Genomic DNA, 72,089 nt, shown 5'->3' with positions numbered 1-72,089 from the left:
AGTTTTTGGTATTTCAAGGGATTCTTCAAACTATCATGTGTTTGGGTTTATGGGCGGATTATCCCATTAAGGTTCAGTTGGGATAACGGGAACCCACCAGGGATAATGTCAAGGCTCAGGAACTCCCCAGTACACAAGCATGCATCTTACCTTCTTCCCTGTAGCAGCATAATCCTTTTGATCTAGTTTTTGACTACATACTGCCTATGGTATTGACATACCTTCCCTAAGCAAGTAGATGCTGGAGCTATGACTTTCTTTTGGCTGGTTGCTACCACCCCTGTGTCAGGGGGTACCACCCACTGCAGACTTGGCTGGAGGGACCATGATAGGAGGTTTCAGTTGCTTTTTTTTGGGGGCAGTTTAAACTAGGCAGGTGGAGTCTGTAGTGAAAGAGCATAGGGAAAGAGTTAATGTTCATTCACACATTTTGCACAAACTCACATAAATGACTACAGCGGGAAAGGAACAAGCTTTTTTTCTTTTAGATTTGAAAACCTAGAGTTTGAAAGTTTCAGACTACTCTGATGCACACTACATCTGTTCAACTGAGCATGGAGACTCAGAAGCAAGGCTATATGGGGAAGACAAATCCCCTTGGATATCTTCTTCAGCTGCATACACTCTGCGTGGCGTTTCAGCTCTCAGGACCATGTGGCACCAAGTTGCACACTGAAGACTGAGAAGTTTTACTTTACTGCTTCTAAAACTGCAAAACTGCATTCATCAGACATACAGTGAAGCAATGGTAATAAGCTGTTTTTGTTAAGGTCCTCACACCATACAGTCAGTAAATGAAACAATTTTTTCAGTCCCATCAGTAGCAGAGAGATGATGTGAAAAGTGACTTTATGTACTCTTTGAGTCATCTGAGCTGTAACTTATTCTCTTGTCATTCTACCTTGCAACTCATAAACAAACCAAAGTCTTTCTAGGCAATTAGCACTGCAGAATATGCTGTGTATTCTCCTTAATTTATTCTTTATCCTCTATGGATCAAGTGCTTAAAATGGGATGTTCAGCCTGGTAGAATCTCAGAGTGAACCTGAACCTTTCCGTTCTGAAATAGTGTTTTTACCCTCTTATTTCTTGTGGTTGTGGTGGATCTCATGAAACTTAATTTCATCTAAACAATGTTTTTTTTTAGTCCTATTAATATTAAATGGACATCCTGAGTTTCTTCCATTGTCGATACACTCTGGTTCTCTATATAACAATGCATAATCAATATGATTTTGGAAATTTAATTGATCTAGTTTTAGTATCTAGAAAGCAGTATTAGTAATGCATCTGATCACAAATTATTCAGCTGCTGAACACAATTAACTGTATAACAGCTAAAAGGACCTGCCACAGGAATTAAGCTTATGTTCTCATCTTACACATATCTGCCTTTTCCATCAGATAGTCCTTTCATTATTCTAATAACTGAGATACATGCTGTCGTCCTAAAGCAAATCAAACAAACGCTCATTCCCCCAAAATTAAGAGCAAAGTTGGCTTTGTACTTTGGCAGAAAATATCTAGCATGATCAAATAGATTCAGCAACAACATATGGATTTAGAGAAATCTAAACTGTGAAGTAATTTTGACAAGGTAAAGACAGTGGAATTAAATCCAGGATGGTTTTGACCCAATATATAATTTACATATTCTTTAGTGTTTTTCAGAGCTCCATTCCGTAGTAGCAAAGATCAGTGGAGCAGATACTCAATAGAGCCCAGGATATAGGGCCGTATGCTGCATTCAATGCTTGGCTCTCCTGCCACCCTGTGAGGTTACCACAGGCTACTCTCTTATCTTTCCATGACTCAGATTATCCCTTCATCACCTCCATTTTGAAAAGATCACCTCCTTTTATTTTAAGATTTATGGATATTCTACATACATGCACCTTGAATTTTGACCTTCATTTCTGCTTGATGGCTTTTAATTTATTGTGCCACTGAAGTACAACTAATTCATTGTTAAAATAGAGTGCCTTTTAATTCTTCCATAAAGAATAAGATCATGAATAATACCTGGGTTCCTCAGTGGAGTTTCAGTGGGTTTTCTATAAAATAAGATCCAAGAGTAATGTAAGGCTACTTTTTAAATTAATTGAGAATGGCTCTTCTTGTATATGAAAACAAGAGTTGCTACGACTTAAAAATACTACCAACAGAAAAATAATCTATTACTTATTCAGAGATTAGCAAAAACTGACACTAGTGTTCAAAAATTACAAGTGAATCTCAAGCCAAATGCAGAGATACGGTTTAAAAGTCACAGGTAGTTTGATTAGGATTGCTGGGGCTTTAAGAAGAACTCCACTCCCATTATCTAGTAAGGTCCTCTAAGCTACATAGTGCAGTTACTGGATGTGATGGGCTTATGGATGAGGAAGGTGTGCTTAATGAAAGAAGAAAAGGAGGATCTTGCTTTGGGGAAGAGGTAATAGATTTGCACATGGTTTAGATGGTGCCAAGCAGGTGATAAGAAGTCTAGATTAGTAGAGAAACCTGCCAGGGAAAAGGAAGAAAGTAAAGTTATAGGGGTTCTAGGCCATCTTTACCTTACAGAGTTGCTGTTCAAAGCAAATAATTATCAGCAAAGTAGTACACATAGAATTTTTATGAAAAACTGCAGATGAAGCCTCTTTTCCTTGTGCTTCAAAATTACTTACACAGAAAATGTAATTTCTATTGGGCCACTCAGAGAGAAACTAAACAAGCAGGGTTCCTTCAATTTTCATCCTCTTTTCAAATAGAAAAATATCATTCTGCTTTCAAATAGAAACATAGCTATAAACACATCTGAAAAATCAAGAAATTGCCTTAGAATGCTCCAAAAAAATATTCGGATTAAATCATGGGTTAAATGTAAAAAGTATCTACTTTAACTGTAAATAAAATTGATGTATCAAAATAGATAAAGCCTGATAATTAATACCAAGAAATATATTGGAATGAGTTTATCACAAGTCTCCATAATATCTAAATGGATATGCCATGTTTAATGCATCATTGACCAATGTGTAATTTGAATAATTTGTAATAATCATGCTTTTGCTCTAAAATGTTGAGCTTGGTCAGTGCTTAATTAATTCACCCTATAGCTTATATATAATGCAAAGACTCCATCATACTATAGTGAGACTAAAAATCAAATCCTTTGTTCCCAAGCTTGGGTATCTATGAGCAAGCATAGAGCTAAATGATCTTATAAGGTATGACCACTATAAAGTTTCTAAAGGTGGATTTAAATGTGTAATTAAAATTCAACTTTTCTCAGCTGAATACCTGAAAAAGAGGACACTGGACTTTACGCTTCTAAAGATTTATAGGAACATCTGTACTGAGGAAAGAAGAAAAGTTCAGAGAACACATTAATTGATACCAAATGGGACAGGGATAGTCATCTAGTGCAGACTGATGCTATCCAGAGACACATGCTTCCCTAAGCACACTGCCACATTGCTACAGTCTTGAACTGACTTAGTAGCTATGGCTCAGTGCTCTACTGATGCAACTATATTACCTCTGGCTCTGGTGAAAGATGGAAACGCTCCCACCTCCTTTCATTTTAATTTCTGTCAAATTGCCAGCCCCCTTTGGTCTATGAAATTGTTATCCTCATCTCTGTTGAAAGACAGTGAAACTAGGACTTGTGGGAATCAGCAGTAACATTTATGAAAAGTAGGATACAGAAATTCTTATAATTGAAATGTGATAAGAATCCCTGAAAATATAAGTAAATGGTGTAAAAGAAAGCAATATATGGACCTAGTGGTATTTACCATATTTATGCCAAAGCTTATATAAGTCATTCATCCAGGGAGTCAAGAATTCTTTCTCTTTTTAAAAAATATATTACCTTTCTGCTTAAATCATTAACATTGCATAGAACATGCTATTCTAATCAGCTTTAGTAGAATGCAAATAAAATATGAGGTTTCCTATTCTCTTTCTCATATTCCACCAAAACCAATTTACTAATTCACTCTGGTGGAATACCAGGTGTCTCATTGTATAAAAATGTTTTCTGTCATAAGGTGAAAGAAAAGTTCAATTTCCCATTACTATTTTTGCCATCATTTTTTATAGTATCATATTTTTCTTTATGCTTCTTTCTCATAGTGTGCTTATGCAATAGCCCATCTGCAGTGCATAACCAATGACATGCAAGGTGTTTCATTAGAGTGTGCCTTAGTTATGATATCCCTGCTTAGTAAACAGAAATGCCCTGTTTTCTCAGTTGATTTATTGATACTCATTACTTAGTATTTACAATTTATGGAAAATACAGTCTTCTGTATCCCTCTTACAGGAGATATCATTCCAGTGACATCAACACTGAAAGGTTACTAGGTACCATACTTTTAATATATGGTACCTAGTAATCAGTGATTGTATTCCCTTCAAACTCTTAGCCATTTCTTATCACAAGACCATGCAGTCTCTGGTTGTGATCCCTGATGTTCTTCTGTTACTCTCCCTTGTCCCTCTCCAAAAGAAGCTCAGCTTTCCCTCTATACACAGCATTATTACCAGGTTAGCCAGGTTTTAACAAATTTTTTAAAATTATTTTTTTACTTTGCAGTAAAACTGTGCAGAGGAAAAGCTCTCCCAAAGTCAAGCACAGAGAAAATAAACTGTTGCCTTCTGTCTCTTGTCCTTGCTATGTTCCAACCACACCACGTGAGGGAAGGAGATAGATTTTAAATGAGGAACTTCAATGTTTTTCTTTGAGCTAGAGATGACTATTGTGGTTTGAGCTCAGAGGGCAACTGAGCACCAAGTAGCCGCTCACTTCCCTCTTCCCCGTCAGTGATGGGAAGGAGAAAATAAGCAAAGGCTTGGGACGCAAGATAGGTCAGGGAGGGATAAATTACCCATTATGGTCATGGGCAAAAGACAGACTCGTTAGAGGAAGAAGAACATAAATTTAATTCAGACACTAACATCGACAACTCTTAACGGACAGAGTAGGACAGTGAGAAGCATTATCACATCTTGAAAACACCTTCCCCCCACCCCTCCCTTCTTCCTGGGCTCAGCTCTGTTCCTGATATCTCCATCTCCTCCCCAAGCGGCACATGGGGCAGGGAATGGGGGGGGGGGGGTGGAGTCAGTGTTGTTGCTTCTTCCATCTTTGGAGGAGGGGGGAACTTCTGGAACTTCTTCCTCCTGCTCCAGGATGGTCTCCCTCTCACAGGAAACAGTCCTCTACAAACTTTCTCTGATGTGAGTCTCTCCCACAGGCTGTGGTGTTTCCCTCGCTGCTCTAGTGTGACACCAACTTTCTCCAACTGGAGTCCCTCCCATGGGCTGCAGCCCTTCCCGAGCTGCTCCGGCGTGAGACACCTCTGCATGCTGCAATCCTCCCAGCACTGAACTACAACAGCAGGGGCTGCTTCTTCCCACAAGATCCCAGCCTCCTTTGAGTGTGGCCACCTTAATTTGTCATCTGAGGCCTCTCACAGGCCATAAATCTGTGTCTGCTCCACTGTAGACCTTCATGGGTGGCGGGGGGGGGGGGGGGGGGGGGGGGGGGCACCCTGCCGTCTCACCACAGGATACAGGGGGGTCTTTGCTCTGACACACCTCCCCCCTCCTTTCTTCCTCTGTTCCTCCACTGACCTTGGTGTTCACGGAGATGTCACTACTCCTCCTCACATGTCTGACTCCTCCTCTCCAAGTCCCTTCTTAAATATGTTATTTCAGAGGCGCAGCTGATTGGATCAGCCTTGGTGCAGAGGTGGAGCTGACTTGGAGCTGGAGGAGCTTTGAGAAGCTTCTCACAGGGGGTCACAGCTGTAGCCTCCTCCCCTGCTACCCAAAACCCCACAACTCACTGAAACCCATAACAACAACTAAAACTTTAGTTAATATTTTCATTCACTTCATAGTTTATCATCCTGAAAAGAATGGATTTGGCCTTCAAGTTGATGTTGTTACATTTGCAGGACAAAAATAAGGGATATGAAGCACATAAAGAGTCACAAGTATGCCGCTTAGCACTCCTGTACTCTCTTCCTCTTTTACAGGTATGATAGGTATCACAAAAGACCCAAATCTTATTACAAACTTAAATTTAATATACAAAGTGGGGACTTGTAAGATATCTGCCATTGTCAAAGGTTTTATGATTACAGTAATATTAATTCTATTCAGTGAAAGTATTTCACATTCTTAGGAAGTGAACCTTGATCTTTTATGCCACATGGGACAACAAATCCTCAGACCACTTTTTTTGACCCAGACACCTGTGAAAACTTCTCTTACAGTGAATTCATGGGTTGAAGAAAAGTAGAGAAACAGGGCCACTGTCTGTGTCTTTGTAGATACTGCCTGCATCTATACAACTGGAAAAGTGTTTGCATAGCTACAATTTGGAAGGAGACCTGGATATTTGAGTTTTCATTAGAAGTGAATGCTGTATGGCTAGGCATGGAGAGGACAATCACAGGTTCTCCAGGATGCGTGATTGAGGAACTAGGGTGTCTGGCTCCATCACATACCTTCCCTACAGAATACATGAGTCATCAATTTTCTGAATGTCTTCCAACACACAGTTCAAACCTTTCTTTCACTAACAGGGAAGAAAAAACCCAACAAACTAAACTATGCTGTCACTACTCTGTCTCCAATACTTTTTGTTTGTTATTAGGCACCTTGGTGGTTAAAGTTTTTCTTTCTATTCCTCTATAATTTCTTAGACAGAAATGCCAACAGAAATCTGTGTTTATTTTTAAAGAAGCTTTATTAATCTCTGCTCAGGGAGTCCTAAGAAACCATTTAGGATTCAGCTGGGAATGGTGCAACATGCTGGCAAATGGCATCATAATGGCCCTTTTGGCCTGCCCTTTACTGCCCACCACCTAGTCAACATAAGAGAAACAAGGGAGACAGAGGGTATGAACCTAAGTTTTGTCATCCAAGCCATATCTACAGTCCAAAGACAACTTATCTCTTCCATTGTTCAGCATGTGGCATTTTGCTAAGTATATTTCAACACGACAAGTGTCTCAAGAGACTGAAAACACACATCATCATCTTGCTCTGTGAATCCAACTAACTTACTGTTGCATCTGTAGGGGTGAATGAATGACATTTCCAGCATTTTTCCCCATGAAAAGAAGACCAAAAGACTTATTAGAAGTCTAAGGACTTTACAAGCAAGCTGCAAGCTGAGAAGTGTGTATAAAAATGAGTCACATTACTAGTCACTTTGGGCAGCCTCATTCCTGTGAACTATCAGGCACTAAATGGTATAAAAACATGATCAGGAAAGAGTTCTGTTCTTATATTATGAGTTACTACAATTCTTTCATTAGAAAGGCTCTTTAATATTATTCACATTTACACAGTTTATTATTACCATCATCATCATCACTCTTATTATTACTGTCTTGCAATATTGTCTATCTGGCCTGGCTTGCTTGTCCCTATATAATTAGCAAAGTGACCAGCTTCTACTTCATACAAACCAAACACTAAACAGTCTTGACAATCAATTTCTGAAGTGACTGAGCAGCAAAATTGCACAGCAAGTGTATATACTGAAATGGTGATGATTTGTAGGGCTTTGTAAATCACATAGATTAAAAAAAAAATAATTAAAAAATGAGAAAGAGACTAGCAATCCATCAGTTAGTTTTTCCATCAGTTTAAGATGAGAAACTCAGATTTGAACCACAGCATGTCTAAATTTACAAACTTCTTCCTATAACTAACTAAAATTTTGCTAGCAAATGATAAATGCATTCAGCACAATAGAATGCATTGTTTTCTGTTCTAATGACTTGATGGTGTCAGAGCTGCCTTTCAGGTGAGAGGTGAAAGAAGTAGGTTGATTATCTCAAGAAAATTTAGTTAATGGAAAGTGTTTCTCATTAACTGAGGTAATTCCTTATTTGAGAGAAGCAAACAACGTGTTTCAGAGGTTAACAGTTAAAAGAAACTGGCTGAACAATTAAAAACATTTTAAAGTCATTTGGGGCCAGTTAGAGTTCATTACATTTTTGTTTCAGATGTTGCTTACTTTGGCATACTAAGTTACCCAGGATACTCCAGTAGCTTGAGAGTATGCCTTAGCAACCTGACCATCTTATTTCCTGTCTGGTCTACAGGGACACTGATGGTACTGCAAACGGTAGTGCTCCAGAAATGGTACCTTCAGAGCAACAAATACCTACTCACTGTCTTCGAGTACTGCTCATCTTAAACAATTTAGGATGAAGCAACTACTGTTACATTGGAGAGGATGGAGGCTACTATGCCAAATCCAGCTAACACTTTCATTTATAATATATTCTTACAATCTGCTCTTGACAGTGACATTACCCTCTATGGTTTGCTGCAGTGCTTCAGTATGTGAAAAGAACACGTCCCCTGGGTGAAACGTGCTGCTGTTCTTGTGGAAATCCATTTCAGAGTCAAAATCACCTGTTTCCAGACAGGGTTCATACTGTGCAAGGCAGGATTCTACCCACACTCCATCCCACTGAGCAGATACTGCCCTGTTGTGCTGCTTCAGCATATCTTTCCAGCCTCAGACCTTGGATAGAACAAAAAACTTATAAATGATCCCATCTGAGGCAAATGTGCAGAAGGAGACCTTACTTCCTGCATTTGAGAAACTATATTTTCTGAAGTCATCACAATTTATCAGCATTAATATGCTATTGCAGGTGTCATGTCACATGTTTTTTTTCAGTCAATATCATGACTGGTTTGTTAAGTAGGATCAGTTCATAATTTTGGAAGTCCGATGCTGAAAAGACCTACTGTGGGATTAGGGTTCATTTAATACCAATTGTGGAAAAAAATTTGTGTCTTTAAGACTTCTTATGTTAGGTCAAATTTTGCTCATCACTAAAGATTTTCCCTCTGTAAAGGATAAAATACTCACCTGATTGAGCAAAGAGCAGACCAGTATTACAGAGAAGGGGAAGAGATGAATGGGGCCAGAATGTGCCAGTGAATTTCAGATAGTGTGAAGCAAATGAACAAATCAGTGCAACAGAGAAGAATGGAGGACAGGAGCAAAACAGCTACTCTGTTACCTCAGGAAGCAGGTGGCTCTTTAGAAAGAATGAGAAAAGACATAAATGATCTTCATGAAGGAAGGAATATAGGGAACAGGTGTAACTGCAACAAAAAATACAGAAGTGGAATTGTAAGTAGAGAAAAGCTGGTAAGGACTATGAAGTGGGAGATAAGAAACTTGATTTTTGCACAAGAGACTAACAGCTAGTAACAGGTCTGTTAACAGAAAAGTTATGAACAGAAAAGGTGTAGCAGAATTGAAGGTTGTCAACGAGTTTAGTTGGAACACAAGAAATCAAAGCTCAGTGATTTGCATTACTACTTCTTGTGAAAGTTTTCATTTAGTATGTATAAATATATAGAAAAACCTACCAGTCAGATCTCAGGCAGAACGGCATTTTAACACACTGCCCATATCAATATATATGGAATGGGAAATAATGTCTAACACCTCTTAGTTTATCTAAGAAATTAAAAATTGTGCCTACTATGAAGGATCTATAGGATTTGTCCTGGGACAACATAAAATTAAAAACACTGCTCCTTTTGTCAGTAAAATTGATGCTAACTAAGCATCAAGTATCAAATCACTAAAATAATGCTGAAGTGAAAAAAACTCCATTTTAATTTGAATGAAAACAGGACTGTGGAAAGAAAACTTTCAATTGGAAAAAATAATAATTGCCAGGGAAAGAATTACCATCACAATACTTCTGAAATAACATTGTAAATGAAGTATGTATAAAAAATAGAAGCCAAGACCTTTAGCTCTTGGAAGCGATGTTGATTTACACCACCTGAGAATCTGGCACCGACCGTAAGAGGACAATCAGGCTCTTTCTTCCAAACACTGAATAGTTCTTACTACAGTACGATTATATTATAATATGACTAGGAAATGTTGCAAATGGATCTAATTATTATTATAATCCTAACATTATAATCTTGAAGTCCTTGTCAAATGTTATTTCCAAGACATAGAGAGATGTCCTACAGGCAGGAGAATTAAAATAAATAGATTAAATAATTTCCTACTGGCGAGATATCCTAAAAAGCTAATAGGTTTAGATTCCAGATTGGATTCTGTAGCAAAGATATTTGATTTGCTTGTCAAAATTTAAAGATCTTACAATGCTCCATCAATCATTACGTGTAAGATAGGTTAATAAGAAAAACCAAACTCAACAATTACAATCCAGACAAAATTTTGGCAATGTGTATCAACTAGGGGTCAAGCAGGATTGTGCTTTTTGTCTAATGTTTTCAGTGGTCTTGGATGTATATCTAGTTAGCATTAGTCCATGTGCTCTGCTGTTTCCAATACACAATAATAGTCCTGTTTAAAAAAAAAATGGTGGCTTGCAGATCCAATGAACACTGAAATCCACCAGAATTTGGATGACTGGATCTTATTTGTGATTACCCAAGTGCTAAGTATTGAAATCAAAACACACAAAATAAGGGAGTCAATGTCCACACCAATAGGATTGGTTTAGAAAACCATTCCAATAATTCTTCATTAAATGTCCACTCCTGCTGTAAGTAAAGGTTCAGAATTGCTTCAGCTGTGAAGCGATCTTATGTTTTGAAATATATCACACTGGAAATAAGACCAGTCATTTAATTTGACCTTTGTGACATTTGAATAGTTTCCAGATGACAACAGTGCCTCTTTGGAAGTAACTCTTGCCTGATTAAGGGAATCAAGTTATTTAAAATAAAAAAAAAAGTTTCCAAGTGCTTAAATATTAACAATCTGGTCAGTGGTGTTGCAGTATGAGTCAATGTCCTTTATCTGACATTATGTTGACAGTACTGCCATCTGATACACTTAAAAGCTTTCAAACTGAAAGAGAATGGATATTCTATTAGCAAATAATTTCTGTTAGTGTACCATCTACACTTCTGCTTGCAGGGCCTGACAAAAAATCACCTTTGATATTCTTTATCTTACAGATGTCTCACTAGTCTTGTGTAGTGGTACTAAAGAGATGGAAGTTCCTGTGGAATCTGCTTGCTTCCCTGCCAAGGGACTTCTCACTCTGAGGGAGAAGAAAAGGAAGACACCCAATTCTCTCTGTGCAGTTGGGAAATCAATGTGGTGAGAGAATGGATGGAGAGTGGTAGTGGGAGCTATGAAGTTTGATCATATTAGCTGTGAAATCATGCACAATCACCACAGATCTTGTCAGAGTGGGGATATTGTGTTTTCTTATCAACAGTTACCTAATGCTTCTGTGCATGCTAGGCATTTTTTCTACAAAAAACTACCCCTCTTTGATGCATAAAACCCCTCTTGCCCAGAGGCACATGATTCTTTGGACATGAACCATCTCATATCTGAGGTCCTGAAGACAGATCTTGCATTTGAAAATGACCAGACACAATTCCAGACCATGAGCTCCTCCTGAGCAACCAGCAATCCAAGAGCAAGATCCTTTCAAGTTCTGTAGCTAGCTCCATTCCTCTCCATAACTCCTAGTTAGTGGTATGGTCATTAATATTGTTAGGAAGGCATAATGTTATGGATGAGCTTTGTTAGTGACAGTAAGGACCTGAATCTCAAGCCTTGTAGTGCCAAGGTTTAATTCCCCACTTTGCCATGGACCTGTATGAACAGTTAAATCACTGTTTCTGTGCATCAGGTGCTAAGCTGTGCAGTTTTCCTGTTTCTCAAGCATTTTGTAAGGATACATGCCCTGGAGTCAGTGAGAAAGCCAGGTATTTGTGATGCTGAAGAGAAATGTAGCTTGTTGCAGTTTAAAGAACACCAGAGGACAGGTAACAAATTGTCTACACAGTCTTTAATACATAAATCAGCTGAGAGACAAGGTTGTTTTAACTATTCTTTGTTGTACAAGGGGAAAAATTAACCATTTGTTCACTTTCTGAAATACAGACGTAAATTTTTTAACAAATCAATGATTAGTTATATTAATTAGCATAATGTAAATTAGATGTATTAAACTGATGTGGTAAATACTCTTACACTCAAAATACTGTTAAGGGTAAAGGGATCATGCCATTTATTGCTTGTCCAATTAGCATTTTCACAGTCAAATACTCCAAACTATCCAGTGTAAAAAAGCCTCATTAATAATACAGTCCAAGTCTTTACATGTACAAATCCACCTTCCTAGTGTTTACCCCTTGTCTGTGGTGGTGTCCTCAGTCTTGTGTGCCATTCCACTTCATTCCACATCTTCTTACCCCAGCCTGCTCCCTTCCCCCTGTTTCCAGGGGAGGGTGAAAGCTGCCCCACAGCCCCCCTGGACCCCCAGGGCCATTTGTGGGGCAGGGACTGCCTGGGGCTGTCAGCCCCTTCCCCTGGGGCACTGGCAGAGCTGGAGCTCAGACAGGCTGGGCAATGGGCACTTGGCCACGGGGTGACTGGTGACCCCAGCTCAGCCCCGCTCAGGACAAGGGCAGCCCAGACACCCCCAGGAACCGGCACAGCCCGATGCCTGACCCCAGCAATGACATGCTTACTGGGTTACAATGTAATATTGTTAATTTAAATAAATGAAGGGAATATACACTGAATATGACTATTCTGTACTTAATTTCACACTGAGGAAAACTGACAAAACTAATGTGAAACAGTTTTTTTAATAATATAGAGTCTGTTGAAATAATTGACTTCCTTCTAATTCCTTCTTTGAGAAAATTAACATTAAGCATACTCTCATAATGTATTTCATAAATGATGAGTGATTCATGAAAGACCTGCCTGTGATGAAGAATTAAAAACATGCAACCACAGATTCAAATCTTAATTGAATACTTTGTTTTTCCTAGTAATTTGATAATAAATCTTTCATCTTTTAATGGTATAGGCTAATGCTAACAGAAAATTCATTTGTTTTTCAATATAGAAGTCAACTACTCTTCTGCTTCATTTTACCATATCCTGTGTTACACGAAATAGGTAGCAAATATTTATCACTTTTCTGCAGGTCTCCAGCAACATTATCTAATGACAATACTTAGATCTGAAAAAGGACATTACTTATGCCTGAGACTATGAAACAAACAATCCCTGTAGTATTAGAGATTCATCTAGCAGTGCAATTTTTTGGTCTGAGAAATATAAATATTCTTTCTGTATTGTAAATTTAGGTCTTATTTTACCAGAGCAAGCAATCCCATTCACTTGGCCATGAGGCACCTCTTAAAGCCAGCTTAGCCCAAGGCAAGCCCAAGGCCTGTGTCCTTCTGGTAGGAATGGCAAAATCGTATTTACTGGGTTACAAACTGCATTCCTCCTTCAGTGCTGACATCAGTGGGTCTGCAGCCTGAGAGGTACTGCCTTCCCTGAGGCAAGGAAATGTAGCACCATTGAAGCCAGCAGGTACCAGGAGAGGCTCTACGAACAGTGCCTATGGCTTCACTGATGCATGGCAGAGGGATTATTATGAAAATGTTCTCACATGCAAAAAGTAAAATTTTTATGTTCCTATCAGAGAATGTACATGGTTCCTGGTAAAAGAGGTAACTATACTTTGTCTTAAATGTGCTTGCCACTCAGCTTCCCGGTATTATTTTCTAACAAAACAAAGACCACTGATACAAACACTGCCTATATTTCAAGGGAAATAGTATCACGTCTTTGTTCTTTGATTAAAAATCCCTCCTTTTGTTTAAATATTTGTGCTGCTTTTCTTAGTCTATGGCAATTCAATAATTATTTGCATACCATTGATTTTCTTCTAGAGCTAAAGTCAGTAGACCTTTGGCTCACAGCCAGTTTTGCCAAACCTAGATGGATAGAAATCATTGCATAAATTTTAATGGTAGATAGATTCCAACTCTGAGATTTTCTTCAGTTGTTGGATTGTCAAAATAAAATGCTGAACAAACACTCATGTCTTGTATCATTACATTTATTGTTGAAAATTACTGGTCGATATTTGCTTGCACATTAACTAATAGCACTGACTATTTCACTGCCCATACAATATTACAGTTAATAGCAATTGTGATGTCTTGCACCACAATAAAAATTTGCTTCAAAAAAATCAATAGATTCCCTGTTTTGTATCAAGGAAGACAGATGAACAATAAATCATGTATTTTGAAGTGATTGCTTAGTCTGACAACATGGTATTCAGAATTACTTTGAATGATAGGTATGATTCACTGTAGAGTCAAATTCTAATATGAAATGCATCTCTGAGTGCCTTTGTTGCTTCTGTTTAGGGACAAGTTACTGCAATACTGTCTTGATGAATTTTCTGAGCCAAAGTGTATAATACAAGTTTGGAGTTCACACCACCAATTTTGCCTGGATGATGCCATTTGTGGATTGTTCAGGTTAGTGCAGTGCAATTTGACTCATGGGGCATCATGAGTATGACATCTAACTCTGTGGTTTGAGACTAACAGAATATACATACAAAATATTAGAAAACTGATTACTTAATTAACATGCTTATGTTTCAAATATAAGCATTCTAAGGTTCTTTCAGAAAGAGGACACTCACCAAGAAAAAAGTCATCCACCAACACAATTCATGAAGCAGGTACAGCATGCAGGCTACAATAGTAATCTTACATAAACACATCAAAATGGAGTGGCTTTTTGGTGGCTGTTTAGACTGAAAAACATTGCTGCTTTTAAGGGAAGAGTTCTCTCAGTTTTATCATAATGATCCAAATACAGTTTTTATGATACTTTAAACCCAGGATTTTTCAGAGCAGTTATATTAAGGATGCAGTATCAATGACATTTTAACACGACAAATTGTCTTCAGTCATACTCATGGCAGAATAATATCTTACCTTTTGTTATCTGAACAAATAATGGCTTGCTGTAAGACTAAAGCATTGGTTATATTGTGAAAAGGTTTAATACATCACAAATTCAGCATGGATAATTGCTAAATATTCTTGACTGGTAATCCTCTCAGCACCTCCTTATCAAGGACAGTGTCTTTCCTGCCTACATATGTATTTGTCTGCATTGGAGCTTTGATTCAGATTTGCTTTCTTTATTTCAGAAACACCTTTCTCTGTACCAGAACTGCGTGCTGGAGTTTTTTACCAACAAATAATACCTGAAGGATAAATCTAGACCTAAAATATTTCAGTCTCTGTTTTGCTGAATTATATAAAATTGTACAACTTGCATGCCATTTTTTTCCTACATGGCCCTAAAACATTTGAGCTTTGTATTCTTTTGTTTTTTACATAGCAAAAACAATGTACAGAAAGATTCAGAACTGCAGCCAAACAAAACCAAAGACTAATACATATTATATTTCCTAGCTACATTATACGGTCTTTTTAGTTCTTTAGTTTTCCTGTCAGATAGAAGACCATGAGCACCTTGAGGTCTCAAAATAGTTTAAGAGACGATATTCTACTTACACAGTGTCATTAAAAAGGCATGTAAAATGAACATTTCAAAAAAATCAAACACTATTAAAATTGACCAATGTAGATGAAAGGACTAGAATGCTTTTATATTAGATACTGAGATGGTATTGGTGGAAACAAGCATCATGGTAGACTGCAGATGAGGAGAAGGAATCAAATGTATGAGGTAATTTTGATGAAAAAATGTTAAAATGAGAATTGGGAAAGGATAAATAAAGTGGTAAAGTAGTCTTTGTGCAAGTGTCTCAGATGAGTTGGAGATTTGTATGTAGAGAGAGGGAGAAAATAAAAATGGACACATGGATATAGAGATGATGCAAGAGAAGAAATAGGAAGTATCTAGGAGTATGAAGTGGTAGGATACTGAGAAAGAGTAAAGAATCTGAAAAATGAAAATTAACAGACACATGACAGGTCCCTTTTCTGCCTGTAGGATTTCCTAACAACCACAATGCTGTGTGCCTGAAGACCAGTCTCAGCCTTGGCAGAAGTTAGTGATGCTAGTTCAGTATGTGCAGCCAATGCAGGCAATGGATTATGGTTAACTTAAGGATAGTAATCAAATAGATTCTCATCACTGTGGTGAAGCAGCTTTTAGTGAAGGCTTGAACCTATTTGCCACATCAGTGTCTAATTGTCTCATTCCTATCATTTAGCCAACACTCCAAACATTTTGTCTTATCTTTATTTCTTTAATATCATTGCCAGACTCACTAATTGGATGCTTTGAATATGCCTTTACTTTATCCACAAGTCAATTTATCATACATTTACCTTTTTCATCACAAGTGATGAAACCAAGCAGAATCTTCACTCTTTTCATGATATTTCTTTTGCATTGGTGTCAATAACTTCATCAGATGGAATTACAGAGCACTGTGCTTGATGATTTCTTATTAATTTTCTTAACAAAAATCAATGAATTGTCAAATGCTTTATTTTGCTATTTCTTCCTATCACAAAACCAAATGAAAGTGGGAAATTATTGTCCACCACAGGGAAACAAATGGGGACCCCTCCTACTATTTCTTACTAAACAGACCCTGAAATAAAAGCGACTTCCCTGATGATGTTCTCCAGACTTCTCACTTTATCCCCAGGGTCCAGAATCTGGAACTACTAAGAAACAGCTGTGCTATCAAAGCATTCCTGTATAGAGGTCTCAAACACATCAAAAATACCAAACTGGAACTGAATGTTCAGGAAAATTATTATGAGCAAGTACACCTCAAGCAAAAGTTAAAACTCCATTTTTTATAGAAATGGGGGGATATTTCTATTTTAAAGGACCAGAAAATTTGCTGAGAAGCCAGTTGCAAATTGGGAAGAGCTAGTGGGTAGCATCAAGTCCCTAAGAAGGCACTGCATACTACTTCGAGTAGCAATTGGACATAAATAGAATAAAAATAAAAAGTAAAGAACCTATTCTGATTATTAAGGACATTATTTTAATTTTCAAAAAATTAACATTTACCATAGGCTTCTGATGATAATGAGTGGCAGAAAGTCCTTTTACCCTGATGTGTAGGAAACAGAAAATAAGAAAATGTATGGTTTTCTGAAAATCAAATTATACTGGGTTAAGGAATCTGTCTTCAGAGATTTTTCTCCTAATCTGTGATGTCCAAAACACTAAGTAATCAGAAAAAAAGAACTGAATCAACTTTTTGAGAATGCATCTGATAGTGTATGTGCCACATGCCTTTCTATCCTTATGTTATTTCTACTATATTTTAGGGAATATGTAATTTGCAATTAATAAAACCATATCAAGATCACCGTATAAACCTCCAGCTCAAAGCAGGGTCAGCTACAAGGTCATGCAGGCTGCTCAGGGCTTTGTCCGCGTTGGTCTTGAAAACCTCCAGGGATGAAGTCTGTGAAGTCTCTCTGGGCAACCTGCTTCATTGTCTACATGTCCCCACAGGGAAAATGTTTCTCCTTATACACAGTACGAACCTCTCTTATTTCAGCTCATGCCCATTGCCTCTCATTCTCCTGCCATGAACTACTGTAAAGTTCCTGTATCTGCCTCCTCAGTGACCCCTCCATAGCTACAGGCAAGCAGCTGTTAGGTCCCCTCAGAGCTGTCTTTTCACCTTTTCAGGCTGAAGAAGCCCTGGCCCATCAGCCTCTCCTCACAGGGCAAGTGCTCCAGCCCTTTACCATCTTGGTGGCCTTCTGCTGAGATTTCTCCAGTTTCTAGGAATTTTTCTTGTATTGGTGGGTTCAAAACTGGATGCGGTCTAGATTTGTCTGTCAAGTGCAAGCAGAGGTGGATAATCCTTTTGATCTAAAGCTGTGCTCCTAGGATGCTGCTGGCCATCTCTGCTGCCAGGGCTCAGCTGGCACATGCTCAGCTTTCTGCTGGCCAGAGCCCCAGGGTTTTTCCAGCAGACCTGATCCCCAGCCTAGTAGTCACCAGTCTATATTGTTATGAGTGTTTTTTCCTTCCAAGGGACAGGACTTCTCATCTGTCCTTGATGATTTTCATAAGGTTTCTTTTGGACCATTCCTCAAGCCTATCTACATGTTTCTAGATGACAGTCCTGCCCTCAAGACTACTGAATGCTCATCCCAATTCAATGTCAGCTGTAAACTCGAGCATGCACTCCATCACCTCCTCCAGGTCATTGACAAAGATATCAAACAGGACATATCCCAGGATAATCCCTATTGATATTCCACTTGTTACTGGCCTACAGTTAGAGTAGGAGTTATTACATCACTCTCTGAGCCTAACGACTCAGTCAGTTTTGTCTGACCATCTTGACCATAACACCATAATATATTGTAGAAAACAGTGTCAAAAGCTTTGATAAAGTCAAGGTAAATGACATCTGCTACTCTTCCCCAGTCCACAGACCTAGATATTTCATTTTAGAAGGTAGTAAGACTGGTTAGGTATGATTTACCCTTGGTAAATCTGCGATGACTGTTCCTTATCATCACCCTCTGCTTTATATGCCCCAAAATGTGCTCCAAAGTAGATTGCTCCATGGGACTGAAGTGCAGCTGGCCCGACTGTAGTTTCCTGAGTTGATTATTTGGTCATTTTTCTAAATGAGTGTGATGTTTACCTTCCTTCATTTATCAGAGGTGCCCCTGTAATTTCCATGCCCTTTCAAATATGATAGTGGCTTTGCAAGGACATCGACCTGTTCTCTTATCACCCTTGGATGATCCTGTGGACTTGTCAAGTTATCCCTGACTTGACCTTCACCCACTGCTGCTAGCTCTCCTCCTTGAACCCTGCCACTAAGTGCAGGGGTCTGGGAGACACTGTAATGTAGTGGTAGTAATACTTCATGTTACCCTTCATGTCCCTCACAGGCCTTGACTCTTAACTGAACTTTGGTTTTCCTGGAACTGTTCCTTCATGCCTGGACAACTTTTCTAAATTCCCCCTTTGTAGCCTGTCCCTGTTTGCATCCTCAGGGTATAGCCCACCAGGACTCTGTCATGTGTTCCCTCCCTTGCTCAATAGTCTGTAGCTGAGTTGCACAGCTGCAGACCAGAAATCTTTCTCTCTTGCAGGACAATAATCTTACTGCACAAAAGTCTCCCTGGATTTCAATGGGATATATGCAACAATTCATCCTTTAACACCTCTGTATTTCGCATGTCTTCCTCTTGTAGCATAGTTAGCCATCTAAAAAGGTATCTCCAGAATCACTGAGCTGTGAACAGCCAGGAGTATAGTTTAACTACACAAGTTATGAGAACCCTGTTAACCTTTTACACATAACTGAATTTATGTGTAATTTATGTGGAAAAAAGGTGATAGAATGTACTTCACAACAATAAAGTGTTTTTAAGCATGGTTTCAGAGAGTAAGCACCTCGAATAGCAAACACTACTACTAAGCAACACATGCACAGAACACTAGAATAAATGGAAAAGACAAATAAAGCCTCCCTATCCATACTGTTCCCTTATGGGAGGAACAATATGAGCAATTTAACACCAAATTAGCTACTAAGAGAACCTAGTAGTTAATTCCTTAGACAGCAAATGAGAGGAGGGATGTGGCAATTATTCAATAGAGTCATATTTAAATAGGTCTGAAAAGCATTACTAATGTCTAAATTAATTTTTTCATTTTTGTGTAAAGAAATTTTGTTTAAGAAATCAGATTTCTCAGCTGACTGAGATACATTATAGAGCCTAATGGAAAGCTAGGACAGAATAAAGACAATTTTATATCACTAAGCACAAGAACAAGCACAGTACAGGCTGGCAACATTCAGAGCCCTCTGACAGACACTATTCCTTCAGAATCAGGAGCTAAGTCAGGAAGTTTCTCATTTAATGTTTGGATGGCACAACAATCCAAATATTTCCAGTCTTTTCTCAACACTTTAGATGATGCATTGTTGTCTAGAATAAAGTTTAAAAATATTGAACATTACAAAGAGAAAGTAAAAAAAGGTTTATTTTTATGCCATTTTAAATTTTTTACTTCTAATCCCTTCCTGACACATTATTCTGCATGATTTATCATGGTAGGGAAGACAAATTCAGAGAGATGGAAAGAAATCCTAACAGTGAATTTGTGCTAAGTCCACTGTTATCATACAAAGATAACAGTTTTTCCCAAGGAGGCTGTCTACAGCGAGATAGGTTTAATCTAAAATTTAATACCAGCTTTTATGACTGAAAGATAAAACTGAAATAAAACATGAGCATAAATGAAAGAAATTATACAAAAATTACTATAATTATGAACATCAAAGTTACTTATCAAAACTCCATCTCCTTTATGCTAATTATTTTCCCAACAGATTATTCTGAATAGGATGAAGCCATCTCAGTTATGAAAGAAAACTAGTGTTTTCCCCTTCCCTGATAATTAGTCATTCATATTCAGATAGCCTTCATTCACTGCTGCACAGGTGCCTCAACCTTTGCCACACAATGTTGAGCTGTATTTAAAGAAATACTCTTTGAATACTTCCAAAGGAATAATAAAAAAATGTATTAACAGCTTAATCACCCTGCATCTCTCCAAACAAGAGATCTGTCATGTGAAATTCATCTTTTTTGTCAGAAACATGCACGAAACAGTTCTGACAGACTAAAATATGACAACGTTGTATCAGCAAGCCTGCTTCAGCAGCCCTGCTAATTTAACACCCTATTCAGCAGATATTCAATTTCCGTGGCTGCTGGCCATGAAGTTTCAGTGAACTTCTATGGGCTGGCACCTGCAAAGCTTAATTCCAATTCAATAAACATAAATTCCTGCCTTCCTCACTGCAGATATGTTAACTGCTGACTATAGCTATGACTCTCAAGCAAAAGCATGTCTTATTCACATATCTACATATAGAAATCAGCATTATATATCCATCAGACTCATGAACTTATGTTTGGATAGACCACAACTAATGACGTATGAGTGGGAGGAAAGTCCATGAAGAATTATGGAAATACGGATGTGCTCAGAGATGTCAAAAAGAAAAAGGTTCCATGATCAACGCATTCCCATCCGTCTGGACTCTGAAGAAGTTATTTACATATGGCTATAATGTACCAGAAACAATTTTACAAAAAGCCCCACAAACCAACAAAACAAACACTCCCCCCAACAATGTCTTCTGAGCTACTACATAGCATCATGTGTAAAGCAATTCACCTATTCATTGTCCCAAGAGCCAGTGTTTTCTAAAGGAGAGCTACTGCTAGGATGCTACACTGCATCAACCATAATGCACCTTACATTCCCAGTGACACTGATTGGTGCGTCATGACTGATTTAGGCTAGACAGGGAGTTTCCAAAAGATTCAATAAGGGAAGAATGCTTCTAAATGCCAGGATGTCTGGTTTTGCCATCTCTGCCACAAAACAACTCAAAATCTCAAATCTGAGTGGTTTTAATCAGAAATAGCTAAACAGCAAAATTCAATGTTCTCATGGAAAACTGTCAAGAGATATCTGATTCATAAGTTAAACATTTAATTATCTTCACTATTTAAGCTGATACAGGATTAAAATCTACTGAAATAACCAATGAGATACCAGCCTGTTTTTTCAATAAGGTCCTTAAATGAGCATCATCCATGAATAGAAAAGCAATTGTCTATTGTCATTATTGATAATCGCCATCACTAATTTCAGTAGGAAAAAAACCCGACAGAATTAGCTGTATCATTGCAAATACATAACATGAATGAGTAGATCAGGTCAATTTACAAGGCCCTAGGAAGAGTTACATGAGATTATCACCAGATCACATTGACTGATCTACAGTGGTTCTCCCAGTTCAATGCTGCTCGTTCTTTGCAGTTTTGAAGGCCATTTAAAAAATATTAAAACCACTGATCAGATAATAAAAGAAGTATTATTGATTGGTTGCTAGAGTGTGTAGGAGGAATTTCTACTGTTTATTTAATCCAAATTCTTGAGTTCTGTTAGGTCTGTTCAACAGTGTGTGCATATGAAACAAAAAAAAAAAAAAAGGGGCCCAAACAATAGGCCTCAAACCAAAGTTGACTTCTGAGTGAATTCCCCGACCAGCAACCAGCATCTTAGTACCGGTTTTATAGTAGCAGAGATACTTAAATCAGCTTTAAAACAAGCTGTTTTGAAAGCTAAAAACTACCTAGATCATGAAGGAAATTTGGCATGTTCTAATTAACCATGTAGAGATAAACATTGACACATGACACTGATCAGTTTATGTAGCCAAACTTTCACAAAAACCATGATGAAACATTGCTGCAAGCACCTGTATTTCAGATGACCCAAAATAGCACTGGTGGTCAGAGGAGTCTCAACTAACAAAACTCCCACAGTTTAAAGCCAAGATAACAAAGAACTGCATGAATTACTGCCTTTGCTTGTAAATACGAAAAGGCATGAGAGATTTGTGTGATGTTACTAAGCTGATCTAGTTTGGTCTCCTTAAAGAAAGGATACAATTTTTGAATATACTTTTTATTATCCCTCTAAATATAAGGACTATTTGTATTTGATTCCCATAGACAATCATTACATGAAGAAGATAGACACTTCCTTTCTTGACCATCACCCTAGTGTCACATAGTGGCTACTGAAAGACGAACGACCAACAGAAGTGCAGAGAGTTGTACACCAGGAATGTTGAACACAAGTGTTCTCTAGAAGATGTCTACCTATCCGTTTTAGCCAAGATACATTGGCTTGCCAATAGATGTTTGTCCATCTGAAACCTTTCATTGACTGATTCTGTGGTGGGTTGACCCTGGTTGGACACCAAATGCTTGCCAAAGCCACTCTATCACTCCCCCTCCTCAGCAGGACAGGGGAGAGAAAATATAACGAAAGGCTCACGGCCTGACAGCAAACCTGCTCCGATGTGGTCTCCTCTCTTCATGAGGCCACAAGTCCTGCCAGGACCCTGCTCTAGCACAGACTTCTCACAGGGTCATAGCCTCCTTTGGGCATCCACCTGCTCTTGCATGGGGTCCTGTACAGGCTGCAGTTGGAGATCTGCTCCACCATTAACCTCCATGGGCTGCAGGGGAATCTCTGCTCCAGTGCCTGCAGCACTTCCTCCCCCTCCTTCTTCACTGACCTTGGTGTCCCCAGAGTTGTTCCTCACACATATTCTCACTTCTCTCTCCAGCTGCAGTTGCTCTTACACAGCAGTTTTTCTCCCCTCTTAAATACATTATCCCAGAGGCCCTACCACTGTCACTGATGGGCTCAGCCTTGGCCAGGAGCAGGTCCATCTTGGAGCCATCTGTCATTGGCTCTGTCAGACATGGGAGAAGCTTCTGGCAGCTTCTCACAGAAGCCACCCCTGTAGTCCCCCTGCTATCAAAACCTTGCCACACAAATCCAAGACAGGTTCATATCATGTCAAACTAGAAACGTTTAATAGGAAATCCCTGGAATAATAGGAATAAAGGGAAGGACTCGAGGATAAGAATGGAGGCAGAAGAGATAAGAAGAAAGTAGAAAGACACCACACTGCCAATACTCGAGTGCAAGGTGTTGACAGAGCAGAAGGAGGAAGACATAAGAGGAAAACAAATCAGAAGAAAAGAAAATATAGGAAGTCAGTATCCTGGATATTTTTTCACTGTCATTTGACATGGATTTCACTGATTCCTGTTGATTAATTTCTATTGACTTCAGAGGGGCTTGCATGGTAGACTTCTAACACAGTGACAGAATGTGGGAGTTAAATAAGGACAGTGTGTAAGGTACGGAGACAGCAGTCAAGTTTAAGACAGATTATTCAAGACATTTCATGGATTTTCTGAATAATATAGTTATCATTAATATAGATATCCTCAGCTGAAAACAAATTTGAGGTTCATTACACTAAATCGCTAATAGATAGAAATTAAAAACTGTAACATTAGCTCATATTAACTTTAACTGGAAATTCTAGTTCCCCAAAACCTGTCAGTCTTCCTGTCTGTACACAGTAGTTTTATTTCAGATATCAACGAGAAAGATCAAAGTGCCTTTGTAGTGGTTAGCCTGGAAGAATATCATACAAGGAGCCTGTGATCCACATATTGGTTAATCCAGGTGTATGCATCTATCATGGATGTCATGTGATTGCTATTTAGTCAATATATATACAGTCAACATATAGTTAGTAGATGTATATGTAGTCAAAGCATATTAATCTTGAGTATATATATAGTATATTGTCTTCTATTGAAGTATTATATGCACCTGTTCAGGAACTGCAGTTTTATTAATAAGACAAGAATATTAGACTGCATTGTTCAATGGACTCTTCAAAGCTAAGTCCATATTCCAGTCTTGACTGCCACCATTGATTGAGAAATCTGTATTTTGACCAAGACCCTATAAGAATACCAGCGATCTTAGAGCTGGTGAACCTCACCATAGATGGGATCTGTGCAATGCGCTGTGCCTTGACCATAGGTCCATCTGATACCACAGCATCTCAGGGTTCCCAGCATCAGAAATAATATTTTATAACCAGCTATCACCTTTTCTGGGATATTAATGGATTGTTATCTGCTTTCCAAGTGCTGCTGCATTTCTTATGGGATGTGGAAAGAACTGGCATCTCCTCAGTGCAAAACAGCCCTTGAGTTCCTTGTTATGCATACAAGGAAGACCTGACCTCTGTCTCTGTGTTAGTAACTTGAACAAAACTAACTGCAAACCATTCAGGGTGTATGCTATGTGAAAGTTATCACTAAAACCCATTGCTATTGCATTTTTTTTTCAACCCTCCTAGACAGCATGATGAACTCTCAAGATTAATTGCACATTCACAGTATGCTTCTGAGCAGCACACACAGTATTATTAAACTGTGGTAAATAGTGCAGTGGGATATTTTTGGAACCAGGGAAAACCCTCCATTTTCCATAATGCAATAAAATATACCACTGTTTGCACTTCAGTGAAAAATTTGCAACCAGATCTTCAGTCTTTTTTATACTATTGGAAAATTAACAGCATGCTGAAGCTACATTCTGTTTTTCCCCACTAATTTGGCCTCAGTTCACAAGTGTAGACCACTTGTGCCAAGATTTTATACACTGCTTTTTCTTTCTCTCTCCACTGTGCCAATAAAAATGTTTTTCATTTGAAGCCTTATATTTATTACTTTCAGTGTCACTTAAAGGAATAAATCTATCACAGAGTAAAATGCAAGTCAATAAAGTAATGTACATACATCAAGCAAACTTTTTACCAGCTAAGGTACTATGGTACAGATAATAGAATTCTTTGAAATATACTGTAAGGTAATGTTCTTAACTGTAACTGTAAATTTTTAAGTGAGCCAATAAAAGTGTGCTTTTATGCTCTAATAGATGTCAGTTTTAAAATAGCCTAAGATGCCTTAGCCTGTTTGAACCTTATCCCTATAGAATTGCTCCTTTGAATTAAATGGGAAATACATTTTATCTATTTTTCCTTAAAAAAAAAAAAAAAAATCTGTATAGTTAGAGCTTCCACAGAAGAATTGTAATGAAGACTTCTAGCTTCTAGTAGCCTCAGACTTACTGAAACTGTATGGTTACATAAAATAATTATCTGGAAGGTAACTGTAGACGTAAAATAGATTCCCACAGCCACTTATGCAGTGTATCCTCTCCTATTTACCTGGACAGCCTACTGTAAGCCAGAATGATCTGTGTTCAGGACAGAACCTTACCTTAACACTGTGATCATTTGACTACCTAATGCAGTTGGCAGGAAGGTTTAACTGTACTTTTTTCACATGTTTTGCTGGGAAATTAAAAAGCAAAGGGATCCATTTGGTGGACTTAATTCCCAGTGTGTGGGCTGAGTGGTTGGCTAGACAACCTTCAGGCTGGCTTCTGTCAAAAATTTTTACAGAACTATCAAGTTGTCCATGGGAACACAATACCATCTGTAGTGGGCATTACAAGTGCATTAAAAATAAGCAGATGAATAGGTATACATATATATTTCTGAAGCATTATTATGATCAGGCAGATTCAACTGAATTAATTTCCATTGGCAGGCAGGCATTTTCTGTTAATTTTCACATAAAACCTCTTAGAGTTTTCTCTAAAATAGTACAGAAGGAACGGTATGCAAGACTTGGGTATTGCAAATAGCTTCCCTCAGACAGGACATATGTCCATGCCACACCACACTGATTTCAGGCTTCGGGGTATGCTGCGAATCAGTAACTTTCAGATCAAATTTGCTCAGTTCACATGCAAATGGTGTTTTGTTTGGATTTTATTACTACCAGTTCTGCCAGAGCATCCTTAAATGTGAAAGCCAAGCTACTTTTTTAATTTTTTTTTTCCAGCTCATGCATTTTCCAGTAGAAATTGGGTCTCTGATGGCCTAATTTCACCTCTGCTTCAATTGATACTAGGCTTGTCCCTGACAAGGGCTTCAACCTCTGTAGTTCTACAGAAGGTGTGGGAGATAAGAAGGCTACACATATAAAGCTATATATATTATGGCAATGGATTTCCACAGCTGCATCTGTGTGTCAAAATAATAATAATAATAAAAAAACCTCACCTTCAAAATCAGAAGTCTTTTTCCTCAATCACTTCTCTGACAAAAACATTTTGTGTAGTTTGACAAAGATCTGTGCAAGTTCATCAGTTTTTTTTTTTTTTTTTCTAGAGCGTTTAACACAGTGCCTCTTTTAGTACAGAACGTACTTTATGCTGTTACCATCCTTAGTTTTTTTGAACCCTTCAGGTTTTTTTAGACTGAGTTTATTTGTGAAAATGGCATGCTGCACAAGGTCTGTAAGTACAGTATGCAATTCTTTAAAAAAAACCAAAATAAAATTAATTTTACCGGTTAGTATAATGGTAAAGAGCTGAGGTAGGGAAGTGACTACAGATATGTGAATACCGATCAGCTAACTTACAAACATTGTAAATATAGATTTTTCAATACTGAAGACAATAGGAAAATAGAACTGTTTTTACTGCCTGATCTATCAGCTGAAGAGGTTGCCAAGATTTCCAAGTGCCTGATGATGTCACAGTGACACAGGTCAGAAGACTAATTACCAGCCAACCCAAATGGCAGGAGAAAGGAGTCTGATTAATTTGCAGATGAGATTTATCAAAAGAGATTATGCTCTAATGTTCTGCTTTGACTACAGCAGTGAAGCACAATGCACTAGCAAACACAATACCCCAAATCGCTAGTGATAAAAAAGAAGCAAAAAGATCTTTAGAGTCTCTATACAAGCAAGTACTCATCAGCTCTTCGCTAGAATGATTTGTGCTGAGCATTATTATTTGTGCTGCTCAGTTGCCCAGAAGCTCCAATCATTATTGTTACCACCTTTGCTGGGATGATCCAGAAGGAAATCATGACTGCCTCAAATAGCAGAATACTTTAAAAAGAAAACAGATAACTGATATAAGATCAGTACCACTAACATTACTGATCGGGATATGAAGTACTATTATATACATTCCAGGATGCTGGAAAAGCTAGAAATGAGGCCCATCTCAAAGTTCAGGCTTGATGACAAAACTGTCCTTCCTCATCAGCTTTTCACTTAACTATTGTTAGAACAAGACTGATAACTGAAAGTGGACTGACAGCATCTTGTCTTATTCTGAATGCTAACATACAGTTATTACACCCTGGGGGTCTGGGTACCCAGTTGGTTCATTACACATTTTAAATTATTTGATCCTATATGAACTTGCTTTGTAAGCCTTCACATCAGAATAGGGGAGGTTTGAGTATTACTAAGGTTAGGATTTGATTAGTGATCAGAACAGAATATAATTTACGCAATGCTACTGACTTACTATGATTTCATACACCATCTCAAAACTTCCACCCAATAACAGCAGCTTACAGACCAACAGCAGCCCAGCTGATTTAGGGAAATAACCTTCCTTAGCAGGTATAAGATGCTTTGAAATGGGTGCACAGATATTTTCCAAAATATTTAACACCCATCTTGACAACTGTTCCTGGATTTTGACCTCAAATGCAAGTAATAACACTCAGCTTTGTGAGCTGACACTGTGTGAGTGAACTTCAGAGAAGTAAATATGCAGAGATAAGCAAGTGAGGAGGGTAGAGGGTAATAGAAACTGTAACAGAAGGGGATGATCAAAATAGGAACTAAGTAGGGTCAGATTTTCAGTAATTATGGTGGCCTGAAATGAACTATACACTTTGGACATTATCTCTAAGCAAATTCAAAACAAGAAAGAGAAGGTAAAGTCAGATGTCTCTGCTGAGCACAATATGGATGTGTAACAGACCTTCGGGATCTCAGCGGTGTGCTACGGTTCCAGGGCACACTTGGAAGGGAAACGTAAGGGATAGTCTGATCCAGCATCAGCAACAGGGCATTCTGCCCTGCAGACTGGGCTGCTCTCAAAGTGCTGGAGCTGAGATTTCTGAGAAGAAGAGAGGCAGCCTGATGAGAGTACATTCTTAATCCTCATTTCAACTCCCAAATTCCAGATCGTGTTCCCTTAGAAACAAACCTAAGACTAAAAGTTTTCCAGAAAAGGGCTACATACACTATCAATCCCAATCTCCTTTCTTATAAGATCTGTACCTTCCCACCCTCCTGCAGCTGTCATCTTCATGTTTAAACTTTGCCATAATGTTGCCCCCTGAATTTGGCCACTGCCAAGAATAGAGGTTCAGAAATGGTCATTCCCTCCTGGGAGGAAAAAGTTCACTTGTATTGATTTTCCTAGTAGGCGACTGCACTGCAATGTTCAATTTCAGGTTAAATACTTCACTTTCATTATGAACTAGAATTGATCAGATCTGAAATGAAAACAAATCTCTATGTTGTTATTGTAATTACTGGTCTTGAATCTTCTCATTCACATTTCATTTTAGGACTTCCAGGTAGAAAAATTAGAATATTCCTCCAGAGGGAAAACCCTGCTTTCTGATCAAGTCTATTTCAAATTATCAAAATTAAATCCACAGAATGCAGAGAAGACTGTGTTCCAGAAAAGCACCTTCCCTAACTCAAGTACTTTTTATGACCATTTAGTTCACCTTTGTTCTCTTCCTCTATTTCACGAAGATGACGTGAGTAATGATTATTATATTAGCTCTGGTACCATGAATGCTACAGCAGACTTGCAGCATAATTCTCTTCCTCCTTAGGGAACTGATATTTTTATTCACAGCACAAGAAAACCTAGTTTGTGGACAGAATATTCTTTTCTTATTTCTGTTTCTTTATTTGGTGCTTTGATGCAATAAATTGATTAGATAGACTAGCCAGTAGTTTCATAATCCTGTTCTGAGCCTACCAGAATTAATTACAGTTCACATAATACTATTCAGGAAGTATGTTTTAAAAAGCAGAATACTCATTACGGTATAATTTTCAAGGATGCCATCCACATGGTATAATTGCCAAAAGTTATGCAGATGGATACTTGCATATTGCAAAAGAGCAAGATAGTTAGCAGGTGAGGAGTTATCCAGTAATGTCAGTTGATGCAACCTACAGTCCTTTGTGTATGTCACATCGTAGTTCTTCTTCTGCATTAGATCAGATTTCACCTGCCCTGGCTGCAGGGCCCAGTGCTATGTCAATGAACGCAGATGACGTTAAATAGCTTCAGAATGGATCTGAGTCCAGTGAAATGAATAACAGCATTTCCACTGGCTTCATGACACCTTGTGTCTGGCCTTCAATGTAGTCCTTTGCACAAGACTTGAGACAGTTTTGATCCAATTCCCTTTCCTCAAATAATCCAAAATTCATAAAAATGGCACATGCAAGTTTATCTATCTGGATACCTCTTCAGCAGTTTGTTGTTTAGTAAACAGTTCTCAGCATCTACAACTGAAGTAACTTGATCATTGTCCTTACAGATTGCAAAACTGGAGTTTTCTGTTCCTCTTGTCCAGCTTCTAATACTGCACTTTTATCTGGTCTGTCCCTCAAACAAAGGAGAGGAAAACCTCAGATCTTTTTAATGCACAAACACAAACAGCTTTCATAAAAAGCTTATTAGCACAGCCAAAATTTCTTTATGATGGTTAAATATATTGCTTAGATTAATGCTGGTGGGTTTTCTTACTCTCTAAGCCCTAAAAGTTAGCCAGTGATGACTCAAGTGCTTTCTATTAAGACAGTCTCACTGATCTTCTCAAGTTTATCTGTGAATTAAAAGAATGAATCTGAGGTACTTAAGTGGAACGAAAATTCTGAATGTGGCATCTGAGGCATTCCTAAAGATGATTCGTTAGGATGATCCTTCAACAGATGGACTTAATGTGTTCAGAGAACCATTTCAGTCAGTTACAGAGGTAAACATAGCTAGAGTTTAAGCTAGAAGCTTGGGAAACCCTTTTCTAGATCTTACAAAATTGCAACAATTGCTTACTTTGCTATTTCTTATACAGACAAGTATTCATACTTATCCTTATACAGACCTTGTCATTGTCCTTACAATTTTTTTTTTTTTTTTCACTAAACAAATATTTCAAGATGGTATCAGGGTGACATCTGGAGAAGGATGCACACAGTCTTCTTTTTGGTTACAAATAGAGACCAAGTCTTGAAGTAAAACAACATTTATTTTCCTTTGCCACTTTTCTTTGCACTTTGCACCTGTGGTGATATACATGAAAGCACACCTACTGCACACCAGAAGAACTATATAGCTATTAACAACTGAAACGTGTTAATAGCATCGGAAGGGGTAGGGCACACAAATTGCTATTAAAGAAGTGGTTGCCACAGTAGGGGTGTATTGCTAAATGTGACAAGATCTTCAGAGGCTATTAAGTTGATGCTGTATCATATTGAACAAAGTAAAGTTAGCCAGTGATGACTCATGTCCTTTCCATCACAACTTAATAAATGGATGAAGAAATTATATTGATTTTCATGGATAAGAAAGTAGATCTGAAATCTAAAAACTCGATGAAATATAGATTATGGAATACAGACCATGTGTGATGATCTCATAACAGGGTGAAAAGTCCATCCCTTGAAGAAAGTATACCAAACTGCAAAAGTTTATTTTGACACACTATCACAACAGGTTTGTAGGGATTTACTTTTTTGTTAGATATGGTTTGTGTTTCTTTTTGTGCTGTTAGGATACTCTGAAGCCTTGACTCTAACTGTAGAAAGCTCTATCGTGGAATGCCTAGTTTGTCATAAAGTGGAATGTATTAATGTGAAAGTAGTAATGTGAAAAGGGCAACTTCAGTCAATATCACAGAATGAAGAAATTTGAAAAAAAAACTAAGTATTTTTTATTTTTAAATGGAAACTTGACAGTCAGATTACAGATTCATTGCAATTAGAATCATTAGGTAAAAATTGATTTTACCAAAAAGGGTTTTCTACATAATAGTTTCCTTTGAATTTTCTTTGTGAAGGATTTCAACCAATATGTCTCCACAGATTGGTGTTTCTAAAATATGTTTGTTTCTATAACATCAATTTTCTTTTATGTAAAGCAGAAGTGAAACCTCTCAAACTTGTAACTCAGATTTTTAATCAAAAATTAAGAACTTTTCCAAAGTTACTTTGGCCAGCTTCTGTTGTAACTATGACAATATTTTATTAGTAAGAGCCTGAAGATGCAGCCAGACCTTGGTTATTTGTCTGTATAACACACAGATGAAAAAATCTTGAACAGAGAAGAGTATTCAGTCATCAGAAATGTAAGTGCACAGGTTATTCAGAGGTCAAGAAGATGGAAAATGGAGTTCAGCAGTCCTCTTTTTTTCCTGAACTCTGCAACCTGGTTTGAGAAGTCCATAAAGAGCCTTTTCATCTTTTGAAAACAGAGTATGCTCTCTTTAAACTCTTCATTCCTCATCCTCACTGTTTTAGCTCTCTTTATGCCCCCAGAAGATGGCAGTGTAGGCCTCTCTAGGAAATAGTAGTAGGGCAACATTTTTGTCTAAAAGCAGCAATGATTTATTATTATTAATTATTTATTATTTTAAAATAAAATTTGTGACATGAATTTATTCATATTCACTACAGAGGAATCCATCCCTTTCCAGAAGGCTTCCTTCAATTCTCCAAGACCTTAGACATTTCAGCTATTTAAACATGCAATGTGCGTTCAGACTGGGGGAGCAACAGCAAAGATATTCATGGAATATAACTTTTAGTACTTCACATTTCCCAGATACTCACCCCAAATGAAAGCAGATTACATAATTTAGTTCTGGCTTCCCTGCAAGATTACCAGCAATTTTGGACAGATCATGTGGCTCAGGACAGTCCCAGATATGGCTCCATGAGGTCATGGCAGCCTAGGAAAGTATCTTAGATGTTTGGGAACAATTCAGTGACATCACATCAATTAAGATAGATAAAGTCCTGAAGAGATACTGAGTTTGTATTACCTGTAGAGAGAGGATTCCCAATTCTTGGGTTATTCAAGTCAGCAGCAAGCCTCTCATGGGCCTTAAGGCAAGTAGGGCAAGATCTGCAACACACAAGAGACCAGAATAGGATTGCTTTGAGATTTTTCTGGATCAGCAAAACCACCTTTAAGATGTTCAGATACTAAAATTTTTCAAAATACAGCTCCTGTAACAGGCAGCAGAACCACTCATTTATAGTTTCTGTGCTTTCAAGATGGAGACAATCTAGATAAAATGGACAGTTGGGGGAGAACACTTAAGAAGAGACAAGAAAAAAAAAATTTAAATTAAAAATTCATTTCCACGCAGATGTTCCTACAGCACTATTTGTAAAAATTTGCAAGTTCTCAAAAATACCTGGCTGTTATTTTCCTTAACATGCTTAGGAAAATGTTTGAAATACAGTACCTTACTATATAAGTAATTTAACTCATACCTTTTTCTGATGCTTTTAACACTTAGACAAAAACAATTCTTTCCTGAGCTAATTCAGCACCACATCATATCTACAGCCACTTCTGCCAGCTAAGACCACTACTTCTAGGACAGTTCCCATGCAGCCACTTGGCTGCAATCCCGTAGTCCATCCTAACAAGAAACCCTCTCAGGTTTTCCATATTAGGCGGCTGGAACAGCCACAAACAATAAGATGTTTTGCATTTAATGATTTAATCAATTTTGCTCCCTGCTCAGAGACCAGAAACATGAACCTTGTATATGAGAAACTATATTCTTCTTTATTCTGTGGCAAAATATCCTTATATTGTCAGAGCTTTTCTAAAGGAGTATTTTGTTATTAGCATGCTCTCTCTACAGAGAGGAAAGAGGACCATGTGTAGAGAAATTCAAGCAACAAACATTGGTGGAATAGAAGTTGGGACAATGAAATCAGGTAAAACAGAAATAAAGCAGTATCCAAAGGGAAAGATTCAACTAATGAGAGATTATGATGTATTGAAATGGACTTATCTCCATGAGTGAGAAATTTAGTCCTAACTTGAAGAATACTAAATGTTTAAGCAAGTTATATGAAAGAAAGACAAATCGAGATACCCCTGGATAAAACCAAAAGGTTCTGTTGATAGTGGGATTGCTCAACTTCAGTGCAAGACAGGAGAACAGGCTGGTCTCATGTAAAAATCAAGGAAGGAGGAAAAGAAGAATCTTTAAAGAAAGGATAGGAAAAAACTGATATTCATATTTTGGGGAAAATATTAGGAGATAGGAATAAAAGAGTAGTAGTTATGCTTTTACAAGTCCAAAGGCACTTTCCTGTCACTGTCCCCTGACTCCAAGCAGGCATACCCTTGATCTTTTAATAATTTGATTAGTTATATATGTGCTAAGTTTTTAGTTTCAAAAAAACCTCCAACCCAAACAAAAAATTCAAACACTTTAAAAAGGCACAATTGCCTACTATTAACCACTTGGCTAAAGTTAAGCTAGGAAGATATGGCAATCTAACATTCTTGGTTGTATCAGATACGTCTCTAAAACTCTTCAAATTTCAACAGAAAGATAGATATATACACCAAGTTAAATGTTCAGTTTTATGACTGAAGTATCTCATAAAGAACACAGGAATTAATAGGGTTTTGCATTGTTTTCAGACAGATAAACGTGCTTACAGCACTTTATTTTATAGCTATCATCACTCTACTTGGGACAGTGAGGAATATTGTATTCTAATATATATACTAATATAGAATATATACTAAAACATTATAATATATTAGTATATTATTACATCTATAAATGTTTATATAATATATACTGTCTAATTCTTGACACAATTTGGGTCTCCCTGAAACTAAGTGCTAACAAAAAATTAATTTTCAAGCTCCTATTGAAGCAATCATGATTAAACGATAACTCCAAAAGAACAGAGATTTTGTCCATAATATGTTTTTTCAAAGTTGAATGAAAAGGTTTTCTGTTGCTGCTTTTAGGTACATTTACAGTTCTCATGAGCAGTTCTAGTAGTCTGATGCTTGCAAATTGTTAACCTGTATGAAGCGAATAGACACCAAAGGCTGATTCTATCAAACCTTTTAGCCTTTTTTCTTCTATTTTAATACAATTACTTATTTCATGTTATTTCATTGAGCTATGAAGAGTAACTAGCTTTTACTGTTGGTTAAATAATGTATTTACCTCACCAAAAGTGCTTGTTAGCAGGATTTTAGGAAAGAGAATTCAAACACATTCAGAGACTAATTAAAGTGGCCTTCATTTGGGAACATGCTCCGAAAAGGTTAAGAGTAATCCCTAATTATCTTGCCTGTGGACTAGCCATATGGTAGAATCTCTGCCAGTAATACTAACTCTGCAGTTTCACTACATACATTCCCTAGTATCTGAGTTGTTCTACAGCCAGTTTACAAAACTGAGCATAAGAGCTTGCACCACACACAGGTGAATGGCCAGGTGACTTCAAAAGGAAGAATAAACATTCAAATCAGTTTTCTGCAGTGAGTTTCCTCCAAGAGGGCATGAAGCATTTTCCATCCCCTCGTAGATACAACTTGTCATTTGACATACAACTCTAGAGAGCTGAAGGCATTCCAAGTTTGGAAAATCATAAAGCCATGGGTCAGCTTGTGCAATATAGCATTTGACAAGAATCATTTCAACAAGTAGATATCCTTAAGGTATTCCACATATTTAAACTCAGAGTATGTATTGCATAAGCTTATTACATAGAGCTTTCATTGTAGCAAGTGTAACCAGCGTTCTTGGCATGTCAGTATTTGTTGTTGCTTAGGTTTAGCTAAGAAAAAAAAAAAACAACAGGTGTTTTTGAAGTAGTATCCTGAGTAGTATATCTTCCTGCAGTAAAAATAACCTTTGCCAAATGTTCTCTAGGAACTGAATCATCTCCTCCTTCCTTCTATAAAGCTATACACTTTTTCCAGGTTTTTACTAATCAAACTTTTCATATAGGAATTCTTATTTCTTAGATTTCTAGATTTCTTTTTGTGCTGCAGATGTCAGCAGTTCTTCTTCCTTCCTCCTTGAACAAAACCTTGCACCCTTGAAACAACTGACGCTTTAGTTCAATGACATAGTCTCATGAGATTATTCAGTCTTCTCTGTAAAGACGAAGTAAAATCCACTGATTAGACTTTCTAGAGAGGATGATTTTGTATTTCATGTGTGTTATCCATTAAACTAGCTGCTGCAGGGTGTTTTGCATGTGGATTGACTTCCCCCCTCCCCAAGTGGTTCACTTCAGGAAGTTGCAGGGAGAAAGGGATGAAAAGGAAGAAGGAACACAGGAACACGGAACAATTTAGGATCCGTAGCATGTTCAGATGATGTCAGTTGCCAAAGCTCAGTTTTGGACCAAAGCATGAGAGCCAAGCCTTCAGAGTTCCTGGCATCCCTAATATTGATTAGACCTCATTGGGAATGCAAGAACAGTAGTTATGACTGGCATGCCTGCTTCTGCAAAATAGGGAGGATCACAAATAACTTAACTCATGAAAAGAGATACCAGTATGTGCCTAGAAGAAAATTAATTCTGTTTCCTGCTGAATCAGCCACCTTATCACTGCAGAGCTGAATTAGCAACAATTGACATCTGCAACTGCATTAATCCCAGCTCTCTAGGAATTAGAATCATGAAACAACAAGGAGTCTCTCACACCCTGTTACTGCTGTCTGAATTACTGGAATGTATGACACCATGGTAGCTCTCCTTATTGAACAGAGATCTATCATGAAGTTACCTCTTAGTATAGAAGCAACCTCCTAAGGTGTAGGTAGCCTTAATAGACCTTGCATCTAGAAAACACCACCATTTGTTCAAGAGAACAAATCCATGGAGATCACTGGATTAGTGTTACATGCTAGGTTAGAATAGAAATATGACATTTGGTTTAGATTATTCCAGAGCTTCAGCATCATAGCTCATTGCATTCCAGTCAGAGAACTAGATCATGTTAATGAACCATACTGTCTAGTCTTTCAAATGAAATGCTAAAAGGCCAGTAAACAAGGCAGGGAGCACCATAGGTATACTAATGTATAGTACAAATAAAAGGCAATTATCTTACTGTGCAAATACTGACTACTTTCCTTAACTGGGATACTAAAGGTTAGGCTTGCTTGAGCTAACAAGTCTATTATTTTGCATATTTTGCCTTATTTGCAGCTAGCTACAAGATGAACTCCAAGTTTTTCTCTACCCCACTCTGTTCCGCTTTCTCAAGCTGTATTTATATGAGCAACCTATACTCATTACAGAAGCTTTTTACTTTTAAACTGTATCCATACACAAAAAGTGTAAATGTACACAAGTCTGAAACACTGGCTGCTCAGACAGAAAGGCTGAGATCCATCTTCCCTGGGATCCAGTTGCCAGCAGCTCAACCAGAAAAACAGTAGGCCAGAAATCTGGAATTTATAGGAACATCACTGCTCACCACCCCTTTTGCTTCCAGCAAGGGGCAGCTTTGGGGAACCTCTGATTTACAGGACTTCTGGTCGGAACAACGTCGGAGCTGTGAAGGACTGTTTTGTGCAGGAAACTTGTTTGTGTGAGAACGAAGAAGGAGACAAAGGTAGCAAGGGCATCAGCACCTAACTGTTAATTCTCAGTATTGAAGTCTGAGAATTAGGATGATTCCTCCTCATAGAGAGGAATTAAAGATCTGAGCCACTGGATGTGAAGTCCTTAGTCATCCTTCAGTTTCCTGCAGCTTTAGTCTGCTGTTACACTATGGCCTGCAGTGTCTGAGACCTTGGCCTCTCTCTCCTCAAACCTGGGTCAGAGAAGCCATACTGCAGGGAACCACCCAGGTTGTGCTCTCCCAGGCCTAAACGGAGCTCTTTCTTAGTGGAAACATGGATTCAAGTGGCAGAAGCTGATCAGATTTGGTGCCTACACGTGAGGATATCATGACCTGGGAGGCAATGTAAAAATTTCAAGCTATAAACCTTTGAAAGGCCAAAAAGAAAATGCAGGTCAGAGATTCCAGGATTTTTTACTTCAGTGTCTGTCCCAAAGAGAGAGGTCTTGCCAGCCTGGAAGTTCAAACAAGGTTAGGAAGCACTGACTACATAGCGCTAGTGTAAGCTAACCTTCTTGTGTCAGGCCTCTTCTAAGGAACTTTGGAGAGGGTCTCAAAGAAGGATAATAATTTTCTCCTGTGAACCATATCTCTATTTTGAGGTTTTCTAAGTAATATTGTTATTGCTGGCAAGAATGGATCAGAAGGGCAGTGAGAAAAACTTGAAACGTCAGCTGCTGACATCTGAGTACAACAGTCTCTGGAGCAAGACAAGACAATCTTGCTCCTGTGTTTTTCTGATGTCCATTTCCCTTTGCTCTTACATTTCTGCTTCAGTTGGTCATGACTCCATTAATTTACAGTCCTCACAGTTCAGTCAGTAGAGGTGCAAGAAATCATCTCTGCACACACATTCATGTCTTGCACTCAGTGTATCTAGCCTGATGTCAAGCATAGTTTGGTCCACTTTGACACAAGCAAGATATCCTCTTTCACTCCCTCTGTATCACAAGCAAACCCATCAGGCAGATGTCTAAGAGATGTGAGCCAACTTATTCAGGCCAGAAGGAACAGACTCAAACAGCAACTTATATGACAAAGACTTCAAGTAATGTTGCCAGCACCAACATCACCTTTCTTCTTCTGCTTGCAAGAGGCAGAAGCAGATGCACTACAAACTTCATTACACAAAGCTGTGAGTTTGGTGAGAGTTATTGCTAACAAATTGCATGATTCGATCAGAACACATTAGGAAATGGAACAAGGTTGTAAAACAAAGGTGATTTTATTTTTTCCATCTACTCAAACAATGGTTTGCATTAGAGCTACTTAGGTCATTAAAAAGTTGAGACACTGACAAAAGCAAGCACTGAGTGACAGGCAGGTCTCCTTGTTCTACTTAAGAAACACTAAGTCCTCAGAGAAGGAGAGAGAAAAGACATCCCTACCACTCACAGCTGCCTGAGTCCTCTCACCTCTTCAGCTGACATGTAGAATCCGTGTCTCTGCACTAGGAGGCATCAGAATCTGAAAAGTAAAATAGACTTATTGGTGAATTGAGATTAAAAAGAGGTGTGGCAGGGAACAAAGCAGGTTCTGCATGTGGCCGTATCATTGCTGTTAGGAGGAGATCAGGACTAAGCAGCGCTACAGAGCTGCTTTCACAGCATTACAGGGCATATGGAACATGATTCAGACTTATCAAGAGGAGCAAGAATGAGCTGCAGGCCTCTGTACCAGTGGAGTTAGGGAAACCTAGTGCTGAAAGAAGAGGGTTGAGACAGGGTAACATTGCAGGATACTTGCAATAAAACTTACAGAATTATCAAATTAGAGTAACAGGATGAGCAGTAGAGGATCAGAATAAGCATTGGCAGAGCTGAGAAAAACTGACAAATGTATTGCAAGGAAGTGCTTAAAAGGAAACATCACTACACCCTCAGAAATAATAAGTGGTGCTCATTTTGTCTCCAACAGCCTAGATGAACCCCTTCTGTTGGTAGGTACAAATACCTCCACTGATAAGAAGAAACAGCAAAACACAACACACATGTCAGATTCCACAGGAAAAGGAAGGATCCCGAGACTGTCAGTCAACCTCTACTGCTGAGCAGACCTAATAGTCATCAATCCTAACTGGTTACCAAGTCTTTGAATCACATTTTCTTTTCAGATGCCTGAAAGCAGCTGAGAAGGAAAGAATGGTGTGTCGGCCCAGTAGTCATGCTTTAGGAAACAGATAAAGTTTTTAGGAGAAAATAACACTTTGACTAAAAAAGTACAAGATAAAATCCGTACTCACTCTCACGTGGTTATTAAGCCACAAAAATACTTAATCGACCCTCTTAGCAAACCTGTCCTGTTCAGTTGTCACAATAGTAAAGAGTAAACAGTAAAAACAAGGCTTGAAAACTTAGTGAATCTCATGACATTCCTGATCAAACTTGCTGTCCAGAAAGTGTATAGAAAATTTTAGACTGCAAAGAGTTTGATAAAATTTGTGATCAACCAAATTAAGATTAGACAATCACAGGTATCACATCAAAAAGAAAATGTGTAGTGCATCTTTCTTGTGGGGTACAGTGGCAAGGATAAGGTAAATACTGCTGGTATCTGTAATACATAGAGACCCTTGCATCCAAATACCATGAACTTCAGTACACAGGGAAAACAAGGTAACACAGTGAAAGAACAATACTAATCTTAATACTTCTACTCTCGTAAATTTGCTACATGATATTTGATGAACACCAATAACCAGGATTTAAGTTCTCATTCAGGCAAATAGAGTAAAGATATATAGATGCTTGTACACAAAGATATAACTTAATCTTCTCCAGTAGAGGCCACCTGGACTTTGAAGCTGGGCATACCACTTAAGAGAATCTTGATGTGCACTTGTTGCTTCCCCTGAGAGGACAGGGAAAGAAGTGGCTAGAAATTTGACTCTGCTGTGAATTCTGGTGAATCGCTATTTTTACTCAGAAAGATGAATTTTCCAACAACAGGTATTTTCAATTACCTCCTTGCCTTGAATACTTTCATAATAAAGCTTTAAAGTTGTCAGAATGCTCATCTTGGCAGTTTGAAACATGACTTACTATCTACGTTTGGGACAGAACTGCTGCTCACTTAGAATTAGTATTTTGCATCTGGTTTAAGAATCAGGCTTAGTTAACATGCACAGAGTTTCATTCTACTGATTAGGCTGATCCAAACCCAAGAAATATTAATAAATTTGGTCTGTAGCCATGAAGGTTTTCCTGAAGAACTAGATTTAATGAGATTTTAAGGTGGGGGGGGGAAGGGGGAGAAGCATGTTATTTTAATAGATAGTAAGTTACCACAGCTTAAGAATGCTTAAAAAATAAAGAAGCTTACAATTTCTGTGCTAATAGGGAAAAAATGTCCCGTGGCCTTTAAGAAACCCTGTTTATCTAAAACATTTTGCTCATTTTTTTTAAAGCTACTTCTGCTATATGTTACATCTAAATGGATTATAATCGAAGGAAATTAAATTACTTTGGTCCTCCTTGGCAGAACTTGGTGTAACTGTCAGTCACACTGCCTTGCACGTACAGCCACAACGGCATTTTGTGCTGTGCAATGCAGCACTATGCAGGAGTACCTGAGTTCGTGCTGAATTAGCTGGCTTCAGAGCTGGACAGATTAAGGTGGGAACGGTGCCATTCGAACCGGGGTATTGCAAGTCTGCCCAGTGCGCCTCGCAGGCCACTAACTCGCAGGTAGCTTGGGAATTTCTAAGCAGCACTGCTACTGTGCGGGCTAGACGTACATTTTTAGACACTTGAATAACGAACGATGGTACATTTCCTTTCTTCTCTCTGGCTCCGTTTTTTTTTTTTTTTGACCCGCATTACCTTTATGGGTGGATGGTACCTCAGGTGCTGCTAAAGAGGGGTGAAGAATGCTTAAAATTTCTCTAATCCCTTCCCTCCTCTAGTACATCTTACATCTTATCAAATGTTTTTAGCATCTGTACTGAATTCATTTCCATAACTACAGTTAAAAACATTAAAATAATAAAAAAGCCCCCCCCCCCCCCTTAAAAATATAATTCTATTATAGCCCCAATAAAAATGGCAGGAAAAGATAAGTAGCTTAAGCTATTTTTGGAAGATAGTGAGATAGCAAATTGATAGAGCTCTAGCAAAGTTATTTAATAAATTATCCATGTGCAAGCCATTGCACATGGTAAATGTACAAAATTATTTTCTCCTGCTACTTTTAGTTGTATACCAGGGCAGCCTCAGAGACTGTATCATCTAGGCTCATGGGCAAATGACAGAAGAATATGAGACATGAGGGGGAAAACTAAAAAGAAAATTAACATTGCTGAGAAATTAACTGAGCAAACAGCTGTAACTCAGATTTTAAACAGCACTTCATGAAAGCGAAGCGCAGAGCACTACCACTTTGGTGAATGGTAAAGTAGAGCAACTCTTAAGCCACACCAAAGGGCAACTGTTCCAACTTAAATTTCCTTTTTTTCCCTTCTAGGCTTGTTTGAAAATTGATTAGTGGTACTAAATAGTAATCATCTTTTAAGATTGGCCAAATCTGTTTTTTAAAGTGTTTAAAAAGAAATGAGGAGAAACATACCAGCATTTAATGATCATATTGACAAATTCATAGGCTAAATACTGTTAAGTTATCCAATGGTTTAGGTACCCCATGGAACAAAACTGCTCAAGTTTACCCATTTTCTTCTGTGATTTGGCAAATAATTTGACTTTGACTAAAAATTACTTTAGAAAAGTACCTAGCCCTGATTTGAAGATAGCAATATTTTGAAACCTTTATGTCCAGCTAAACTATTCTCTTTCTAATTCTGTATTCTACAAATTAGAAAATAAAACCTTGCAATGTGGTAAAATAATGACAGAGAAAAGTCTTCCTTTAAAAGAGTAATTTCTTGGATGCACAAGTTATTAGGTTTTTGCAATAATCATTATAAACTTCTAATGCACTAGAAGTAATTAATATTTTGGATACCAGAACCTTGAAATATGCATTGCTAGGTTTTTGAGTTGTCATACAATTGCTGTAATTTGCTAAAATTTTAGGTTGTTCAGTTGCTTCACAATGTGACTGTGTCTTATGTTCATACATTGCAGATGAAACTACAGTATTGACAGAGCAAATGTATTATAAAGACCATAAAATTGGTCCCAGCATTGAGTGCTGCTTCCATCATTTAGAAGGCCCAGGTGAACAACTGCAAATTATGCAGTTGCCAGGTCTGGGAAGCCACTGTTTTTAACTGAAAGTAAAATCACAATTTCCTGAAAAAAAAGAAATATACTTAACCTATGAAAGGGACAGGATTTATAGAAGTGGACAGATTGATAGGTAGCTTCTTAGCTGGTGTGAATTGGCACTGGTAGGGAAATTTTCTCTGATGCAGTATCACAGGGCTCTGTGTTCTCTTTCTGCAGGAAAGAAAGCAGCAAGTGGCTTCAAGTAAGATGAACACAAGCCTGGAAAGTTTCTGCAGATAATTATGAAAATGCAGTCTGTTCTCAACACAACTGCACTTTTTCCCCCCCCCCCCCCCCCCCCCCCCCAAGAGACTTGTGTGATGAGATGTGCAGAAAAGATCAGCAGAATGCCAGGAACAGTCACTGTATATACAATTTTGGCTAATGAACCAGCATAAAGCATGTCAAAAAAAGTGCTGCATAATTTTCTAAAAACGGAATTTGTTTTGTTTCCCTCTACATGCTGTTAATTCCACTGGAAAAGAGATGGTGTTGTGGATGCCTAGAGAGTTTCTTTAGTTGTGCGAATATATGACTATTTAATTTCAATGTGTCTTTAGGATCTGGCATGCTAACAAAGTTTTGCAAAGTCATAAGACAGACAACCTTTTTAGTACCTATGGTTGGTATTCAATATAAGATTTCCACCAGTTTGGAGGGTTTCATCCCTTACTATCCATATGTAATTTCAGAGATAGTAGGAGACTTTACTCTCTGAAAACTTGTAACATCTTTCTAATTTTCCCCACCTCCTTTGGCTGAACATCACTTGAGATCCGTGATGATTCAGACAAACTTGAACTCTCATATTTGCTACATGGGAGTAGATTAAAAACATAGAGAGATGAAAGGCTTTGATTACCAAACATGTTTTAAAATTCTCATTGTATTCGTTATAGGTTTTGGTCATGCTCTTCTCTTTCTGCATACCACCAGCTTTACATGAAGAAAAGGTTGAATCTCAGATGCCATGGAGATTTAAGGTAACTTCTCCATTTCAGAATGTATTGTTCAGTACAACCAGTATTAGATCACAGGGCAACTTATCTGTAGATGTAGAAAAAGTTAGTTATTGGCTTGAAAGCCTAAAAAACACATGGAAAAAAAATCTGTACCAGTCAAACAAATAAATAACTCTGCTATAAAATCAAAAAAGTTGGTAGCAAAACAGGGCAGTGCTTGAAATAATTTTCCATTGCTACTTATGAACTTTAGATTTTTTTCTTAGTAAGAAAGTGATCTCAGGTAACTTTAAGGCAGCTAGGAAATCCATCCAGTACTTTAAAATCCATGGTCATCTGAGGTGTATTGACTTCAGAACCTGGCTATAAACATCCAAACAGAAAATGACTTACCAATGTGCCATATATATGTGTTCTCTAGCTGAGTTCTGAGAAAGATGAAGTTGACTGGCAAACCATCAAATAATTTGCATACAAGATGTCCTTTAAACCTCTCTGTAATGATCTATCCCATTTAAAAGCAAAACATCCACAAGTAATAAATCTACAATCTGTATTTGTAGGAAAAACTTTATCAACATGACGCTGACGACCAAAGTCTTTAAAGTGATTCTTTGAAGAGGTCCAAAGAATCACCACAGCGCACTCACAGAGTGACAGTAATGTGAATTTGGCTGCAGCATCTCCTAGGGCAGTGAGAAAAGGGGACTTTGCAGTACGGGTACACCCGTATATACAGGTACACATTTATACGTTTCTAGGCTGGCAACAGTACTTTTCAATTCCCGCTAGGGAAAGCACAGACCTGGAAAGTCTGTAAAGCCTTTAGCAGACAGGAAATCCACGCGGACCTGGGTCTCGCTCCCCCCCACCAGCCGGCGAGGCAGCTGCTAACCCCGAATGACCCGCCAGGAGCCCCGGGGGGGCGGGGGCGGCCCCGACGGCGGCTGCCGCGCCCCGGGAGCCGTGGCCGCCCCCTTCCCAGCTCCGCGGCGCCCGCCGGCCCCCGGCCCACCCCACGCCGGGCAGACCGCGCCGCAGGAGCGGGGCTCTCCGCGCAGCCCACCCGCGCCCCCCCCACGCCGGGGCCGGCGGGGGGGCGGTGCGGGGGGCGGTCCCGGCCGCCCGCCCCTGGGCATGGAGGTTGGGGGGGGGGGGGGGGAACAGATATAGGCGGGACCGCGGCGCCGTGGGGAGCTGGCGGCGGAGAGCGGCGCGGAGCCGAGCCGGGCGGGAGCCCCTTCCCCGCACGGCGGGCGTCGGCCTGCCCTGAGCGCTTCTCGGAGGGGAGCGGGCAGCGGGGCCGCCGGGATGGGGTCCGGAGCCGGGCTGGGGCTGGCGGCAGTGCTGGCGGCCGCCGTGCTGTGCGGGCCCGGGGGGCTCGCCGGGCGCGTCCTCAGCGGTGAGTGCGCGGGGGCGCGGTGCGGCGCGGGGAACTCCGCGCCAGGGGAAGAGCTGGGAGCGGAGCCGCTCGGGAAGCCACCCGCGGTGTCGGTGGCGGGCGGTGGAACCGGGTCCCGAGCGGGGCGGGGGGGGGGGGGGGGGCTCGGCCGCCGCGGCCCCTCGGGACCCGCCGGGGCTCGGGGCTCGGGGCTCGGGAGCCTGCGGCAGCCCCCGGCCGGTGCCGGGTGCCCGGAGCGGGCGGAGTTTCGGGTTGGATCGGTTGCCTGCGGAGTGCGGCTCCGGTTTAATTGTGCGGAAAGGTAGGGCAGGGTGCTGGCTGCTGTGTCTTTCCGAGGAACAGCTGTGCACCGAGGTCCGATTGCATCGGTGCAGGAATGCTTCTCTCTTTGCAACGTAGGTAGGAGGAAAAAGCCAACTTTTAAGAGCATGCAGGCTACATAGTTTTGTTCCGAGTGAGTGTATCTACAACTCTCGAAACTGAGAGGAGGACGATGCTTCAGAAATCTGTATCTAACATTTGAGCTTCGGTTTACGAGTGATGAGATCACATCGTGTATTTCCAGCACCCAGGTGCAAGCGCTCGGAAGCTGTTAAACTTAATGAAAATGCTATTTTTAATTGAACTATGGGTCAACCCCCCCCCCCCCCCCCCCCCGCCAAGATAAAACGAACAGACTCTCGGAGTCACATTGTGTGTGCAAACACATGCATACCTATGTCTTGAAACAGATTTACACACTCGACTGCACCTGTTAACAAGCTATGTGTGTAAATCTCAGTATATACGGGTAAGAACATCTCCGTACAAACTAATTCCAGAACAATACAAATTACCTGTATACAGTAGTTTCAGAGGCTGTAATGGTAGCATGTCAAGAAAACTTTTTTGTAAGTTTTGGTAATAAACGTCTGGTTGCTGAATTCAGACAGTTTTCTTAGTTGCTGATGGCATACAGTCACTGACCATTTTGGTGGTGTCTTACCTGAAGCGCATTCATGTGCAGAACCGAGATGTGCTGTTGGGCTTTTGGTGAAGCTTCATCTTTCAGGAAGCAAGTAGCAGTGCTTCCAATGTCTTGAAAAAGCTTGCCTGCCTGAAGTGTACCCTCACATATTTCATCTACCTCTGTTATAATGTGACTTGTACAGTCATATATCATACAGCAAAGCTCTTAGTTTAACAATTTGTATAAATTCTATGTAACACTTTGTTACTTTAATGAATAGTGAAGATTACTCATCTACAAGATGCATTTTGCATTAGTCTCAGTGGAGGAGTCCATGTGTGTCCGAGGAAACCCAGTCCCTTCATCTTCTCACTGGAGCTTCTGCATTTAATTGACATGTAGCAAACTGAGTAGAGGTCCAGCTTGTAAAACAATGTGTAATATATGTGTATACTTCATAGTCAAACTGTTCCTAGATGCATATAAGGCTTTAGGGTTTTGAGAGAATGCAGGCTCTACCCCGTATTTCCCCGAAGCATTTCAGAGTATGTGAAGAGTCTCATGTCACTGTATTACGCTGCTAATGCTTGGCTGGTAGAATACAGGAGGTGATTTGAAGCCACTTAGAGAAGGAACCATTTATGTACTATAAATCAGGTGTATTAGCTTATATTTAGTACACTTATGCTACAATATTCTGTGGCATAACTTTGCATAAATTGCAAATGTAGTGGCAGGAGAACTCTTTCTCTCAAGGACCACACCCCTCTTCTGCCACATGCACATGGATGGGTCTAGTAGTAGCTGGCATTTTTTTCAAACAAGAATTAGTACTATTGAATTAATGGGTAGTATGTGTTGTCCAGCTAACTTCCATCTAGTTTCTGTTTATGTCATATAAGAACCAACAGCTTGGACATGAACAGGCTTACATATATGTTCATAAGTCTACATTTTAACCAGACCTGTTTCTGAAAAGTTGCTAACCTATCTTTCAATCATGATAATCTGGGATAAATGGAAATCTCACTGCTCTCATTCCAAATAAGTTAAATGTATAATTCCTGCCACTCACATAGAAGCTCTTCCTGAAACTGACTTGAGTGCTGGTTGGGCTTTGTGGAGAGATTTCCATTTACTGTGGTAAGTTTACAGCACACCTAGCAGTAATTGCAAAATTGCAGCCATTTTGACCACAGTGTCAAGAGGGCAGAGAAGGGAGGGTCTACCTTTTCAAAATGCCACTTCCTTTGAAAAAGAAAACAGAAAGCCTTTCCGAAGTATGTTAATTTCCCTAGGATAGAATTAATCATTTTCAGCAAACAATTCACATTTAGGTATTATTTATTTGTCATCTTTAATTTGGGAATGGTTGAAGAGAAGCAATACAAATGCTTTGTAATTTTTAGTGTAGTTAGATGGATGTTTTGTGAGCAGTGCTCCCAGCCTCCATATCCGAATATCTAGTGTTGCCAGAGAATTGATTCTTAAAGGAAAAAAATCAAAGGAGGTTCAGGAGAAACTGCTGAGTCTGCCTTGTTGTCCCATGACATCATGAAGAACATGAAGTGATGATAATGCAGTTTGCAAAGATGCAATTACTTTAAGTATCTGTTGGGCAGGAAAGATGCAAGCTAATCTTGTTACTAATCATTTAACAGCCAATGTATTAATCATAGATGTTATAGTTTAATGACTGCTATTTGCTGTCTTTTTGCCTTTCTATGGCTTTTAAAATTTTGTTCTTTACTATTGCTGTGCGTCAGTATCAGGTTAAATACTAATGCAGTATTTTAAAGGAACATGTATCTATTTTGGTGTGAAAGTATTTGGATATATAAAATGCTAAATGAAGAAAGCCATTTGGTAGGTTATGAAACAGCAGGAGTTGCCCCTAAACTATAGGCTTATTTGCTTGAGATGCCTTTAAGGAAGTCAGTATGCTCATTCGCACAGCTTATGACTAGATTTCAGTTGGTCATAAAATATTGCAAAGTAAGATAATTAAAGAAGTATCTTCACAGGTAATGAATTGAATAGAGATAATAAACCCTTTCTTAAAAGGCACAATTTAATTTAGTTCAGTTGTCTTGGCCTCCTTACTACACCTGAGTTTTGTCTGTCAAACATTATTTTCTGTAGATGAAACCTTCTACTGGGTGTCCTTTTTTTTTTTTTTTTTTGAGCATGGACTGTTAATTTTAAGCTATGTTAGTAGCTCAGAATTTGAGAAAGTGTAATTTGAAAAAACACTGACAGTCTCATCTTCAGGATACATATGGAACAACTGTATACTGAACGCAATACTTTGTTGTGATTGCCCAGCATTCAGTTCTATATTGGAAAAACTTTTAATGGACATGCATGCCCATATGGTACAGATCTTTTTGTTCTGTTGTAGGTCTCAGTAAGCTGAGACTGAGAACTGCAAGGTAGGCTGGGCACTTAACTCCCCTAGATCCTTTTTTTATTAATTTGTCTCCTTATGAACCTATTCTGAGCAATGTCTTTCTAGGGACAGATCAATGATCTAGGCTCTTAAAGTGAAATGAGGTGATGGCTCTTGGATATAATACATGTTTCTATTAAACTGCGCCTTGCTTCTCACCAAAACATTCCCTAATACCCTGTGGAAAGACACTTTATATTAGGTAAACTGCTATGACTCATAGATGATAACATATTTTAGATAACCTAAGATGTGTGATGGTGGATGAGTCCTTCTGTAGCAGGGCAGAAATACTGGAGTACTTAAATCAGTTTTAGGAATCAGACTTCTGTATTAGAGGCTATTCCTGCCCTTACGAGCCCTGTAAAGCTTACCTTGCCTATGGGGGAGAGCTGTGCAGGTTGGCCAGACTGTGGCTCTGTTCAAGGGCTGAGGAAGAGTGATGAAAAATTCTAGCGTCTTGTCTCAGGTGAGCATGCTACCTTTCCAGGAATACAATTTCTCCTTCTCGGCATCTTGCTCAACAATAGAGCAAACTGTTGCAGTTCTCCAACTCATGATTGCCAAGCCCCAGTATCCCACTAGGCTAACAGGCCCAAGAAAAAATACCTGCCATGGAGGAAGCTATGATAAATAACGTGTGGGACAGTATGGATAGTCTGCTTGTCTTTTGCATGGCTTCTCTTGTTGCTGGTGAGACAACACTGGTGTGCTGTCCCAGTACAGCATCTAGGTGCAAAAATGTCTCTTGCCTTGTTGAAGTCATGTTATGTACCTTGACTTGACTTCTTTGTAATTCAGGTCTGATCCTGTGTAGATTAAATTTTTCAATCCCAAGATGTTTGCAGGAAAATGTGCTTTAGTTCATAAAGTGCTCTATACAGCACTATTTTTTGAAACTAATTCTCATAATGACTTTCTCTGCAAATATCTCATGGATCAGAAGAGAATGTATAGTACTAATGTGTAATAAGTAATATAAAGCAATGACTTGATTGTAATTTCTACACTGTAATTCCATACTCATACCTGTCACTCACTATTTGGAAAATAATTTGAATCTTGCTGAAGCAGACCCCACTCCCACCACTGACAGACAGTAGCACTTTCAGTTCCAAGCAATCTTAAGAAATACTGAGTCCTAATTAAACAGTTGGCATAGCTCTAACTACATCTAAATGTAGCTGCAGTATGCAGCTAATCACTCTAAGCTCAATTTATAAGCAGCGAAGGAAAAAAAAATCAGTATTTTTAGAGTGGGATTAATTTAATTTTAACATAGATCTTGAAAATACTGCACATACACCCTGAAAATGCGTGTTTCTTTTGGTTGTTTACACAGTGAGGTCAATGAGCCAGCTCAGATATGGAGAGGTTCCTTGAATCTACTCTATATATCTTAACAGCTTCTTTCCATACAAGGTTGTATATATGTGATGTGAAATAGCCTCCGTTTGACTTAATTTACCTTAAGAGAAAAATAATAATCCTTTATATTCTAATTGATTTCTTCTCCCCTTAAATGTCCCTTCTATTTTTGCCTTAAGTGAACTGTCACCAATTCTAAGGTCCTACATGATCTGGCTTTTCCCACTTTTTTCGTAGAAGGTGAATGAGCAAGGACTTGCCTGTTGCTTTCTCTTTTAATTGTGGAACTACTGCAAAAAGATGGTCACTCTATTGCACTCTTGTACTGAGATGTATATAAGGTGTTCTACCCTGGTAAGTATTATGTCCATAAATTAAGGAAATTAATATAACTTCACATCCTTATATATAAATTTTAGTTACATCTGTGGCAAATAAGATCTCTTGGTAACAAATCCATGAAAATACACTTACTTGGAAAAAGGCGTTCAGGTTTCACTGAAAAAGGACAAGAGAATGGATGATGTTTCCTCTGAATAATGATTGATGAAGAGCATATTTTAATTACTGTGGACTTGAGAGTATTTCCTTCTAGAGACAAAAATAAGAAATGAGCAATCAGCAGAAACTCTTAGAAGTACTTAAATTTATGCCTGTGAAAAATCCTGCTGAGGGAGTCTACTGTTGTATAGAAAATAAGGTATGTGTGAAAATGTGTGCTGGTTTGGGACTGGAGAATAGGAGTATTTCCTGTTCCCCTAGGCTGGCCCACATACTTAAGCCATTCAGACTACAGTTTTTGTGAAGTGTAATCTGCAACATGCTAACAATAACTTCCTAGCTACCATGTTATGTCTGTTTTAAGTGTCTGGGAAATCTGTTCTAGTCTTCACAGCTACACAGAAAACTATTGACGAAGGGACTTAATTTGCCAGTCTTGTCAGTGTTCGAGTCAGTATTTATGCTTTTTTATTAAACAGCTGAAATGATGGAACATGCTTGGTGTGTCTTTAGGCTGTGATATATAAAAAATTTATTAGGTTTGTGTGTGTGTATAAGACTTTTCAGAAAAATGAAAACAATCAAGCAAAACTACTGCTAGTAGCTTCAGCAGTAAGTGGATTTTTCTTAAATTCTGGGTAAATAATCCACATCCTGGAGCAGACATGTAGATGTGAATAGATTCCATTGACATTTGGGTGTTATCATTAGCCAACCTGCTTATGTCCATGGAAGTGAATAGGGTTATTTATAGCCATGAAGTGTTATACTTGGGGTAGTTTTGCATTTTTTTTAAAAAACATAATTATTTGTTAGGGTGACTGAGGTGCTGAGTACATACTGCAAAAGAAAATGTTTATGCTTCATGTCTTGTGCTCATGGTGACTTTTTTTACTGCCAGTTGAGAAGGTGCAGATTGTAACATGTTGAGATGGAAGCCTATCATCTCTGTGGATGTCAGCACTAAGTTTCTAAGTGCATTGTCCTTGTCATGCTTGGTGAGGCCAAGGAGCCTGCATTGCTCACAGGTACAATGTTTCTAGACCTCTCAAAGACAGGCAGGGGGAAAATATAGGTCTGCTACCAACCTCAGTTCTTGCTCAACGTGGGAAAAGAGAAAGGAGCTTGTAATTTTTAGGGGGGTTGCTTTAACAACTATGTTGGCACTTTGCATGAACCCAGAGGACAGTGTAGTTGTGCACTGGCCCCTTACAGAAGCAAGTGGCTGTCTGCCATGGTCAGGCCTGTGATATATACCTGTAAAGTTCACATGATCAGGAGAATGGAAAACAGTTATTACAGGAAAAGCTAAATGGATCTCAGGTTTTAAATTTATGATGTGCTAGATATCTGAAACAGAGCTGATGCCAAAAAGTAGGTATGTTTCACTTAGAAGAAAGGAAAACTGTCAGGGCCTTAATGATTTGACAGGGGGAAAAGAAGTACTTGGGGAAATACTTAATAGATTTTTTTGGATATTGACATATGACTCAAATCAGTGATTAAAAGTGTTTCATAAAAATGGATATTTATTTTCCAGTTGAAGACATTTACACTGTATTGATTTACATAATTGTAATCATATGTTTTCCTGCAAGGGTAATTATGTATGGTGATGTGTTGATTAGCTTCTAATGAGATTTAGACATAGAGCTGCTACTTTACAGGTCCATTATCAGTGGCCTGAGATCCCTGCCATGTGTGCCAGGGCTGAGAAGCTAACTGTAAGAAATAGATGTGTGTGTTTTTTTTTCTTTAAAATGAGTGAATAAGCCTATTGCTGCTTGGTGAAGATGGCAGCCCATCATGCCACCAGGTATTCCAGCTCCCAGTACATCAAGAACAAGCCTGTGTCCGAAACACCATATCCCTGATTTTGAAAATTCAGACAAACTTGTAGTCTGTTCTGGGAAAGACAAATCCTCCCAGTGGTTTTATTCAGCACAGTGGAAAACGTCTATGTTTTGCAGTACAAGGAATCCTTGCTTGCATCTTTCAAAGACCTAGAACAGGGCAAGTTCTTGAGCACATAAAGGCTTTAACCTCCCCCAAAATAATCCATTTAGAGATCAATACTTGTCATCAGTGTTTGTATGTATAATTTTTTTAACTGCCTGCTTTACTAACCACCTATCTTGCTTCAATATTCAGGGAAGCTATCAGATTTCATTTTAATTGCATTTGTATTCAGCCAGATGGCAAAATCCAGGTGTTAGTGATAAGTAATAATATTTAATATTCAAATCAACACTGCCCAATGCTCCTTTACAAACAGACTGTCTCCTTTCCTATTGGTTGATTTTGTAAAAGTGTTGCTGTTATGGGTCTATTGAGGGCAATGGTTATTTAGAAACAGCCAAGTCAACATCTTGTTTCTAAAAGCACTTGGAAACACAATAGCATAACTAGTTAAGTCTGTCATACAGGTGAAAACTCAATTTCAGCAAGAAATGAACTGAAAATCACTTCCCATGGCGAAAGAGAAAACAAAGATGACAGGGAGTGGACTGGGACAAATGCTTTTTGTGTAGCTTCATATTCTGCATAACTGTAATAAATCTCTGCATGAATAGTATAATACAGTACTTTCTTTTTACTTCTATCATCCCCTGTTTTCTCTCTCTTCAAGAGTTTAACTAATCATAGATATGGCCGTTTACCTGGTGTCTGAGGATCTCTATCATCACCTTCACTAATTCACAAGATACGGGATGGTTAATGTCTAAAGATAGATTCTGGCCTGTGTTTGAGAAAGAATAGAAAGAATTTGCCTTTTACCTATCACTTTATATGTGCTATCTATACATCTATAATTTTTACATGTTAATGCCTAAGAATTTAGCAAGAAAGGGACTCCATTAGGATAAGTATTGTAAGAAGTCTAGCTAATAGATGAGTTTTGCTTGAGAGGTTGGGACTTGCTTCTGTTAAGCCATCTCAGACACTATCTACGTGCTAATAACTACATGATACGTGCTAATAACTACATGATACGATGTATACAAACTGTCTGCCTGTATGAATATCTACCTGAAGTACAGCTACTCGGTAGGCAAATGCGGCTCTCAGTTATTTTATATAAGCCCTTAAAAGGGACTTGGAACCTTTGAAGTTTTTTCATGAAAGAAAAATCACTTAGAGGAACTGTGTTATGACAACTAGGCATAACCCCTAATTCAGAGAAGGTAAAAATCAGTAATGAATGTCTCTCTTTCTCTGCAGACTTGGTTATTAGGAGACTGGGAGGACGAAGTGCCTATTAAAGTATGGAAGAGTTAGCTATGTAATTATTAATGCAGGTATAGGCTGGCATATCTGCATAGCAGTTTGTATTTGAATGGCAAATTTGTGAGCACACGGAATTCCTTAAGCTGCTGAGAAGCATGAGCTGAGTAACATCTGTGGTTTGAATACTGACTCAACTAGAACGATGTGTCTTCAGTATTACAAACTGGGAGAGAAGATGGCAATTTGCTTTTATCATAAATGAAGTCAATGTAATTACGAAATCACAGTAGTATTTTTTTTTTTCAAAAAAGCCCCAATATGAATCATCAAAAAACCAAATTAAATTCAGTAGATGGACGCAAATAAGATGCAGTAAAACATCAACAGCAGTAAGATAATATATCAAAACATGACCAGCAGCTGAACCCAATCAAAATCTGACTTGATGATGCAGAAGTCCGTTGACAAGATGCATCAACTTTGAATCAAAATGTGATTAGGAAAAATTAATACCTTTTAGCCTCTTACTGGCCACATTCTCAAGTGCATTACTGGGACTTGTCATGAAGCAGCCTGTGACGTGGGAACAGGTGAAACCAAATTGGGCTCAGTGTCCTGCACGCTGGTTACACAGCCCCTGAGGTCAATGTGCTCACACAAGCTCAAGACCAAGACTAATCTTCATAAAACAAGCAGAGAAATATTACCTAGCCAGTGGAATATTTTGGTTAATATATGTATATTTCTGTCTTGCTGTTATTTCAAGATCACTTTTACTTAAGTCCTTGCATCTTTATTTTGTACTTTTATTTTCAGAGGCCTCTATCAGCCTTGTGCTGACCTTTGAGACTCTGGTTAGTGTTAAATATTTCACATTCCTTTGCACCAAATGCCTCTCTTTTCTGCTGAATCCATTATTTTGGGAAGAAGAGTCACAGTATGAAAACATAACGGACTTTTTTACAGCAGGCTTTGTGCATTCCTTTGTTCTCTCCTCACCTGTGCTACGCACATGGAGATGCTGTTCCCCCCTAATTGGGGTGGATGCTAATGGTAGCGGACCCTGGACAGTAGGTTAGTTTGAGGTTCAAGAAGAAGAGGAATGGGATTTACCGGCAAGGAGCTTACCTTCTACTTGACATCTTCAAAGCCTCTAGCTGAGTCCTGTGTGTTACTCAAGATAACCTTTGTGCCCCTTACGGCCCATGGGGGTGTAGTTAGGACTGAGCCTGATGCTTTCAGGGTCTTTGACCTGTGTACTTTGTCATTTAGAAGCAAAATTACTGATACTTTTCTATAACTTCTGTCGTGACAGACTTAAAGGAACCTATTATTTCTGTTTAATAAAGCATAATTATTAAAGCATAAGGGAGATTACTGTTTGAAATACCAGATGAGAATTTGCTTGTTTCTCCTTTTCTTGAAGGAGTTGTTGGAGTTTGTTTTTCATATTTTTTTTTTTTTTTTTTTCCCTGCAGAATTATCTGCAGAAATGTTGTAACTAAGTATCAAGTATTTCAACTAAAAGCTCTCTTTGTTTTGATATCAAAATGTTCTACTATGGAGCTGCTGTATGACACCCAAAGATGAAAACTGATCCATATGGATGGAAACGGTAGCTCGCACTCCCTGGAACAAGCACTGTACACTTGCTTTCTTCAGCTAATGGGATGATGAAACAAAGTGAGTGCAAGGGAATTTCAGCCAGCTCAGGATCTCTGCAACAGGCAACTAGAGCTGCCAAGGCTGAGGGAACAGGGGCAGATATATGTTGTATGGCTGGTGTACGCAGAAGGGGTAGAAAGAAACCTGGAGACATTTCCGTTAAAGAAACTGAGGATACCTAATCTTGCAGTCTTGCAACTGGGGAAAAAATAGAATAGTCCTTGTCTGTCAGTTAGTTGTTGCTTCAACACAGCACTCTCCTCAAGAGGTAAGAAAGCCCGTTGTGTGTTCATGACACCAAGCCAAGTGTGTGTTTTGCCTGTTTCTGTGCCTACTTCTGACCAGGGTTTGGGCTGTTCTGCTTCAGTGTGGGAAGGTGAGTTAGGGATTAAGGAGCTGAAACAGTCCACGAAGGGAAGGATATAAACGCTCCACATCTACAGGTAGTCAGAGTTGGTCGAAACCTTAACTTGTCTGATCATTTGTAAGGGAGAACAGTAAGAGTGAGTTCTTAGGTCTTATTAAATTAGATTTTTGGTCTCAAGCTGAAGGGAGGACTAAATGCAATAACATGCTTTTCTTTTTTTTTTTCTTTCTGCATAGCCTGTGGTGAAATAATGTTTTCCTTCATGTTTTCTTTCATCTCTCAAGCATCACAGGACAGATTTTGTGGAAAAGTTGTGAAGGCCTAATGTGCCTATATTTATTTGCATTGCATAGTATATTAACCTGTTTCATTCCAATAGACTTGCTTACAAATCTAGTTTCTATTCAATTGTGACAGAAAAATTGGAATTCAATTTATACAGTTGAGATGGCAAATGTTTCTTTAAAATTAACAGTGGAATCGTCTGCTGCACAGATGTTAGAAGAAGGTAAAATAGCCTGTAGTTAATGTTTCCATACCTATCTGGTCTGCTATACAATGTGGTCCGTTCTGTCATTTTTCACAGGTAAATTATTTCTGCTTTGTAGTTCAGAAATTACTAGTGAGAGAAAGCTGTAAAAACTTGACATCTCAGCATGTTCTGAGAGGAGCACTAAAACATCAACTGATTTGCCAGCTATTAAGTCACAACTGCAGATTTCCATTAACACATTTCCATTAACTAGCTCTGCTAGAGCAGATAAAAGTCCCCTTCAAAAGAAGAAAGAAAAGATTCAGAATAGGTCATTGCCTAAACACAGGGACTAAATTAGCTAGAACAAAAAAAAAAAAAAAATCACAGCTTCTTCCTGAAAGTTTACTGCTCTGTATCACATGCTTCGTTCATACCAGGTGGGTCTTAATGTCCAATATATCTTGGTTTCTTGCTGTTTTCTCTGTTATTTTCTAGAGGTGTGTTCTTGCACAAGTGATCAGTCTGTAAGAAGGAAATTATTTTGTTTTGCCACAGGTGTAAAAAGCAACAGACGAAAGAAGTAATTTAGGAGTTGGATTGTATGCAAATTTTCACTTGTTCAATTCTTTCACCTCATAATACTTTATTTTAGTGTTATTTAACTCTGCACAAACATCTGCAATAACCTCAAAAATTATTCAGATCACTTTAGGCAAAGAAAAAGTCTTCACATTAAGTTTCAAGATTTTTAACTCGCCCTTCCTGGGAAACCCTTGGGGACAGGGTGGGCCTTCACATCTGTGTTCTGGATGGCTCCAGGAGGGCGTCCCCCTCCGGCACTGGGGAGCCGTCACTGGGCACGCCTGGGGGGCCACGGGGGCACCCGCCCTGCAGCTCTGCTGCCCTTGTGCACCCTGTGTGCCTCTGTCCTCCTCCTCCCTGCTCCGCAAGGGCTCACCTGGCTTCCCCAGCTCGGTGTGGGTGGTGGAGCCGGGCTTCCACACGCATGCAGGCGCCGCACGGGAGCAGCGTGCCGCGCAGTTCGTGGCTCGTGGATGCGAGCCCTACAGCATCTCAGCGACAGCACGTGCCCCTTGGCAGCGTCAGCATCCGTGCAGCAGCTGACTGGGAGAGAAGTACCCTACACACGCCCGGTCGGCCGGCAGGGACGCATTTGTCCTGTTGGAGAGGTCGTTTGACTTCAGGTTTTGGGAGGGTCACAGAAGAGCAGAGGCTGTGCATGAGAATGGAGAGGGACGGAGGCACTTCAGCGCCTGAGAAACGCACCAGGAAAGGGAGCAGATGCGTGTTACGGATGGAAAGCTAGCTTTTTTTTCCCTCGTGAAAGGGAGGCACAGCGCCGGAATTGAGATCGGTAGTGGCCAGCCCACTCATCTCAGTGGATTGAACTTTCTTGCATGACTGAAATCATGACAGGGATATCTTGATGCCTGAATTTGCTCATAATTTACTACTTGGTGTCAAGGACGAGTGTGTGCGCAGAATGAAAGGGATCACGAAAGCATTTATTTCTAAATATTGTCTGGGAAATAAAAAGAACAAGACAATGGACAAAGGACTCTCCATAAATCTGCATATACATCTTGAATTAATGCTTTGAATCCAATCTTTACTTACAGGGAGAGGTGTGGTCCCTTTTCCTTGTAAATGATTAGTGTCCTACATAATTCAGTGCTAGCCTTTGGGTGTTTGCACTGTTATGTACATATGTGTACTCTGGCAGTAGGCCACTGTCACTCACCCAGTGGTGAGGATGAAAATGTTGATCAGCTCCTCCTTCACTGTGCACTCTATTCTGTCAATGAGACAGAGCTCCTGAGGAAAGTAAAAAGGCGATGATCATGTTAACAAAATTGGAATTGCAGCATTATAAATGAAGGGAATGAGCTGTGATTTCACGAGCAGCTTTCATTCTCGCACTTCCTGCTTTTGAGCATTTAGAGTTATCACTTTGTTACTTTGATAATAGGGGTATTTTTTTTTCTTTTTGTTCAGAGAAATTTTATGAGGAAACCCATTATTTTATATGCATCTCTAACAAAGGGTCTGCCCTGCTAGGGCTATGGCTCTTACTGTATTCATCGATAGCAAGGCTCTTAAACTATATGAATTGTTGAATTGGTAGGAAAGGAGCTGGGACATACACAGCGTTTTCAGGACATTATCAGAGAAAGTCCAAACAGGTGCTGTCTTCCTGATCTCAGAGCCTGACTTTTTCCATGGATGTCTGTGGCACAAGCTTGTCCTTACATTAGGTTATTCTTGTCCCTGTATTATTTTGACAGATTAACTGCTGATAAGCAAGTGACTTCTCAGAAGTCTGTCTGCCAAGCCTAGGTAAGAATGAGACTGCAAAGACACTTCTACTGTCAATCCTCTCTCAGATGAACTTTAATAGGGTATCACAAAGAAACAGTTTCAGAGACTATTTTTTTTGAGAAAGATTACAAGAATTGTAGGAGACTGTAGAACACTAAACATTTTATCCCTACTGTCCCTATAATTTAGCTTTCCAGAATAAAAAAGATCCCCATAATAAGAGTTACTATTAGATTTAGATGAAAGCTGCGAGATGATCCTGTTTTTATGTTCCTATATTCATGCAGCTTTGATACAGTATGCTTACTCTCTGCAAATTCTTGAAACTATGCTTAGTGCAAATCTAGAGAAGTCTTCAGTCAGTTCTTGTGCTGTATGCTGTCTGCTGTGGGAAGTATGCTACTAGTCATTAAATGCAAAAATGAAGCAAAACTAAAGAAGAATTAACTTCTTTGTTTTAGTCTTTTTTATTCACTTCTACGGTTAGTCTTTGTATATAGATTAACACTGGCTCAAAAAGCATAAGTGCATCTTAAGTTATGGGATGATGTTGCTGTTTCCCAGTGACAAATGCCATTTTTTTTTTTAAAGGTAAAACAGGATAAAACTTGTTCAAAAGTAAAGCTAAAAGGTTATTTACACGAGTCGTGTATCTGGGTTTTTGCTTAACAGTGGGAGTAAATACAACGTTATCAAATGCAAAACTGAGATGGTACAATAAAATACTGCCCTTGCCAAATTTTCCAGTAAAATGATAAAATTTTTTGATTTCTAAACAATTTAGATAATGCCTGGTAGATGTTATTCTTTTGGTATCCTTCAGTAATTCTTAGAAAAATAAACTCTCCTACTTTTCTTCTCCAATGATAAATTTCCATACTGAAAAAAAATTGATTTTCTTAAGAGATGGTTAGCTTATTTCCTTATATTTACAAACCTTCTCCTGTCCCTAAATAAACATACTGGAGTTCAGCTGCAGCTGATAAACGAGTTTGTTCATTGCATCTTATATATGTTGAACAAAGTCTAGAGCATCTCGATAGCTGATGATGATGATAATTAATTTTCCTTTATAGGAAAAAAGTGGGTGTCTTTCTCAACCAAAGAACTGGAAGGGATAAACATTATTTCTTCATTTACCTTTTGATTATTTCCACAGACATAACTCTGAGAGGCAAGGGAAAACCAGCGTGAATGTGGCAGATCTAGTGCTTTCTGAAAGCATCACAAGATTTCTTTATGGTGTATGGATAGTATTGTGATATCTGCTAATATCTGGAGTTTGTTGGCCGTGTTAAGGGATGTTAAGAGTGTGGCGCCCTCCGGCCTGGCCACTGTGCCCGCCCGGTGCCCAGGGCCTCTCCGAGCTGAGGGATGCGGCTGCTGCTTTTCCCTTGGCTGGCTCAGCCAGCAGCAAATCGAGCAGGAAACCCAGGGCTGCGCTGGCACGGCCATCCAGCAGATTGCCACGGACAAGGCGCTGCAGGGCCCACGTAAATGTGGATGGCTGAGCCCCCCGCCTCGTCAGCTGGCCCTGGGACACGCATGTGCCCCGTTTTACTTACGACCGGCACCTGTTGTACCCCTTTCTGTCTGTCTCCCCTTTGTTTCTCCCTATTCCCTAACCCTGCATGGTCCCATCACCCCCCCCCAACATCTTTAGCAAGTTGCAAAATCCTGTTTGACTGCAGTTTTTTTGATAGCCCACCAGTGTGTCTGATGAGGTTTGGGGTTTTTGTGGTGTGTTTTTTTTTTTTTTCTTTTTTTGTGTGTGCGTGTTTTTTGTTTGTTTGGGTCTTTTTCTTATCTGTTTTTCATTGTTTTTTGCAATTGTTTTCCTGTCAGGTTTGTGTCTGTATACTTTCTTCCATATTGTTCCTTTTTGCATTGAAAAAGTCTTTGACCAGGTATCCTTAAAGGGGCAGACACTCTTCTTCCACACACTCTTACAGGACATACATAGACACATTATAGCAAAGAGTAGTTATGATGTCCTTGACAATACATCTCCTCAAGGTTAGTTAGCAGATTCAAGAAACAGCTAGCTGTTTCATGCCACTAAAATTGAGAATTTTTTTTTTCCTGTTTGAACAGCCTTGATTACAAAATAAAAGTGGAGTTGGTCCGTTAGTATGAAATAGTTAAGAAAATACTCTCCAAACAGATCCTGGCTTTAACAGAGGGGCCTGATGGTACAGTCATTAAAGTAGAGAATGTTTTTCTAGAAGTTAGTGGGAGTCTGCAGTGTCTTGGAGAGTTTTGCGGGCCTTGGGAAGAAAGCCATAGATTCCCATGAACTGTATGATATTTGCAATTTAAATTAAAGCTAAGGTTTTCAAAAGTGTCAGTGTATCATTGTGAGCCCTTTCAGATAACGGCACAAGAAAAAAAACAACTGTCCTTCTCCATCACTGTATGTAGGCTGTGCTGTGTGTGTGTGTATATATTTGCAGTTGTGATATTCTGTTTTTCTATTTCTATTTTTCAGGTCAGAAGGTGTGCTATGGTGACTCCAAGCGATCTTGTTACAAGTTAGCTTATTTCCAGGACTTGTCTAGACGTGTGGGCTTCCAGGAGGCCCGCCAGGCTTGTGAAATTGATGGTGGGGCTTTACTGAGCTTGGAAAGTGAAGCTGAGCAGCAACTAATAGAAAACATGTTGCAAAACCTCACTAAATCAGGCTCTGGGATTTCTGATGGTGACTTCTGGATTGGCTTGTGGAGAAGTGGAGATGGGCTAGCCACCTCCAGTGCTTGCCCTGACCTCTACCAGTGGTCTGATGGAAGTATTTCACCATTCAGGTAAGTCTGTAAAACTGCTTATTGAGAAAGTTTTGTGGAAATAAATGGAGAGTGAAATGCCTGGCAAGTCAAGTCTTCTAGAAAGAAGCTTGAAGACTTGTTGCCCCATGAAGTTAGTAGCCTCCCTTTATAACTTCTCCAGATAAAGGGGAGCTGGCAACCAGGGGTTTGAATTTGAAGCTGTAAAAGGATAACATATTGTGGATTCAGCCTACAATTTTCTTTGATCCCCTCTCATGAGTTTGCCTTGGTATGGCTTTTGGAGGTTTTTCTGTCATGCGTAGAGTCTTTAGGATATGACCTGAAAACAGGCAGACAAATTCAGCAAGACTCTGGGCACCTTGAATCAGGGAACTAGCCACCAAGTAAATTAATTCATATTACTTAGTGTAAAGTGTTCTGTTTCTACCCTGTCTTTTGAAAAGTCTTTAATTTCCTCATTAAGCCAAAGGCCAGAGTAGCAGCACCTCACAGGACTCGGGACAAAGGGAGAGGTAAGAGTCAGATAGGGAGGAAAACGGGTAGCAGAGCAGTAGGGTGTTATTTCTGCAGAGGTGCTTTGACTGGTCAGATTTTTTTTTTAAGATCCAGAGATGTGGAGCCCAAGCTCTAAACTCCTTTCATAGAGGAGTTGTGGGAAATGCAGCATATCTTTGAAGAGGATGGGGCCACTGGGGTTGACATGTTTTCATTGATGTAGACTCCTTTCCTTGGCATCTTGATGAACCTTACCTTCAAAATTTGAAAGTTTGTGTTTATGTGTACCACTAGAAATTGGTATACAGATGAGCCTTCCTGTGGAAGTGAAGCTTGTGTTGTGATGTATCATCAGCCAACTGCAAACCCTGGTCTGGGAGGGCCATACCTTTATCAATGGAATGATGATAGATGCAACATGAAGCACAATTTTATCTGCAAGTATGGCCCAGGTAGGTGAAACTAAAGTTATATTTCACAGATGGGGATACTTTCTAAGAAAAACAGTTACCTCTTGTTTTGTGAGAGAATCTGCAAATGTCTTGTGGCCTTTGGTACTGATTCCTGTGGTGTGTGAGTGCCTGAGCTGACAGTAACAGGGGATATAATACATAAAATCTAGTGAAATTTTAAATAAACCTCTCTGTATCCAATAAGAATCTTTTCAAGGTTAGCTTCACTATCATGCCTTCCCAGATTCACTTTGTGGAGAATATAACTACTGAATGAGTTAAAACACAGCGTTTTAAGTGGCCATTTTCTACTTTCCTTGCTTGCTATCAAGTGGGATGACCAAGATATCTATTGACTATACTGTAGAAAAATTACACTGTCCTTGTAGTTGCGGATGTCTGCCATTTTATACCAATTTACATGTGATGGCTGTTTCCAAAAATTTTTGGCTTAAAGATTGATGTCCAGAACAACAGGAAGAAAATTCTGCATTCACACATGTAGATTTATATATATGAAAAGCAGATGGACACTAGTTCAGATGGTGACAGAAAAAGCCAGATCTTAGGCAATTTGGCTGTACTTCCAGACATGACATAGGTTCTGTATATGTCAGTAGAGGAAACATGAACTAGAAACTAGAACTATGTGCAAACAGTAAACAAGCATGAAGAGTAAACTTTCAAGTTGAGCCTGTAACAGTTTCTACTTTTGGTGGTACTTACAGTAAATGAAAACATGTTTTTCAGAAAGATCACGCAAATATTTTTCAAATAATTTATGGTGCATCTGCTTTTCAAAAACTAAGCTGTAAGTCAGAACGCATACAAAATCCTACTCTTAGGAGCTATTCGACCTACCTAATTATGTAGTTTCCTACCTGCTTTCTCTACGTTCATGTTCTAGCTATAATCAGAGTCTTTGTAGGGATCCATGTGTGTAGAGACCCAAGCTATTTTGTTCCTCCAGTTTTGGTGGATAGCTAGCTTTTTCACTGCCTAATATCTTAATGGGAATATTAATGGCAATTAATATTGCAAGCAAATATTAAATACTTGAAAGGCTTGATATACCCACTCATTTTACCCTTATCCCCCAAATATGTTCCTGTTTCTAAATTTATTAGTGACTATCACTGTCTTATGGTGATCAGTCATTTTGGTCACATAGGCTGTTCAAAGATCTGTGATGTATACAATTTAATTATTTTTATATCACAATTATTTTGAAATAAGAGGACACAATAAAAATGTTTTAAGTTGTTAAAATAGCAACATTTTTATGTCAGAATGACATTGACTAAATGGGCTCAGTTTCAAGTGTATTTCGTATATTTAAGACCAAACAAATTTAAGTGAAATAATTATTCTGTAATAGTGAATTGCTTACCATTCTAGTTGAGATATGATAAAGAATTGTTTTTTCCTATTGCTTTCACCATCTGAAAAAAAAGCCAGGTATTTTGGATTGGCAGAAAACAAAGTGACAACAGTAACAATGAAAATGAATTTATACTTCTCTCATTATGTAGAAATAGATTACTACTGTATAATAAGGCATATAATAAGGCAAACAATATATGGGTAGATTATTATTAGGACTGACAATTGTTATGCAGTTAAATGCAGTACTACTGAATTGTAGCTATTTATTTTTCATGCTGTTGGAATTATGCTCTTTAGCAAAACAGACTATTCTCCAGAAATGTATTTTTCTGTCACGTGGAGGAGTAGATGCATAAATGTATATAAATAGTTATATGACATTTCTTTCACTGCCTGAAAGTGTTTGTGAATGCTACCATAGTGTTTATAAGAAAATTACATTTGCTATCTAAAACCAAGTGAGACTTACAAATGACCTTTTTTTCCCTTCCAAGTCACTGTAATAGCTTCAATGTCAGCCATTTGCGATACAAAATACATCCATTTTACCAGGAGTATTAAAGTGCCACATGCATATTGAATTTTGCTTTGTTATCTGAGTATATTGTTTTTCACAACTTTCCTGTCTGTTTTGAGTATATGGTCTATGATACCAGTCATAGGCCAAAACGGATAGGTTGTAGATGACCATGATGAAGTTGCATCTAATTGTATCAGTTGCAAGTTCAGGGCAGTGCTCATTAGGCGGTCTTACACAAGTAGGAACTACATTTCTGGTAGTCATTTTCACTTTTCTAAGCCCTTTTTATAGTACCTCCCTTGACAGCATTTACTGTTCCAATGTTCAGTCTGGCTTTAGATCATATTGATCATGCAACGATCTTAAATTTAATTATGGGTTGGTAATTGCAACCACATTTAGTTCCTGTCCAGCTCCTGCAGGTTTGATTATTCAATGAAATTAAAACCTCATCTCCTCTTCTGCTGTCTAGAGCCAGCAACTTAGTTCTTTGTGGTATTTTGATATCTTTATTTATGGCCAAACGTAGCCATTTTTTACCAGACTAGATGAAATAATTGCCTTTGTTCTAGTAGAATTTATTGCTTCTTTGATTTCTCCCAGCATTTTGTGTTTATCAAGACACTTGGAACTGCAGGCTCATAGCGCTATTATGTTAATATAATCTGAGGATAAAGGAATAGTATTCAAACAGTCATGCAGTTTCCACTACCCAATGTGAAGTAATTCATTCTGTAATCTTGGTAAACTTTTAGTTGTAACAATATAGCCATAAGTAAGCTTGCAAGCCTCTGCAATACAGCACAAACCCATAAATCGGTTCTCCAGTTTCTGATGCATTACAAGAAATACACTATCGTTCCTCTTTTAGTGATTTCACTTCCTTATATGATATATTAGAACCCACTGCCCATGATTTGTATTTTAGGGCTGCCTGTTGCAAAACCAAACTACATGAGGCTGACATATAACCTCACAAACTTGTGTTGCTGTGGTTTGCTTCATAACCAACATTCTGTAAGCATTAGTTTAAAAATGTGAATAAGATCTAAGTATTAATCAAGAACAATGTTTTCCTTATACTGTTTTAGGATTGTCTGCACAAATGAAACTCTGAATTTTTTAGGAGTTTTATTCGGCACAAGAAATTAAGGGATGCTGTGATTTAGTCAGTAGCCTAGCAGAGGCCACCAAGAATCGGAACTAGAATAAACTATAGCCCTTTTCTAAGGAGCAAGAAAAGTGTGAACTAGAAGTTATATGACACTGGTTTGCAAATAGTCTTTGATAAGAAGATTAAATGCTGAATATTAAGCAATTATTGTTTTGGAGAATGCATCTATTTCTGCGATACTGCATGCAAAATAATGAAAACATCTGTTTTATGCACACATTTTTCATTTTTCAACAATCAATTTCAAATATTGATTTAACAGATAATGTCTTAGAAAAAGAATTAGGAGACAGAGCAGAACCAGATTATGGTAAGAAATTTTGAAACATTAAATTGAGTTGCCATGGTAAATACATAATTACAAGGATAGTTTACAAGAACCTTCAATGTTACTCAATTTAACAGACATAGTTTAGAACTGGAACATAGGAAAAATGAATCCTTCAGAGAGCAATAGCTATAAATACATGACTATTTTTCAGAATAGGACTGCTCATAATTCTTGTTCCAGGTGTAATCCCAATTTTGCAATAAAATCCTGTTTACATGTTTATATCCAGCAGTTTAATCAATCCTAAAAATGTTTATTTTTCCAATATAAATTTAGATGTAATTAGTATTCATTTAACTGAACAGTCATATTTTTTTGCTTGCTATTTTCCTAAAATGTCTGATAATCCCTTTCAGATATTTTTCCAACAGTGCCAGCAGGAAACCCTTATGACACAAGCAAACCAGAAGATCAGTATCATGTTATTGCTACTGAAACAGGTAATGTGTTCATAAGAATTTTGTATTCTGGTAAAAATATTAACAGTGAACCCAGTTAAATTAATCTTTAACAATTTCCATTATTGGAAGGAAGCAATATATTTCCCCAGCAAGTGACTTGAAAATATATACTTTTGAGTAACATTTAAAGAGTTTTGGTCAGTCCTCTTTGTAACTGTGGAAACAGATGACTTCCATATCTCACCAAACTTTGATCCAAATCTGCAGTTTAGCAGTCCTTGAAACCTGCACCGTTGTCTCTGACCCTGGTGAGTGAGTCAAGTGGAAGATATCACTGGTGTTTGCCCATCTGTGGGGCGCCTCCTTCCAGGCTGTGGTAACCAGTGCCTTGCCTCCCCCCATCTCTTCCCCAACACATGTAACAAACATAGGATGCATATATTGTATTTTATATCTGATACCCGGGGCTCAAACAAAAGGCACAAATGAGTCTTTCCTAACAGATAGGGCATGAATTTTTCAGCTATCTGCAGAATAAGCACTCTGCCATAGCTCCCCCAGATACCCTGTGTTTTAAGGAACACCACATGCTAAGAGGAGTTAAGCGCTTTATTGAGATTTCTAGCAAAGGTGGCTCTTGATATTTTGAAAATGGATACTTACTGCCTAGGAGCTTTCTGTAATACCCCTAGCTAAATCATTTAGCAATTTGTGTCCTGAATGGAGTCCTGGGGTTCCTGAAGAGTTGTAGCACAACCTTAATTCAAGGAATTGAACATCTCTAAGGAGCAACGCAGGATTTTACAGGATTACACCATGGGATTATGGAAAGTTGGTGCTCAGTTTCTACATTGGTTGGTTGGATTTGAGCCAGTTTCCTAACTGGTGTTCCTATTGTTTGTAACTCCAGAGGAATGGATATATTGATGAACTGTATTTTGAAATAAATGCTATTTGTACAACTCATACAAAAACTCTCTAAAACTCATAAACAAACCCAACCTGAACATTCACATTTATTCTAGTAAAAATATGTTCAAAAGAGTACAATGGGTAAGAAGTCTTCACAATTTGTATGTTAAATGTATACCGTTATAAAACATGGGCATATAGTTACTTGAAAAACAGTCAGACCCTTATGGAAGCTGTAGACCCCATCCTCTATAATAGGCAGATAATAGACTCTGAGCTTGTACCACTTCCTATTCCTTTTGTCCAGGGACCTGCAGGGGAGCACCTTTAGCACTCTCCTCATTAGTCAAGGAATGTACATTTGTCTTTTAATGGAAATGGGAGACAAGAGCAGGGTTTGTTCCTCTTGTGGTCCTGCATAGGTGGGTATCCAACATGCAAGGACAATGGAGTAGACAGATTATATGAAATGTAAAAACAATAGGCTGTGAAATGTACTCTTAAAATACTTGAATTTCCAATTGCAAAATTGGAACTCTTGCATTGATGCATATAGAAAATGTCAGAATTTAATTCATTGAGATATGTGTTTCACATTGCTGGAGAAGGACTATTTTATTCTTGATATTGCTGAGTTATCTTTTTGGAGCTTGTCCTATAGAAGGGATGTATAAACGTGCTTTTGTGTAAGTTAATGTATTTCTGATATTTTACTCCAAATTTTTACTCATGTGGTTAAGAGTATTTCAACATAGGAGTCATTAATGAAAACTTTTGTTTTGTAGGTATAATTCCGAATCTAATTTATGTTGTAATACCCACTATACCACTACTTCTGTTGATACTGGTGGCTTTTGGGACTTGCTGCTTCCAGATGCTTCATAAAAGGTAAAATATACTGATCCATAATGGTTTTATAATGCAGGATTCATATTTCCATTGGCAAGCTATTCATAGTGAAAGACTACTTACATCTGTCCCCAAATATCCAAATAAGCATCTTTTCGTCTATTAAAAACCAAGTAGTTTATAACTGTTACAGCTGAACATTCATCTTCAAGCTTTTCCACAACATGCTGGAATAGTTCCAGGTCTCTCAAAGTAGATTGCCATTAGAACATCACCTGTTTCTGAAGATGTCTTTGCTGGCCATTTGATGGGCTGATCTACTGTCAGCACTTCTACTTCACCTCTTCCATTGTAATTGCCATCTATACAGCATCTGGACTGTGGGAAATAATAGTGGGGTCCTCACTGGTACAAGGTGAACTCTAGGACTCGCCTCACTTTCTGACCAAGAGTGCAGTTTGTTCCAAGGAGAAAGTGAAGGGGCCAGCAGCTGCCTAATGCTGTTTCAGCGTGCATACCGTTTGAGCAACAGATGGGCCACTGGAGCAGACAAATTGAAAACGAAAAGCAAAAACATGTTTTGAGCCACACGCCAGTGCAACTCCTTTGTAGATCATGTATCTGCTGAAGATGCGTAGATAGATATGTGTACATAGATGTAGTATCAAAGATATGTATTATTATACAAATAGGAAGCACTTCATCTTATGAAATAGGATGTTTTGAACCATGCTTTAAAATTCTTTTAACTTTTTATCTTTCACAAAATACGGTATGACAAGATACGGCAACATGTTTTCAAGGATATTTTTCATTCTGCAGGTGTTTTTCAGGAAGTGTTCTCAAGTTAATGTAATCTAGAAAAGGTTAAACTAATGTATTTTATGGATAAACACTATTTTGGTAAAATAACAAGAGTAATAGATAGATTCACAGTCTGTTCTCCCTCTTGAAGAGCAGGAATACTAGTAAGGAGTACGATTTCACTATTTTGGGAAATTAGAAAAAAAAAATTTCCACCTTAATTCTAGTCTTTATTTTTTAGTTTGTGGTTTTTATTTGGTATTTTCTGCAATGTGTCTTATTGACACATGCAATCATGAAGAAAAGATATTATAAGGTCTACATCATAAACTATGTTGTTTCTCTACTTTGTGCACTTTCCTATAAAGAAAAGGAAAATGCCTGCCATAAGACACATTGGAAAGTGCAAAGTCATGCTTGTGAAAGGTTGTGTCCAAACCTCAGCTCTGGAGCTGTAGAAGGTTGGAAACTCAAAGCAAAAAGAATAATAAAGGAATCATATGTGTAGCCGTAGCAATTTTATAAGTAATCCAAGTTTGGAACCCTTATTACAATGGACCTGGATTTCTTGGTAAGTATGGCATATGTGTTCATACCTTTTCTGTCAGCTCTTCCTCTCCCCAGGAAAGGTTCAGCTCTTGAATACTCATGGGAAAATAAGAGATCCATGGCCCACTGAAATCAATAGAAACAGTAGTGTTGACTTCAGTGGGCTTTGATCAGGCCTTTGATGCTATAGCAGTTCATCCAGAATTAATTAATCTGAATTTCCAAGACTTTAAAATTGCATGACACAGATATTGGATATTCAGCTTGGAAGATTGTGCTTTTTCTGTTAGCTGATTACTTTGGCAGATTAAATGATTCAAAAAACAGGGAGAAAATGGATTTGAATCAAAGCAGATGTTTTTTCAGAATGTTCGTTTTGGGTTGCACTAAACTTTTAATTAGAGAAAATAAAACAAATTTTCTTTAAAATTCACTTAAGTTAAAAATGAATTATTTACTCTCTTATCTGTTGAAACAGAACTTTGTTTTTAAAAAATGTTTCCCCATCTATTTTCATTTATGTTTCCACATACGACCTACCTTGTGAATCATTTTGGTTCCTCGCAAGTACGCAGTTCATGAGCAAAAAGCAAATCAAAGAAAGAGGCAAATACTTGAGCTAATCGTCTGGACGCTGTAGAGCTTTAGGAAAGGGATTCTGTCCTGCTGGGGAAGGAGGGATCCCCAACTTTCCAAATGAACCTGACTTCTCATTCTTTTTTAGGCTTCCACAACATGGTGACCTTTCCTCTGAAAGCCACAATCCATGGCCAACCAGGACATGCCTAGCTTGAAAGGTCATGAATAATTTTGCCTGGCGTTGGGCTCTTAAAGGGTAGTAATAAGGCAAAGCAAAACATCTTCCCTGTAGCTAGTAGAAATGATCAGCTCATTCATGCTTAGATGCTCTCCCTTTCATTTCTTCCAGGGAAGCAAGGAGAAACTGCTTCAAAGACCCATCTCCATTATCATCTGAATGCCTTGCAGAAAGTTTAAATTCCAACCTGGTATATTTCTCAGTTTCTATGATTGCATTTGATGGTCAAAACAGCAATATGCTCAAGCTATTTATTGCGTCTTCCTTACTTTTCTTACCAAGACCTATTTACTGAAACAGATGTTGAGAATCAGCATAGGTTTGCTGAAGATAAGCTCATTTTATACAGCTAAAGTTCTGATCCAAGGTATTTAGAAATTGTTCCTGCTGTGTGGCAAGGACTCTCCATTCAAACCCTTTCATTATTAATTTACAAAATATGCCTGGATTTGCTTTATTAATCTGGAAAGAAGTAGTGCATCAGTTTCTTAAAGAAGTGATGAAACTACTTGATTCATTGCTTTGTTTATAGCATTGTGGCCTGATCTAAAGTCCACTGAATCCAATGGGAGTCTCTTCAGTTACTCCAATGGGCTCAGGTACATAATGCATTATTTTGTAGGACTTCAGAGGTAAGTCTGGAGTGACTAAAAACTACTGTACCGTCCAGCTCCCTGAAAGTACATTTTGAATCAACTCCAACTCACATTTACACACTAGGAAATGAGTAAAACTGAATGTGTAGGACAGTTGGGATCTTGACTCTCAAGTTTCCAACTTAGAGAATTACATAGGGGTACTTCTCCTCCTCTGTTTTTTTAACTTAATTGGAAAAAAAATACCCATCAGTGTGAAATTTTCTGTCCAGAGTGTAAAACATTTTGATTGAAATGCAGCTGCAGTGGCTCATGAAGTGCCTCTTCAACAGACTGCAGGGCACTGTCATCTGCCATCTAAGTGAGGGGAGGTATTGTGTTGTGGCAGTCGTAGCAGAGGTGCTAGCCATGTGGAAAGACTGGCATCAACTTACAGGGTACCTCAGGGCTCCTTGTGAAGGTTAGGGTGAACATTTTTGCAGTATCACAGAGCAAGTATTTTTGGTATCATTTTTATCTTTTTTATGAAGAAAAATCCAAACAGAAAACACTATTGTCAGTTTTGAATGAAAACTAGGCCTAAGGAAGCTTTCTACCAGTCATTCATTGCTAGGAGTCTGATTCATGCACCATTACTTCATTAGAAATTAGGTCAAGCCCTGGGGGAAGAGGCTTTCTGGCGTACCAGTACACCCTGGCACCCGTCAGTGTACCACGGTCACGGAGGTGCAGCTCCAGGGTGCGCACGGGCAGGTTGTGGTGGCCCCCGGGATGGGTGAGCTGCGCCCTCAATGTGTTGGACATGGGCTTGGGGACATGTATGCTCCCATTCCCCCATACATCCCCCCCAGACAAGGGAAGCACCCAGCTTCCTACCACCTTACTCAAACAGTGTGCACACCCATCTCTGAAAAGGCCACTCTGTATGAGTAGGGGTGGTTGAATGTAAACTGAAAAAAAAAAAACCAAAAAAACAAAAAAAAACACCCCAAAAAACAAACTCCCGAAACAAACCCCAACACCCTCCAACCTTCCATCCCATTCCCCTCCTCCCCCCCCCCCCCCAAAAAAACAAAAAAAAAAACAAAAAAAAAAACCAAACCCAAACCCAAAAAAACACCCTCAAAAATTCATGAGCACAGTCCGTTCAGTTCCTGGGAGGAGTTCTGATAAGCAGGAGGGGATGTGGTAACTTTGGTAACAGTAGCTTACCTTGACCCACTGCTGCAGTGCTATGCGTGGTGCAGCATGGGCAAGACCCTTGGGTGGATGGGGAACCAATGCTATGAAAGCATCAAAGACTGCATTCAAATAGGGGATGGAATACCCAGGTCTGATCACAAACCTGAATCAGGAGTACAAAGGCACACATGCACTGAAAATAGTTTATACTTTTATTTTTCAGTAAAGGAAGAACAAAAACCAGTCCAAACCAGTCCACGCTTTGGATTTCCAAGACGCCTAGGAAGGACAGTAGCATGGAGGTATAATGATTTACTGACTGAAAATCAAAGCAAAAATAACATTTTGCAGTCAGGCTGTATTATAATGTCGTCAAAGAACATTAGCTTGGAATGGCTTGAAAATGCAAAGGATCTACAAGAATGAACTGTAAGCTCCCCCTTGAGGCAAATATTCAGATCATTTTTATATAATGTTTGATTATTAATTCCGTAACAAGGTAGGCCATGCTAAATAAAAGGTATGTGTTTATTTTGCTAAGAGATGTAAGTTAGCTAGTTGTGAGCAATGAAATGAACAGAGCATTTGAAGTTTTTATGGGGAAATATCTACAGTGTATATCAGTTTTAAGACTGTAGTTAAACTCTCTTTGTTTTCTTTAGTCTCTCATGTATTGTAACCTAGTTGATGTACTGTAAATGGAACTGACAATTTTACAGTGTAACAATTGTTTATCTTTGCATAAATGTTTGATACAAAATACTTGTTTAGTATTTATTTGCACATTTAACACCGTTTTTGATCCTCAGGCACACAAATTGTTTTATTAAATATTAACATGGTCCCTGGAAGAGATAGCTACCATGTTGTGACATCAGTCTGATGTTGCATAATTCAAGGATTCATAAAAGTCATTTGATGTCATATAAGGAATCCACTTTGTCAGGGAATGACCATAACTTTTTGAAATATGTCCAAGGTCAACATAAGTAACTTGACAAGTAATATCTATCTCATGAATCGGCCATTAGTTGTTTAAATAAAATATTTTTCTGAGAAAAAAAAAATCACAATAGGCAAGAGTTTA

At 38.7% G+C, this 72,089-nt stretch overlaps 1 protein-coding gene across 4 annotated transcripts; it reads left to right on the top strand.

Moving 5' to 3' along the window:
* The first annotated feature begins 44,207 nt into the window (after positions 1 to 44,207).
* On the top strand, positions 44,208 to 71,758 carry CHODL (chondrolectin). 4 transcript variants are annotated; one of them, XM_042789092.1, is made up of 8 exons: positions 44,208 to 44,409; positions 60,240 to 60,552; positions 61,324 to 61,481; positions 64,824 to 64,871; positions 65,249 to 65,332; positions 66,991 to 67,093; positions 69,336 to 69,414; positions 71,226 to 71,758. In XM_042789092.1, the coding sequence occupies exons 1-8, from the start codon at positions 44,319 to 44,321 to the stop codon at positions 71,226 to 71,228; spliced, it is 879 nt and encodes a 292-aa protein (XP_042645026.1). In that variant the 5' UTR covers positions 44,208 to 44,318; the 3' UTR covers positions 71,229 to 71,758. The 4 variants fall into 4 exon arrangements, with proteins under 4 accessions (XP_042645026.1, XP_042645028.1, XP_032845699.2 ...); XM_042789094.1 differs by lacking the exon at positions 64,824 to 64,871; XM_032989808.2 differs by lacking the exon at positions 69,336 to 69,414.
* The last annotated feature ends 331 nt before the right edge of the window (positions 71,759 to 72,089 follow it).

The sequence above is a fragment of the Tyto alba genome, unplaced genomic scaffold (genome assembly GCF_018691265.1).
Source record: "Tyto alba isolate M040663 unplaced genomic scaffold, T.alba_DEE_v4.0 Super-Scaffold_14, whole genome shotgun sequence".
Classification (NCBI taxonomy): domain Eukaryota; kingdom Metazoa; phylum Chordata; class Aves; order Strigiformes; family Tytonidae; genus Tyto; species Tyto alba.
The sequence above is the reverse complement of the archived record's forward strand: the minus strand, read 5'-3'. Positions and strand labels throughout refer to the sequence as shown.

Excerpts from the sequence above, each read along its gene's own strand:
- CHODL (XM_032989808.2), top strand. The coding sequence starts at position 44,319 with ATGGGGTCCGGAGCCGGGCTGGGGCTGGCGGCAGTGCTGGCGGCCGCC. Across the intron at positions 44,410-60,239 it reads CGCCGGGCGCGTCCTCAGCG|GTCAGAAGGTGTGCTATGGT; the intron begins GTGAGTGCGCGG and ends TCTATTTTTCAG. Across the intron at positions 65,333-66,990 it reads TGTTATTGCTACTGAAACAG|GTATAATTCCGAATCTAATT; the intron begins GTAATGTGTTCA and ends TTTGTTTTGTAG.